The 72,089-nt window shown below is 44.0% G+C and overlaps 2 protein-coding genes across 2 annotated transcripts; one reads left to right on the forward strand and one right to left on the reverse strand.

Moving 5' to 3' along the window:
- Nucleotides 1–621: 621 nt before the first annotated feature.
- sptbn4a (spectrin, beta, non-erythrocytic 4a) lies at nucleotides 622–31,088 on the reverse strand. The gene is made up of 19 exons (XM_086131628.1): nucleotides 30,057–31,088; nucleotides 17,412–17,675; nucleotides 16,666–16,899; nucleotides 16,504–16,593; nucleotides 16,163–16,441; nucleotides 15,955–16,085; nucleotides 15,452–15,656; nucleotides 15,070–15,315; nucleotides 14,823–14,957; nucleotides 13,617–13,858; nucleotides 12,775–12,913; nucleotides 12,598–12,682; nucleotides 12,196–12,407; nucleotides 10,166–11,487; nucleotides 9,166–9,226; nucleotides 8,816–9,084; nucleotides 6,906–7,076; nucleotides 6,701–6,746; nucleotides 622–3,339 (listed from the first exon to the last, which is right to left on the reverse strand). The coding sequence occupies exons 1-19, from the start codon at nucleotides 30,177–30,179 to the stop codon at nucleotides 3,043–3,045; spliced, it is 4,551 nt and encodes a 1,516-aa protein (XP_085987754.1). The 5' UTR covers nucleotides 30,180–31,088; the 3' UTR covers nucleotides 622–3,042.
- Nucleotides 31,089–40,673: 9,585 nt separating this feature from the next.
- bhlha9 (basic helix-loop-helix family, member a9) lies at nucleotides 40,674–41,536 on the forward strand. The gene is given in 2 exon segments (XM_086131967.1): nucleotides 40,674–41,457; nucleotides 41,460–41,536. Coding segments are annotated over 2 exon segments (861 nt in total).
- Nucleotides 41,537–72,089: the final 30,553 nt, after the last annotated feature.

Below are 72,089 nucleotides of genomic sequence, written 5' to 3' on the forward strand. Positions count from 1 at the left end.
AGAGAAAAAAAATCCCTTGGAAGCAAGACAGGTGAGGTGGGAGATTACACCAGCACGGCAATATTCCAGGAGTGAGGTCGGAGGCATTGTGGGAAAGCGCGTTGCCATGGAGGGAAACCTGCCACAACTCTTAACTCTTCTCGCTCACCGATCGAATCAAATGCAGCAGGATCTTTTTGTAGACATGCTAGTTAATGGTTCGGCTCACACGAAATGGGGTGACTCGTCGCTTGTTTGTTAGCTTTTGAACACAGCATGAATAGCTTTGGTGACACCAGTTCCGAAATGGTTCTGGCACAACTGGAAGCAACTGTAGAAAAATAAAGCATTTAGTTTTTAATCGACTAAGATAACTAAGGTTATCTTTAATTTGTTGTTGGTGATAGTTCCTACGGAAAAATAAGAAACGGAGTCTGGGGAGAGCAGAAAACTCGACACCAGAAAATATTTTAGAAGGACAGTAGGAGGTGCTTGCATCATTTTTAAACTCTCTGACGGGATGCTCCCTGCGCCACTTTTTGAAAACAGCTGCTCTACGTTGTCGTTTTCAGGAGAAAACGTTTGAATGTGTCATGTGAGGAGAACAGCAGATCATAAGAGTACAGAACGTCTCCACATCAATTCAGTGTCACGTTAGCATCAGCAAGTTCAGAGGTTTATTCATGTCTTAGCAGCAGGTTTGAATGTAAAGTAACAAAGACATACACACTTGAAGACCATCAATGAAGGAAACAAAGTTTGCATTTTTTTCCTCGTCAGTCACAGTTTGTGCTGTCTCTTTAGCTGGGTTGCTCAAAACATGGTGGAAGAAAAACAACCCAAAAAAAAAAAAAGAAGAAGTCCCCGGCGTGCTACATAAAAGTGATGGAGAGCAAACATGTCAGACTGAATGGAGCGACTACGTCCACATGAAAGTTTTGTAGCTCCCACGCGATTGATAAAACCGCGTGTTGCAATTCAGTTCAATTCAAGAATCACCGGTCTTCTTTAGTGCTCTTTCATCAAACCTTATGACATGGCACTTATGTTAAACCGGTGACAGGAAAATAACATTCACATCGTAAAATACGGTTGCTCATCTATTCTTGTTTGAATAATTTGGAGGCTGCAGAAGGGCAGTACGTTGTCACTACATTCCTCATGTGGGTAACCCAATACTACTGAATTGGAAAGTATCTTTCGGTGTTCACAAAGAAAGGAAGACTATTTGAATATATACAGTATATACTGTATATATATATATATATATACATATATATATATATATGTGTGTGTGTGTGTGTGTGTGTGTGTGTGTGTGTGTGTGTGTGTGTGTGTGTGTGTTAGGTGCAACGATGAGAAAATGGGAAACTTCAACTTGACATTTACAGAATGCCTCCGCTGTAACTGCAGATGAATGCACACATATTTTCAGGAATTTATGCACGTCATAAATGGCCACGTCGTTCACATTTAGATTCTATTTTTCTCAAACACGTAAAAGAATGAAGAGTGGGTCTGGTAATCTCACAGAACTCTGTGCTCGCCACCAATAATTTCTCAAACATAAACATGTTGATAATACACACATTGAACACGCTGCTCACAAACACGCTGACAACTCAATCAGCTCGAGATGGTCTTATTTGGGCTGTGGGCCAATATAAGAAACATAGGAATATAAAAATACAAGCGTATTTGAAGTATTTCCTGCTGCTTCCCCCTGGTAAAAGTGGCTCATACAACTAGATATTAGTGTACTTAATATATGCTGTGTAATTCATTCGTGACTTCTAATTTGCATATTTTCCATTAAATGTAAATTTTTTATTTGACTTAAGTGGATTAATATAAATGTTTTACTTTTTACTCATTTCACTTTAGTGTACTGTTTTATTAGCGCACAGGGTTTATTGATATACACACAAAGATAGGTATATACAATTCATGACTTTGAACAGATTTGCATTTGAACGCACTGTTGGTAAATTGACAATCTGGATTTGAAAACAAAATACGCAACGGTACAGAGAGCTTCTCCCTCACTTCATTTTTTTTTCTCCAGACACAATGTTAAATTCTGTTGGGAAATAAATGATAAGGATATCGAACAAAAAAAAATGGTGGGGCGCAGAAGTCTGGGGGCACTTTCCCGTCATTCAAAAAGCTGATCAAGGAGTAGTCATAACTGTGGATGGAAGACAACCCTACTTTTGTGAACCATGATTGCAAAATGATTTCCTGACGCTAAATTATTGCAATTTCCCCAAACAATTTCAAGAACATAAAAAACAAAAGTCAAACAAGCGCACTAAGAGACTATTAGATTTCATGCAGTGTTCAGATTTTGTGTACAAAGGCATTATGTCAAATCGTGTCACCGGGAGCATTTCATAGACAGCTCCCTTTTTTGTTGTTGTTTTTTTTTCTTTTCCTCAGGACATGGATCAAAAAAATAATTTGAATTTCACGACCCCCCCCCCCACCCCCCAAAAAAGCTTGGTGGCTAACACCAGCATTCCATTATAATAACATGATCTGTGATATTACCATGAGGTGGGATTACATGTCTTCAAGATTTCGTATGTTTTAAGCATCTAAGGTGCAAGACCGGGGTAACTGTGTATGAATGAGAATTCAGACCGAATCGTCACATTTGCCACTACTTCATCTTTCATTTGCTTTTATCTGTCACTACAAGATAGAATAACTTAAAAAAAGTATATTGCTTAAAAAGTTTTTCATTATTGTGAACACTTCATTCACCTCTTTTTCAGGCGCGTCGAGACGGACGGACAGATAGAGAGATCGACATGATATCATCAGTCACTGAAATATATCGAAAGATGAAACCAAGAGATTAAACAATGACAACCCCCCACCAGCAGGTGGCTCAATACAATCACCGAAGCATTGCAGTCGGTGACGTGGAGAGGTTGGCTGAGAGATGAGTTACAATAGTCTTGTCCATGGCCGGCTCTGTGATTGGGGCTCTGCAAACATGCTTCCCATTCATACAACCACCAATTGTCAGTGACTAAAACCGCAACATAAGTAGGCTCTTCATTTGCTCTTTCCAGATGTGCTGGAGCCCCCAGCCCCACCCTCCAGCTTGTCAGCAATTTCTGATGTGTCTAACTTGTCTGAGCCATCCCCTTTCTCTGACCTCTCCTTCTCAGATCTCTCCTCGCCGACGAGCTCCGATCTCTCCGACCTGGCGTCTGCATCGCCCTCCGACCTCTCCTTCCTCTCCGAACGGTCATGGTCCATGCCAGATGTGCCGGGCTTGTCCCACATGGCCATGGCCTCATGCTCAGACATACAGGTGGTGATGTTAGAAGTCCAAGCCTTCAGATCCTCCTGTAGAGAAAGTGAGATGAGCGGTCAACCATCATCTATAACAGCGATCCCCAACCTTTTTTGCCCCACGAACCGGTTTAATGTCAGACAATATTTTCAGGGACCCGGCCTTTAACCCTCCTGTTGTCCTCATTTCCTGTACACACCCTGTGTCCTCCGGGTCCAAATGACCCATCTTCACTAAACCCCCCAAATAAGCAGCTAAATTGAATTTTATACACGAAATGTCATATTACTTGAAGAAACAACTTGTCCTTCACCACATTATGTGTGATATAGTTCTCCCTCTTCACTTGGATTTCTATAGCTTAAGAAAAGGAAAAAAATGTGCGAAAATGAGTTATGGATGCATTTGTATTCATTCCAATGACGAAAGTTTCTTTCTTTTTTTTCCTCCAGTAAACTATTTAGGACAATACAATACAAGACAAAAATATGAAAAATAAGATAACCCATTCAACTACTTAGCATATGTAGCGCAGTATGCAAGTGCACAGCCTTTGCAGATATATTTCTTTCACCTACAGCACACAGTATGTGTTTTACAGTCCTTCTTTTGAGGGCAGAACTGGCATTTCTTCTTCTTACTTGCCCTCGCTGGGGAAGTGGCAGTGGAAGGTGGATCATCAGGTTTCTCAGGAGCTCCTGTACGTTTTGTTCTGCATGCCTGCCTTGTTGGTTGGATGCTGCTGAGGACCATGTTATTTTGCCATTTTTTGAAAGGAAAGTCTCTCTTTCAGCTTCAATGATTTCTTCTTGTCTGAAGATGATTCATCATACTCTGGGTTATATTCATCCCCATCTTCTTCTGATACATCCTCTACTTCTTCTTCTGTATCAGTTGTCTTGCTGGACAGCAGAAAAAAATCAGCTCTAGAGCCTCTTCAATGTCATAACGCACACTCATGGCGTCAGCACAGAGAGAATTCGGAGTCCTGTCATCTGTAGCACCTTTATAACCCCTTGAAATCCACAAAAAAGAGTTCTGCCATCTACGAGAACGCCACCTATCTTGTCTTGTTTGTCTGCTACTGTCTTGTTCACATGTTCTACTAATTGATCTGAGACACAACTAATACATTGAAACATTCTATGGTGTGTAAATAACTTTGTGACCTTGATTTCAACCCTATTTGCCTCATTGGTCATTTTGACCCGAAGACCACCTTTGTACTTTTTTTTTGTACAGCTTCCACGGAAATGTGAATAAAAACATTTCAATTTTTCTGCAGTTGGGCCAATCTAGGAAAAGTCATAAAATTTCAAGTTAAAAAAAATATAATTTAGGGTTTTTTTTGGGGCGTTTTTAACACAGTGATGGGTCATTTTGACCCGAGGACAACAGGAGGGTTAAGTTGTGGCGGATAAATTAAACAAAATAATGTGATATGACCTGCATGAAAACGGTGGTGTTTTCTAAATACAGTATAATAATGAACACGAATAATGACACAAAGAACTTCCTCGCAACACTCTCTGGTCGCTATGGTAACATTTAAACGTGCCTTCAAAATAAGATACAGCGCAAATACAAAGTGCATGAAAAATACGGCTCACCATCGCCGCATATTATGCAGGCTTGGTGCGTGGGAATCTCCCGTTGAGATAAATCTGTATTTTAAGTAGGACTCCTTATACTGTCTATTAATGTAACCTTGGTTTTCTTGAAAGTCGTAGGTCCCTCTTCTGTCTCCTGGCTGGGCCTTTTCCCCTTCCCAAAGACGTTTGTTTTTTTACACATTTTGCTAGCCGCTGGCTTTCATTTTAGCGGTAACCCATCAAGTGGCTGAGAAGCGCGCCTTGACCTGTGTCAAGAGTGACATACTATAGACGGATGTAAGAGAGAATCCGCTAATTTTTTTCAAAATAAAACATATTTCAGAATCTGAAATGAATATAACGGAAGCAATGTACGTTATTTATTCTTCTCTGCGGCCCGGTACCAAATGACCCACGGACCGGTAGCGGTCTGTGGCCCGGGGTTTGGGGACCACTGATCTGCAACAGAGTGGGATCTCCAAAGTCCCTCGTGGCTTCTAAAGTTAGAACAAATGAACAGGTATGGCATATCCTGTGAGACTTTTGCTTAGTGAGCGCATTAACCCTTTCAGGGGACAGCGGTTACTACAGTGGACAGTTTATCATGTTTATCAGGTTACAGGTCATCATTATCGGTGTGTGAAAGGGTTAAGGATGTACTCAAAAGTGACCTCGCGGGGAGTGGGCAAAGGGGATGAAAATAATGAAGTTAGTCTGTGGTTATAGGAACAAAATATGGAGTGGTGTAATCTTAACCAGACGCTCGCCAGCCACTCCAACAAGTGTGTCTCTCAATATTCATTTGGTAAATGCATCTCTGTCCAGGTTGATTCGTGCAATATGACTAATGAGTTAACTCTGAAAATATGCACTCATCAAAAATGTTGACTTGAGCATTCCTTCGTTCGAGAAGATGTCTTCTGTACAGTCTTATCTTAAGTGCATTCGTATTCAGTACATTCATTTCGTTCGATACACAGGCAATTTGACATCCTTCCATTATAAAAAGAAAAATGAGAGAGTAAAAATATTGTGTGTGGCATTTAGGTAACTCTCAATGAGACTTTTGCACCTGTCATCTCGTGTGTTTATAGCTGTGTATTTTGACTCGTTACTCTGCTTGAGGACCTTTTACAAGATGGTCAGGCCAAGCTGATTGACACCGGCCACATATTTCACTCCAGAGTGCTGAAGATTTTCCTTGCGCATGGGCCAGATTAACCCTTTCATGCACCCTGTCACCTGATAACATGGTAAACCGTCCACTCTAGTGACCGCTGTCCCTTAAAGAGTTAAAGACACCCCGTGTTGGATGCATCATTGTTCCTTATTCATTTAGCAGAAACAGGGGATTCAAGTCACATGACTTGACTCGAGTCGCCAATTTTTGGGGCTTTTGATTTGCTTTGCGAAGCATATCAAAGACTATGCTAGGTGTTTTTCAATCAGAGCAGCTACTCTTGTAAGGATGCATCGCGAAATAAGGCTTTTTAAAATTGATGCTGAATAATTAAATGAAATTAACAAATATTGCTTCAGTCTACCACTGCCACGGAATTGATTTTGAGATTTGGAGAAACAATGTATTTAAAAGGAAATATGAATAAATGATATGATACATTACTGGCTTTGTTTTTGTTTTTGTTTTTACTGATACAGTAGTTGTTCCCAATTCATTTATGTTTCAACTCTGCCTCAAACATATATAATAGCATTAAAAAAATATTGAGTTGACCTCCAAAGTGGTGTGTTAAAATCTTTAAAAAAAGGATCATCCTTCCCATGCATCTCCATTTCAACACGACTTGCCAAATGCTCTTACCTCATCTTTTGCATGAAATACTAATAAATTATTTCCATCGTTGACTCTGAGAGAAAAGAAAAACAGTGACAATCAGTTTCTCATGCTTGACAAAGCTTTAGAGCTAACATCAGAAGAGTCATGTGTTTTGCCCATTTCCGATCAACAATCCACCAACAGAACGTTATGCATGAAGACAAAATCATAATTTTGAAATTGATCTTACTGAACAATGAAAACATTCTTCTTTTTCTTGTATCCCAACGAAGGATCAAAAGAGCAGTTGGAAAGGTCAACAGATGGTTCTCCATTGTATGTTGTGTTGTGGTTTCTGGCGTCCTTGTAGAAGGTCAGCTTGCCCTCTTTTAGCACGCAGTAGACATTAACCCAGGATTTGCTGCACAAAACAGTTGAGAGGCAAATTGATGTCTCAAAAACAGGGGCGGTTCTGGATCAATTTCACTGAGGGGGCCGGGCTGGGGCCAGGGGTAATGATGGGGGGGGGCACATTCAACCCAGGGCTAAAAAGACAGATTCCAAATCTTATTTGACTTTTTGTTTCTTCAGACTTTGAAATTGTAGTCATAACATTACAGTGATGAGAAAAAAACAGTATTAGGAGGGCTAAAATGTCTGCAAGCGTAACAATACGTCTGTTGAGAATATTCAAGCCAGGGGATGATATGGTACCAGCCTGCCGGGGACAAAAATTGCAAATACACTGAAGCTAGATGTTTTACATGCATATAATTATCCAAATTTTAAAAGGCAATGTCTTATATATTGATCCTGTTAAATAAAAATTAAAATAAAAAGGGAGACTAAAAAAGTTACACACACACACACACACACACGCGCGCGCACACACACAAACACGCGAAGAGCTACGAATTCACATAAGTCACTCACCACCGGCCAGCGTATGAATGATTATTGAATTGAACCCTGCACCGCTGTACTGTGAGGCAAATATGCGAACCAGTGCCCACACCACAATCGCTGATTATTTTTCGGCAGGTGATGGCCACCGTCGTCGTATATTCCCCTGCTGATTTTTTGTTCCCAGCACATCCCTGACTATCACATAGCTCTGCCACTATTGCTCATAGGTTTAGTTCACTGTCCATATTAGGGGTCGGCAACCTTTTACACTCAAAGAGTCATTTCGACCCGGTTCCACACGACAATGTTGGCCTTATATATATATATATATATATATATATATATATACTGTATGTATATGTATATATATATACAGTACATACATACATACATACATATATATATATCCATCCATCCATTTTCCGAACCGCTTGATCCTCATTAGGGTCGCGGGGGGTGCTGGAGCCTATCCCAGCCGTCTTCGGGCAGTAGGCGGGGGACACCCTGAATCAGTTGCCAGCCAATCGCAGGGCACACAGAGACGAACAACCATCCACGCCCACACTCATGCCTAGGGACAATTTAGAGCTTCCAATCAACCTGCCACGCATGTTTTTGGAATGTGGGAGGAAACCGGAGCACCCGGAGAAAACCCACGCAGGCCCGGGGAGAACATGCAAACTCCACACAGGGAGGCCGGAGCTGGGATCGAACCCGGTACCTCTGCACTGTGAAGCCGACGTGCTAACCACTGGACTACCGGGCCGCCCCCATATATATATATATATATATATATATATATATACACTCAAACCTCGGTTTTCGTCCATAATCCGTTCCAGAAGGCTGTTCGAAAACCGAAATTGTTCGAAAACCGAAACCACGCTCTTTTTAAAATAAAAATGTTTATTGAGCACGTCTGCTCACAATGGAAAGCAACACGAGGAAGCATCACTTCCTCGTCTACCCGAGGAAGCGTCACTTTCTCGTGTAAGGAAGGCGAGAGGAGTCTAATGGTGCATTCAAGTGCGCTCAGTTTGTTCGAGAACCGAAATGTGTTCGTCATCCGAGGCATAAAAAACTCGAAATTTTTGGTCGAAAACGGAATTGGCCGAGAACCGAGACATTCGAAAACCGAGGTTTGACTGTGTATATACAGGTATATATATATATATATATATATATATACACACACACACACACACACACACGTACACAGCACAAAAGTCTATATGGATCACGGCAGCTTTATACCTGGTGGGGCTTCTCTGCTGAGCTTCAAGATCAGAGCTGGTGGCCTTTTTACGATACAGGAATCCTTCATTGTGCGCTGTGTGTGAAGGTGGCTGGGGTGTCGTCGGGGCGCCGGTAGCTGGAGCTGATCGAGAGCGGCGACTTTCCTCTGGTTCTTTCGGACGAGGCCTCCTCCTTGGTTTGGGTCGATCTCGAGCACGAGGGCGACCGTCAAAACGTGTCACTGGAGCCGAGAGACTGCTTGGAGGTCGATAAGGCTCTCCTCTGGCCTGATAACGCAGATTTAAGAAAACGATAGAAAAGCATGATGTAACTTGCGTCATTCTGTATCACTATAAGTGATAACTTACATGCGCTGCTTCTCTCTCCTGTACTTGTTCTACAATCTCCGCCATAGTAGATCTCTTTTCCCTGCAGTGATAGAGGACAACATGAGTCACCCATGAAAAGTGAACACAGTGAAAGCAGACCAGTCAAATTTAAACTGAAAAATGATAAAAACTATGACATGGCCATTTTTTTTAGACAACAAAGGCAATTTCGAGCATGAAATGTATCCATCCATCCATTTTCCGATCCGCTTTATCCTCACAAAGGTCGTGGGGCGTGTTGGAGCCTAACCCAGCTGTCTTTGGTCAGTAGGCGGGGACCAGCCAATCGCAGGGCACACACAGACGAACAACCATTCACACTCACAATCGCACTTATGGACAATTTCGAGTGTTCAATTAACCTACCGTCCATGATTTTGAAATGCGAGAGGAAACCGGAGTACCCGGAGAAAACCCATGCAAGCACGTATCATTATAATTTAAACATGAAACTTTTCAAAAACGGCAATGAATAATCTCCTGTTTTTACTAGGCTGTCATTGTTGTGTGCACACGTGCTGAAGGCTCTATTTTTGGAACTGGTGTAAATCCGGAGTGACATTTGGTGTATTCTTGTGCGAAGGCGGGTTAGACCCAGTGTTGGTAATTTCACAGATGAGTGCAGACCGGCAGAACTGTTAGAGTGAGGGAGGGGCCACTGTGGGAGTGCTCACAGCCTGCATCACTCAAGACAAAGCGGCTCTATTCTTTCCCTTTAAATATGGCGTGCTAGTCGAACACTAGCGTCTCGACATGGCAGCAGGTACAACTTTAGACCGATTTTCTGCCACCACATTAACACGCCGCACGGTGCATCTCCAAGGAAACACTCACTGCACTGCAGACCAGGCTTCTGAACTGGCAAACACACACAGTGAGCCTTGCACTTGCACAAAAATCAGGACACACTGGCAAATGTGCTGCGCCCCAGATGAACTGTCTGCAAAAACAGTGTCACCAGTTTGACCAGTTCACTTACAGTGAGCGTTTGTCGGAGCCGTCTTTAACAGATCCCTCCAGGTCACTTGAGTCTCGCCGTTGCAGCCTCTGCTTGCCACTCCCTTCCTGTTCACTGGATGACTGCCTTTCCAAGCGTCTTCGATACCTCTCCTGACGCACAATCATCGGAAGCTCGTTCAGCCTGGCTTGGATCTCCTGCTCGCTGGAGGTTTGTCTACCCAGTTTGTACTCCCTCTCTCGCCTCAGGTGGTCCATCTGAGGGTCTGAGCGACTGCCGCGGGGATCCCTCTGGAGACGACCGTGGAGTAGGTCCAGTCCTGATTCTGGGCCCATCATGTCTGCCATCGGGATATCGCCATACTGTTCCCTTTGTACTCTCGTGGCCTCGAGGAGCGGGTTTACAGCCTTGTGGATGTGATTGATCCCGGGTTGCATGAAGTCCGCTTTCAAGTGTTGCCATGCATAAGCCATTTTTGGGTCCATGATGCCACCACTTGGCGCCAGGTAACCCGAACTGCCTAGACTTCCACTGCTGTAATGATTTTGTGCAAGATAGCTTGAGCTACCCATTCCTCCAGTGCTGTGGTAATTCTGAGCAAGATATCCTGAACTCCCCAAATTTGGTTGCGGGGCCAAATATCCTGAACTCCCTAAATTGGGCTGCTGTCCCAAATATCCTGAACTCCCCATATTTTGAGGTTGTGTAAAGTAACCGGAACTTCCCATATTTTGTTGTGTCAAATATCCAGAACTTCCCATATGCTGATGCTGGAAAAACCCAGGGCTTCCCATCGGGCCACTGCTTTGCTCCTGAGCTAGGTTACCCGAACTTCCTAACCTGCCACTGCCTGGATGGCTTTGCATGGCATAGCCGGAGCCACCCACGCAACCCGCAGGCAGTCCAAAGTAACCAGAACTCTCAGCACTATCAGTTGTTTGATTGTTTATTCCAGGGTAAGTAGAAGTGTCCTGTCCTCCACAGTGAGAAGTCAGCACTGAAAAAGCAGAGTCACTCCCACCTCCAATGGCCTGGTGGTTCATGCCAAGATACGAGGGGTTCACCAACTTTCCGCTACATTGAGGCTCCAGCCCGTGATAGCCCGATCCATTTAGGACCGGGTTGTAGCTGGCGAGCGATGAGGACAATCTCTGGTTTGCAGAAGGGGCAGCTGGTTCCACGCTTGTTTGTAAGGGGGTGGGCTCTATTTGGGCGTGTACCATCTGCCTCATGAAAGATGGAGTTGAACCGAATGAGGGACCGCTTGGAGTCAGACAAGATAGCGGGAACATCCTACGACTGGCGAGCGGTGTCTTTTTGTCTTCCTCTTTTTTCTTCTCTGCCTGAAAAAGGAGTTGACGTAATTGTCAGCACATATACTAGGGAGGAAAACAGAAGAAGCATCGCGGTTGTCGAAAATGACTCAGACTATTTGCTGATTCGTTTTTTTTGGCAGCCATACCATATGGAAATAATAACAAAAAATGTAGTGCAATGAGCAAGACCGTGGTTTATGAGAGAAGCTTTTAAGGCCATAATGATGCAAAGACAAGAACCATCTATCAAATACTCTTCAAGTACCGCCATCAGGACCAACATTTAAATATGGCAGTAGCACCGAAAGTCCAAGTGTTCACCAAAACCGAGACAGTTTTTTATTTGTATTTTTTTTACAAAAATGTATATTCCATATTCTTATAAGCCACTGTAGCAATATGTAATTTTAATATTAACCCATTCAGGGACAGTTGACATTTTATCATGTTATCAGATTACAGGGTGCATTTCAGGGTTAACATTTGGTTAAAATATAGGAAAAATGAAATTTCAATGAACTTGAAAGTTAAATATAACTAAACTGTACTAAGTGCAGTGATTATTTTGTGTTCCTTAACAGGGAGCCCACATACTACTTGTGGTACACATTTGGTATATGACATGTCACACGTTGGAACCTCTGGCATAAATCCATGCATGCCGAGCAACTACAATTTGCCACAATTTTTTTTTTCCCTGTGGATATCAAAATTTTTAGCTACAGTCAAGCTTACTGCGGAAAGTTGTCGGAGAGAGCTGAAGCGTTCTTTCCAGGTGACAGCAGCCTTGCGGAAGGCTTCATGGCGAAGGATGAGCTGCTCAACCTCATCGGTTTGGGCCTGGGTCTGGCCCCCTTCTGGCTGCTTGGAGGTGATCGGAGGCTCCTTGGCCTTCAGCCAGGCTTCAGCCCTCACCGTCTCCTGGGCGAACTGGAATCGCTCATGCTCTGAAGAAGACAGCCTCCCATTAACCCGTTAACCACCACCTCACACTATGATGAATGGGGTACAGTTAATTTGCATTTGTGTGTCATATCATAGTATGGCGCTATTTTAGGCCTGTGTTACATTGAGAATGATCAGTTTTGTCTTCTTATTTTTTAAAGAATGTCTTATATCAAGAAGTAAGCTACTCACTGCGCTGCAACCGTTCCTGGTGTTTGTCCCATTTCTCCCCAAGATCCTTCTGCTTGGCCAAAAGGGCATCCAACTTCTCTTTAATCTGCAGCCATGAACCAAAAAAACGTATGATTAAGATCAATTTAGTTTGAGAAAAACTTATGTTGTTTGTGTGGTTATCCTCATGTGCATGACCTCCTCTGATGCGGGGTTTCCGGCAGCTATAAGGATCTTGCCGAGATCTGCACACTGCTGAATAGTTTTGCTGCGGCCATCTATTTTGGCTTTCAGCTCATGGTGTTGTTTCATCATGACCTCCAATGCAGTCAAATCCCTGAAACAAGAAAGGTTTAGAATTACAGATTACAAAAAGAAGCCAAAAAACAAGACATACTATATAACTTGAGCTGCAGTACATGGTAGTGTTATAGCTCTCAAAATCAGTTTTGGTCTTGAGGGCGGTCATCTATTTTTAAAAAATGTATGTTTTTGATTGATATTTACTCCAATACATTTAGCAACTTTTGGATGAGCTGAAAACTTGAGTCACTCTCAAAAGCTTTGATTACATGACGCTGAACAATTGAAGGGCGTTATCATTGTAACTTCGGTCAAGGTGACACAGCAGCCTCACTTGACAGTCTATTACAGGAGTGCCCCATACATAGATATTTTTCTGTGTGCGCGTTATTAATATGCTGTATTTTTGTGTTCATGCACACGGCACCCGAAGCATCCTATGAGTTTCATTTTCACAAAAAAAGTATTTAAAAAATAAAATAAAATAAAAAAGCAGGTTTAACCTGCGGTGGCGCATGATCTTTATTTTTCAGTTTTGTTCATGCTCAGGGCCATCATGGCATGCGTGTGCGTGTGTGCGTGCGTATGCGCACTTGCGCACTCATGCATACGCGTGTGTGTTTGTATGCACGTGTGGTAACAGGTCGATTGCGGGAGGTTGGGTCTTTGATCAATAAAGTTTGGGCACCCCAGCTCCAATACAAACATGTTCACAAGAACAGTAGACGATATCTTACCTGGGCTCGTCCCATCCAATCTGGCCCATAATGCCTTCCATCCACATGAGATTTTCACGCACCACTGAGAAGAACTGCACCTTGTCTGTCACTGAGGTGACCTGCACACGACTGGCCTCGCACGAGCTTAAGAGTTCCTTCCAAGCTTCCATCACTTCGTGCTCTTTTACCATTATGGCCTCAGCCTTCTCGCCAGCGTAAATAGTACGCAGCTGCGCAGCGTTCTCCTGTAGCTGTCGTACCTGAACCAAGATAGGATGCGATGACTTCATCGTAGCTAAATCCCTGTCGATCGATACTGTCAAAGAATAGTCAAGAGAGGTGCAGGTCTCTCCAAAACAATCTGTATCAATGTATAATACGTAACGTATTTTCCGTACATAGGCGTACATAAAAGGATTACATTTTCTCTAAAGCCTAGAGTGCACCCTATAATCTGATGTGATTTATATATGGTTTTCCAGTCTCTTTATACTCCCCATTGAGCATAGTAACACTAACAGGGAAACACCTGTTAGTGTTACTATGCCATCTAGTGGTGATTATTAGCAGCAACCAATTGTAACGTAAAAAAATTCTGCCCGACACTAATTGACATGTGCATTGGCCAACACACACTCCAACAGACAACTACTCTGTGAGCTCTGCGCAGCCATTATGAAACGAAAATAATCCCAAAAGTAAAGTTAACTTCTGACTAAATGAAGGAAGAAGGAGACAAGCAAGATTTCTAAGGATATGTAGCCCCTTGTGGATGTGAGCCCACGAGGTTTGTGTGCCTTTTTGGTTGAATCAATTGTCTTCATAACTTTTGTCATTCATTTATTGTTTCGTAATGCCATTTGTATTTATATGTTGCATGTACAGTACTTGTTTGTGACCAGTTCTCATGGCTCTGTTGGTTGTGAAGGCTCTATAAATAAAGCTGTATTGTATTGTATTGTACTCTCTTTACCGTAGCTCCATCTAGCTGGTGCATAGCGCAACCACAGCCACTATTGGAGTTTCTATTCCATGCGCCCTATATATAAAAACAGTTTTAAAATAGGCCATTCAATGAAGGTGCGCCTTATAATCCAAAGCGCTTTATAGTGCAGAAAATATGGTAATTGATTAACTATACACACTATATAAACTGAAAGTACAACGAAACAACATTAATAAATGAAGTTACATGCGGTTCATAGAAGAGATTATAACACTTGCCTGTGTAACTAACAGTTGAAGGGCATGCTCAAAAGAGTGCATGAGTCTCTGCAGGGTGGCTGGATTGGTGATGTTGGCTTGGCATGCCCTCACCTCTGGCAGCTGCTTCGTCTTCCCTGCGATCTGAGCCAAAACCTACAATGCCAGACCGAGCCGTCATCACGAGCGCTTTTTAAAACATAAGCCAGACGAATAAACCGCGTAAAGAGACACTTGTAACACAGGACGTTATTAACTTGGAACACACCTCTTTACAGTCAGTGAAAAACTTGTGGAGCTGGTTGGATGCCGCCAGCATCTGTCTGCGGGTCTCCATCAACTCCAGGAGGTCGGCCCAGGACTCGTTCAATCCATCCTTCCACTCAGCGATGGTGGCTGCATCCGAATGGCCACAGTCGATCATTTCATTCACCATTTTGTTCACCTGCTCCATCCGCTGCTGGCCAATGTTGTTTGTTTCGGAGGCAAATTTGGTGAACTTTTCTTGGAGCATCTGAGAAAATATATCAAAATAATGTCATGCGGTGCTGTATCATGTCATTCGTGTGATCCACGATCAATGATGGGCGACTGATCACACCGATTGGCTGTTAGCTGAAAAGAAATTCTTGCGACATCGCCATTCTTACCGTCACATGCTCCAGATCTTGGCCAAGATCGGTTGAACTTGCCACAGTCTCACGCTCCGTGATCCATTTCTCTAATTCTTCGACATCCTTATTGAGTTGATAAAGCCAGTACTGCTGTTCCAGCTTGATCTTTCTGTGCTCCACCATGTCTTTCAAAGAAACGTACAGTCTGTCTATGTGGGACTGCTGCTTGGTGATTTGCTCACTGAGGAAACACAATAATAACAGATCAGACATACAGGTACTACACCTACTGCATAAAAACATAAAATATGCCATATGTGGCACAGTAACTGTTAATGTCTCAAGTACTATTGTAAATTTGAACATGATGCACGTGAAACTGAACTGTGTCCCTAGCACGGAAAATCTCAAATCTTAATCCGATGTAAATATTGCACCGCTATACTGTTCAAGGTAAAAAAAAAAAAAAAAAAAGTTTCTGAAACTACAGATTGTGTTTGAAAGGAGCACAGAAAGTGAAATGATGAGTCGTGTCACACCTCTCTGGGTGTCCAAGCTCGAGCAGCTGCTGGCATTGCTGGGACAGCATGCCAACAGTCTCTGCATATGTTTCCACTGTTTGCTCCAGAGCCAGGTGAGTCTTCAACAGTTGCAGGGTGCTCGCCTCATCCTGCAAATGGTCAGAAGTGCGTCTGTGTACCGGAGTGGCGGTTTGACAAATGAACTGATTGCCAGCGTTGCCCGTACCGTGCCTTTTTCGTCATTGGCCTGCTGGAGTTTTTGACCTGATAACCAGGATTCCACTTTGGCTGCCTCACTGTAGTATTGTTGAGCCTGCAGTGCTGCATCCAGCATCACGGATCTCCTTTCCAACTCCAGCTGCAACACCTCCCACAGTTGTCGCACATGGCCGGCCCCTTCACGCACAAATTCCACTTCGGGAGTGCGTAGTGATGCGATAATTCCCGCCCTGTCCAGAACCTCCTCAACACGCGCCCGCCGGCCAGCCAGCTCCCTCTGGAGAGTCTGAAAGACAAATCTCAAATAAGTCTCAGGAAGGGTTTGTTTCAAAGTTTTGTGATCCTCACCTGGTTCTTTTTTACATGCTGCTGCACACTCTGGAGATTATTCCCATATTCCTTACATGATGCCAGGGGAAGCCTCTCTTGAATCCAAAGCTGTTAAATCATCAAAATGAGGTCATGGAACGGTCGGACATGTTTCAAAAAAGAAGAAAATGAGGAGCTAACCATTTCGTCTTCCAGGTCTTGAGCGACTTGGTGCATCTCTTTGGAAGCCAGCAGGATGCGGCGTCGCTCCTTCAGGGGCTCAATGAGGCGAACGATGCGGGTCTCCACCATGCCCGATTGCTCACCACCCTCCTTGTCACCTGCCATCAGACCTCGCTGGGGAAGGCAAACCCCCTGCAAGTTACCCAGTTCCTCCACACCCTTGTAGATATCCCCGAACTTAGACTCCATCGCCTATGCCAAAAAGATGCAGTAGAGTTTTAATCATAGCAAGGTTGAACTAAATGGTGTCAAAAGTTATGCAATGTCCATCCATCCATTTTCTAATCCGCCTTATCCTCACGAGGGTCGCGGGGCGTGCTGGAGCCTATCCCAGCTATCTTCGGGTAGTAGGCGGTGTACACCCTGAACTGGCTGCCAGCCAATCGCTGTGTTATGTTACAATTTGGATAAATTACATAATACCCCCCCAACCCCACCCATGGCGTGGTATCTAGACTGGACAACAATCTGCCAATTTCAAGCAAAGGTTATCTGAAATGCAAGGTCAAAACCAAACCACTGACTTTTGTTCAATAAACATGTTGGCAAACAGAGTTAGCTTCTAAAAAAGGCCAATGGAGGAGGGATGGTATTTGTTTTAGCCATTTGTCAGTTGCATACGCCACAATCCTGATATTGATTCTAGGTAATAATATTTTACGTTTATTGACTGTGGGCCATATATTCATTTTTACTGTACTTGCCTGGAATTTCTGGAGCTGCTCATTGAATGTGGGCAGATGATGTGCCTGCTCTAGTTGGGGGGGCTGTTGCTCCAAGTGCGACAGCTGGTTGTCAAGGTCTGAGTAGCTTTTCACTACCGGCTCCGGCTTGTTGTTTTCAAAGAGCTGACGAGCCTTGGCTTTGGTTGTGGTCTCCAAGTCACACCAGCACTCCCTGATCTCTTCGAGCTTCTGCTGCACAACCGTGCGTAGCTCTGGCTTCTCCTGGATCAGCCCCTGGCCCTCCTATGATAAGAAAACAGGAACAATTGTTAAACTGATAGGGGTAAGACTGCATGATGGCACAGATTGATACAAATCCTCATATCAGTGCTAACAGTGCTATCCATATTCAGTATAAAATATGCATTATGTGGGAGACTGTCATTTCTTGGCTGAGTGACTCTGCTTCTCCCTTGTATTCTCCATTAATGTCAGCCATAGCTTCAAGGGATGGTTGTTATGAGATGAGCTGCTGCCTCAGTACGAGATATGGAGAAGATGAAGAACACTACAGCTGGAAAAAGGCCGTTAAGCATTTTTGATTTATAGACGGCGTCTTGTCATTCGAAATACAGCGCATCTGAATCTGTCCAATTTCCGCTACACCGGCAATCAAAATTCGGTAGGTGGGTTATTCCAGAATTGGAGGACATTTTAGTCGTGGTTGACCAAATTGAATCTCAAATAAAACAGTTAAAATGAAATTAAAATTTCATTTTTGTGTATAATTTGTTTCATTGCTGTCTCTTATCACCCCGGGAATATTTGTGTTTATAAACATCATATTTTAAATCATAATTTTTATTGATGGAACGTACATCCCCGTTTTTAGCATAGTAGAAGAACCGCACAGAAGTGAATCCCATGATATGCTGGACTTGACATCAACAAACAGTATTCCAAAATAATGGATTGAGAAAAGGTATGTCCTCCTTTCTCTATTTTTCACATTTTAATAAAATAGTGAGCCTTGAGGCTGCCCAGTGTTCCAGTGGTTAGCGCGTTGACCTCACAGTGCAGAGGTACCGGGTTAAATTCCAGCTCCGGCCACCCTGTTTGGAGTTTGCATGTTCTCCCCGAGCCTGCATGGGGTTTCTCCGGGCATTCCGGTTTCCTCCCACATTGCAAAAACATGCTTGGCAGGCTGATTGAACACTGTAAATCAGGGGTGTCAAACTCATTTCACATTGTGGGCCACATACGGACTCGGCAGATGTCAAGTGGGCCGGACCATTAACATTATACCATACTCTGCTAGAAATAACCAAAATATCATTTCTTTCCTTTGTTTTGGTATAAAGAAGCATTGGCGCATTGATACCGTCTGCTGTGTTGGGTCTGTCTCAGGGACGGATTGAGACTGCTGTTTTCATCTCTGATCAAAATGGTCTGCCCCTAGCGGATAATCCATGAATTGAATTTTATTAAAAATATTCATTCTGTGTCTTTAATGCATTTTTTTCACTTTTGAATTATCCTGCGGGCCAGATTGTACCTCCATGGGGGCCGGTTCTGGCCCACGGGCCGTATGTTTGACACCTCTGCTCTAAATTGTCCCTAGGTGAGAGTGTGAGCGCGAATGGTTGTTCGTCTGTGTGTGCCCTGCAATTGGCTGGCAACCGGTTCAGGGTGTCCCCCGCCTACTGCCCGAAGACGGCTGAGATGGGCTCCAGCACACCCCTGGCCCCCTTGTGAGGATAAAGCGGATCGGAAAATGAATGAATGAATGAGTCAGCCTTGATTGAATGTCTCACTCTACCTCATGCAACCCTGTTATTTAATTGATCAGAATAAGACTATCCTAGTTTAAATTATTTTTACTTGACTTATCTACACAGTTAAGTTTGAAAGCTAGCTTAAAAAGCCAGCTTTGACTCCTGAGAGAAAACTAACATTTGTCCGGAGTTGATGTGAACTGGGCTAATCCAGCCTTTCATAATTCATTACCTATTATTGATGACTATTCATTCATTCATTCATTCATTTTCCGAGCCGCTTATCCTCACAAGGGTCGCGGATGGTGCTGCAGCCTATCCCAGCAGTCTTCGGGCAGTAGGCGGGGGGACACACTGAACTGGTTGCCAGCCAATTGCAGGGTACACAGAGACGAACAACCATTCGTGCTCGCACTCACACCTAGGGACAATTTCGAGCGTTCAAGTGGGAGAACATGAGAACTCCAAACAGGGAGGCCGGAGCTGGAATTGAACCTGGTACCTCTGCACTGTGAGGTTGACGCGCTAACCACTGGACCACCGGGCCGCCTATTGATGACGATGTGGCAGAAAATCAGAAAAGTGAAGGTTTTGTTTTCCAGAGATTTTAAGACAAAATTTCCTCCAATTCTGGTCATCATTAGCATGGGAGCTAAAGAACCTCAGCATCCAACCTCGATCTGTACATTGTGCCTCATTGCTGGGACTGGGAATAAAAAAATAAAAGAAAACAGGCAGCAGATACATTCAGGTCTGTCGCCAAAAATAACATGGAATGACATAGCTCCATGCCAAGGCAGCAACCCCCTGCTTGCAAAGAGGCAGGGAATAGAGCAAAGTTTGGCCTCGGGCTGACCTACAAATAGTGCACGGTAAGTCGAATACACCTCTTTCTGTCCTGTACCTGAGCTTTTTCTTGCTGTGGGTGCTTTGTGAGGGATTCTGACCGAAGAGATGCATTATAGTCAATATATCTGCTGTTTTCTTTTTGCACCAGTCAGGCTGGTCTTTTCTTTCTAACACAAGATTATGGAGTTACTAATAGGAAATACTGATTAGATCCACTCTAGTTACCAGCGATGCTTGAACGGCTGACATTTGTGTTTCTTATAATGCTTTTCATAACTAGTGTTGGAATTCGAAACTTTCCGATGCTCCTCCAATTTAGATTTAAAAAATGTGTGAGCATTTTACAGGTTAAAAATCAATGTCGTATGTGGATTCTGATACAGCCATGGCCTCCATGCTGGAGCATGCAGGAATTTCGACATTCTCTATGACATGATGGAGGAATCCACAGTGCATCCTGTATGCAGGAGGGTGTGGCTTGAAGAGTCCTGCAGTAAATTGTGTGCTGCAGACACAGAACTTGAAATTCATTTAAGACAAGATTATTATTAAGATGAGTTTTTTTTAAATGTCATTTAGCAACTGTTCACTTTAGTCCTGCATTTCCTTAAAATGTAAACTCCAAAGGAAAGGTTCCAACTTCTCCTCATGTATTAATAAATGCAGTCATAACCTTCATATTCTACACCTCAAAACAAAAATGAAAGAAAAATTCTGTTTTTCTCCAGTTATTTTTGCTCTGGACTATCTCCTCACTGGTTTTCATAATGCAATTCTGCATTCCTTCTCTTGGCACAGCCTCGCTGTTCAACTGCTGCTTGTGCTCAGTCTCTCTCGCGTCCCTCAGCCTCATTTCTCCCTCTCATAATGCAGAGCCAGCAGAAAGCAGTCTCCCTCCTCTCATGGCTTTACTGACACACAGAGGCAAGAGGAGAAAAAAAAATCAGAGAGGGAGGTGGTGGCCGGGGAAGAGCAGATGAGAAAAGAGGAAAGGAGGAAAGGAAGCAGGCAAATCACAGGAGTGGGAATAAGGCTGCGGGTGCACTGTGCTGTCGTACAACCTTTGCGCAGTTGGTTCCAGTGAACATCTGCGAGGTGATCGTTTTTTTCAACGCAGTCGTGGCTAACACGGTACAATGTTGAAATTGCATCCGCATGGCATTGCGATACGGTTCTAAATTCCGCAGGCTTTCCCGTAATGCTGATGCAGCAGTAAAATTGGAGTAAGGCGAGAGCTTGTTTTCTGTTGACAAAATTACACCGATGAAAGACAGAAAAGAGAAACCACGTCACATACTCTATATCTTTCTCTCTCTTTTATTTATACAAAATGCACTGATAATTGTCCAGATGTGTCAGGCATTTTAGAGCTTTAAGAACAACAAGGACATTTGTATGTATACACGCTTCTTATCATGAAAATCAACTAAATTTAAAACATTTGCATCTGAGCTAAATTACTGCTAAACAAGGAGCTGAGGAATGAAGCCAAAAAAAAAAAGCGTGGTCTGGCCGCATGGTTTGACAGCACATTGAGTGAGAATTTAACCCATGCCAGCTCCACAAAAGTCCTGTTTGTGAATGCTCCACAGCAAGTGGCTGTGCTGTTGAAAAAACAAGGCAAAATATCAGTCGGCTTTAAAAATCCCATGCTACAAAATTCCATTTTTTCCAACTGTTTCATGCATAATATAGGTCAAAATGAGTCTGTGAGCTAGTTTGTATGCAATAGCTGATAAAAGAAAGAATGAGAACATCGGATTTCAGTGTTGTATTGATGTCGATTTTTTTTAGGGTGAAGCTAACTCCTCTTTTTTATCCATCCATTACCCGAACCGCTTTGGAATGTGGGAGAAAATCAGAGTACCCACAGAAAACCCACACAGGCACAGGGAGAACATGCAAATTCCTCACAGGGAGGCTGGAGCCGGAATCGAACCCTGCACCTCTGCACAGTGAGACCGGTGTGCTAACCAGCCGACCACCGTGCCGCCCTCCTCTTTTTTACCTTTCAGTCACTTCATTTTACGACCAACTGACTGACCGACCTACCTTCTGTATCTATCTGTATATCTGCAGCATGGTGCCCATATCTCATCTAGTTGGGTGCCCATATCCCATATATATATATAGTATATATACAGTATATATATATATATATATATATATATATATATATATATATATATATATATATATATATATATGGGTGGTGGTTAGCGCTTCAACCTCACAGTGCAGAGGTACGGGGTTTGATTCCAGCTCCGGCCTTCCTGTGTGGAGTTGGCATGCTCTCCCCAAGCATTTTCTCCGGGTCGCAGGTGTGCTGGAGACTATTCCAGCGGACTTCAGGGACTAGGTGGGGTACACCCCTAACCTGGACTGTTCACTATATTTTTACCAAAACACTAAATTCTGTTTTGGTAAAAATATAGATTCACTCATCTGTAAAATCTCTTGTGAACATAAAACTGGACAGAAGAACAAGATCATTTTCTCACTCTCATGTCATTGACCTACTTGAGCATAATTGAGCTCACAAGGGTTCGTCGTAGCACCCAAATGTGCTCCTACGATATCGATTCATTATGCCAGCCACACAAAACACGAGCGCATGGTACACACATGTATATAGATGATAGAGAAATCTATGAACAAAATTGTATCATGTTTAAAGTTTTGGTTAATTTGGGCATGTCTGGACATACTCAGCGCAGAGGCGTCGGCCGTTTGGGCGGAGGGCCTTTTCTTGAGTAATCACGGGGGGCGAACAGATGGAAGAAGACTAGATTCAATCACAGAGTGGGAATGAACAAATTGGGAACAAAGAGTTGTTGAATACCAATAGACCGTTTGGGAACAGCTGTCACGCCCAGGTGATCATTTGTCATGAGCAAAGTCTGTGACTTGTGTATTCGGGTAGATCAGATCATTACCGAGAGGCCGGGCCGGGGGGCGCGGTATGCAAATCTCGGGGGCAGTGTTTCTCTTGTATTTTGCAATAAAAGTTCGAACCGGCGGAGAGGGAGCCGAGTGTGATCGCGGAGCAACTAACCGTCGTTCGCTCTCAGAGATCCGCTTCCGCCGATATTGAAGACAATTTTCCTGTGTGCCGAGTCATTTCTTTAACTTTGTCCGAGAAAATCTCTGACAATAGACCAAGGGTCACTAACGTGGTTGCCGACGGGCACCAGGTAGCCCTCTGGAACCACATGAGAAGCCTGCTGGCCTGTTCCAAAAAAATAGCTCACCAGTGATAGGCCACTCTTTTTTCTCAGAATGTTGTCAAAGTGATTATTTGAAAATGTAAACAGGCAGACGCTCACAGAAATGTTCATGCATTATGATATTTATTTATTCATTCATTCATCTTCCGAACCGCTTCATCCTCATTAGGGTCGCGGGGGGTGCTGGAGCCTATCCCAGCTGTCTTCGGGCAGTAGGCAGGGGACACCCCAAATTGGTTGCCAGCCAATCGCAGGGCACACAGAGACAAACAACCACACACGCCCGCACTCACACCTAGGGACAATTTAGAGTGTTCAATCAGCCTGCCATGCATGTTTTTGGAATGTGGGAGGAAACCGGAGCACCCGGAGAAAACCCACGCAGGCCCGGGGAGAACATGCAAACTCCACACAGGGAGGCCGGAGCTGGAATCGAACCCGGTACGTCTGCACTATGAAGTCGACGTGCTAACCACCGGACTACCGGGCCGCCCCGATATTTATTTATTTATTTTTGAATGATTGTGAGAAATCATTCACAGGAGCGGTGTCTTCACATAAACCAATATTCTGAATTATTAATCAAAACATATAATTTGAGCCCATTTGTTATGTATCCAACTGGGAGCCCTTTGCGCTAATCAGTAGCCAAGAAGTAGCTCTCAGTTTCAAAAAGGTTGGTGAGCCCTGATAGCGACATGACAAATATCAAGTGCTGATGCTGATGTACTTTGTTAATGTTAATGTTTCCATCAGTTTCTTTTGGTTATTTTTTATATACAGTGGACCCTTGAATGTCAAATACGTCTGAGTTAGTAAAATTGAAAAATAACGACAAACATTTCCAGGAAGTTTCCAATGTTTTTGGTCCAACGTCATGGATCATGCCATCCAAATTGTACCCGGCAAAACCTCTGTTCAGCGGGGGTGGGGGGGGGGGGGACTTCTCTCTGTGTTTAGCTCTTTCATCTGCCTTTTGTGTATTTTTTTAACACATATTGTGAGAAATGATTACGCCTGGACTAAAGGTGTTAAGAGAAGAATGTGAGAAGAGAACATTAGTTAACACTTTTGTTACTATCACAAAGGTTTAAAAGTGAGAGATGGCTCACCTTTGCAAAGTTAAGATTGGGAGTATGATTGTTTTTAATTGTATTATTATGTGACGATTTAGAGTGGTTAACATGTCTGGCTGTGAAGATTGAAATGTTACTTAAAGCACTGCCTACAATCGATAAATGTTTGACCCAGAACTATTTCGGAATTTTTTTTGGGGGGGGGGGAGGGGGTTTAACCAGCATGCCAGAAGGTTCCACTGTAAACTGTCTTGCGTGAACTTAACTTTATATGAGCATTCTAAAATGTACTTAACTGATCCTTTAAAAAAATTTAAATTCCCATCCATCCATAAAGCTGTTTTGTATTTGTACAATTCAGGATCACGGATGAGCTGAAACCTATCCAAGATTATTTTAGGATGGACACTTTGGACTGGTTGCAGTCAATCTGTAGGTTTCCATTTCTTCGAGTTACGTTTCTGTCTGTCGCATCCAGATATGGTATTGAGTCGACTTATAATGCGTTCAGTCGAGACATGCACAAAACCTTACAGGACAGCTATGCATGCTGCTTATCCTCATGAGGATCACAGGTAACTGGTAGACAACTGTTCCCACTCTCAGTCACTTCCATTCACGCTTTCATGCACCAATAATGATAACCGGTAACCGGATCACGTGATAAGCTGTCCACTGCAGTACCCACTGTACAAAGGGTTTGTACCAAGAGCAAATCCATGAACATTTTAATGGAACACTCTAAACCCAACACAGAGATGTCCCAATGGAGAATCAGGTCTAGATCTGCGAGGCAGACCTTGTAATTACTCTTCCAACGTGTTTGGCCCTTTCAGCACAATCTTATTATGCTGTTTAACAAGCATTGTGTGGTTTAAAACAGCCTCGTGCAACCTTCCCCAGAATGACCAGTAATCAGTTCATATTGACAATGGTATCAAATTTCCAGGAGCGGGAATTGTGATTCGATGATGCTTTAAATATCCATCCATATTTTAAAACAAGGGGTTAGGTTAGGCTCACCGTCATTTAAACAATTGAGAGTTAATCAGCAGTGGGTGAAGGAAACAGCCAAGATGACCAACTCAACAAACATACCGGTATGAAAAAAGAAACATAAATATGATGCGTCACAAATGTTTTTGCATTTTTGTGGGGATCCTGGCATTGAAGTGTGTGTCCTACTGAGTGACATTCAAATTTCAATTATAAAATTGATGAAACAAAAGTTATTTTCAGGTGTCCCATGCAGAGGACTGTATTTGTCCCAAAATATAATTGTTCCAACTCTATGCATCAAGAAGGAATAACATTGTTTCCATATCCAAACATCCATCCATCCACCATTTTCTAATTCGCTTATCCTCACAAAGGTCGCGGGCATGCTGAAGCCCATCCCAGCCGTCTTCGGGCAGTAGGCGGGGTATACCCTGAACTAGTCGCCAGCCAATCGCAGGGCACACATAGACAAACAATCGTGCTCACACTGACACCTAGGGAAAATTTAGAGTGTTCCATTAACCTGCCACGCATGTTTTTGGAATGCGGGAGGAAACCGGAGTACCCGGAGAAAACCCACGCTGGCACGAGGAGAACATGCAAACTCCACACAGGAAGGCCAGAGCTGGAATTGAACCCCGCATCTCTGCACTGTGAGGTGGACGTGCTAACCAGTCGCCCACCGTGCCGCCCATGTAAGTACCGGTACTTATCTGCGAAAATACGGAGCAAAGCCAGAGAAAGACGACACAAAGCACAGGACTCATCTACTCACAGGACTCATCCCTTTAAAAGCTGATTAATTGATCCCTGATTTTATCAAATGTTCATCCCTAATCAGGACCTGTTACACCGCCTTACAAAAATTATTTCTCTTCGTATGTGCAGCTAAACAACGGTGAAAGGTGTCAATAAGAACAAGCGGTTATACTCTGCTCTCCTGTAACCCGATAACATGATAAGCTGTCCACTGTAGTAACCGCTGTCCCTCAAAGGGTTCGTCTGCCAATACATTATTTCCTAATGACATTTAAAACAATTTACCAAACATATTAGGCGCATGGAGTAGCGCTTAGCATGTTTGGATCCCAGTTGAGATGTTCTGAGTTTTTTCTCTGGCCTTTCTGTGTAGTTTGCATCGACCTGCGAATTTTCTGTGACTGCCACATTTTAAAAAAACATGCTCGATAGGTTAATTGAGGAACCGAAATTGCCCATTGTTGTAAAATTGTATTTAACTTCTCGTCTGTATGCGCCCTGGTATAGACCAGGGCGCATACATTCAACCATTCAACCATTCAACCATTCAACCATACATTCAACCATTCAACCAGTTGAAGGTTTACAACGCCTCGCACCCCCAGAGTCAGCTGGGATCCAGCCCACATCGATCCTAACATGGACTGTGGGTGTAGAAAAGAGATGGATGGATTGATGGATCTCCTCAACCATTAATCTTTGCAAGAACAGTTTTGAGAAGGCCCCTTTTCGCTTCGAGCACGAGACGGCCCACAACATAAACCATCCATCCAGTTTGGCGTAAAAAGAACTCGAGGGCTCACTCAGAGCCACCTTTTGAATGAACATCATCAAACATGACCTCACAAATGTTCTTCTGGATGAATTGGAATAGAAAACACACACACACACACACAACATATTCGTATTTTTTCCACTTGCATTTTGTGTCAACAACTTCAGTCTGACAAGTAACAGCTTTCAGAAATGTTTATCAAGGAATCGTATTTAATAATATTCAATGACAGTTTGCCAAACTGTGTCCTCAGGCTGGGAATTGCAGCACATAGGGCGATGTGATGTGATTGCGATATTTTGCCAAGGACAACAAACGTCGCAATACAGAGATGATGTCAATACATTGTCAGAAAAAAAGATCGCATGGCTAATATATAACTGGAGAAATATAAAAACAGACTACCGTATTTTCTGGGCAGTAAGTCGCAGTTTGGCCAGGGATGCGACTTATACACTGAAGCGACTTACTGTATGTGTGAAATTACTAACACATCAGTACATTATTTCACGTTATTTTCACACTCAACCGCAAGACGGCGCTCTATGCCTGTGTTGATAAATCAACATTGACAGTGACATAGACGAGGAAGCGCCACATTTTCTACCTCGAGTTGGCTGAGTTGTTTTAAAGTGACACACAGGATGAAGATTTCATTGGATTTAGTGATTTGGAGTGACACTGATGATTTGGTAAACTTGTTCTTTTTGCTCTCATTATCTGAATAACTCTTAATATGTTCATGAGCATAGCAGGCACATTCTCAGTTCATTGTTTATGCGTCAGGTAATGTTAGCATATCGTACACTTATTCAGCCTGTTCTCGATTTTATTTTAATTTTAAATTACCTTTCAAGATGACATGTCTGTTCTTGGTGTTGGATTTGATCAAACAAATTTCCCCCCAAAATGTGATTTATGTTCCAGTGCGAATTATGTTTTTTTCTTCTTTATTATGCTTTTAATGGATGGTGCAACCTATACTACAGAGCGATTTATAATCCGTAAAATACGGTAATATCTACCCATTATTCCTTAATGTTTTAGTAGCTCAAATTTGTAATTAAGTGCTTCAGAATTGTGTTGATCTGACCTGATGCTGGCTGCCTATTAAGCCCGTGACAAATACCAATGCAGTGTACAACAGTGCGACATCGACATTGCAATGTTCTGTCCCACTCCAAGTGCACACTGCTGACATTGTAATGATAATGTTGCCTAATTTCAACTAGTATTTAAAGTTGTGTGCTGTTGAATACAAACTTTGCAGGACACTACAACCGATTCCCGTCAGAGGAAGTCATGGATTGACTGAAGTACACTTTTAGCTCCTTACAGTGTTTAACCTCATGTGGCTCTGTCAACCAACGCCGTAAGGTAGTAGCCAACGGATCCTGATTTTTGGACAACTGCAAGGCTCGATGCGCGCTTGCCAAATTGACAGACTGGTCTCAGCTGAGCTTGGATGGCAAGCCCAGCAGAAGGAGTGTCTTGGAGAAGCATCTGGTGTAGTGACAATTCAGTGGCAGAAATTTGATCTGAACCTTATATCTGCTCAGAGCACATCTCACAGTGGTCCATAAGTAAACAGCTGGTCGAACAGAATGTATTTCAATCCTCAATATGTGCACAGCGGGCATCAAACCCTCTGAATCATTGTATGATATTTCTTAAATCATCCCACTTGGCGGCACAGCTCACAAGAACAATCGGAGGTGGAGGTTTGGTTTCCAGGTGCCCACTTTCCAGCACAGATGTGCTTCCACCATGTGCGTGACTAGCGTGCAGCATTTATGAAAGGATGAAAGGAGCTGCTTCGATTGCCCATGTTTTAATTTAGCTGTGACCACTCCCACAGCGGCGCAACACTCCCTCCAGCGCCTGGCTGCCAAATTACCAATATTGGGCTGAACCCACCTCGGTGCAGTTGTACTATGCATCATGCAGGATTTACGTCGATCATGAAAAGAGAGCCATGGTGTCTGCTAACGCTTTTTGAGGGTCTAGACCAGGGTTATTATCAAATTCATTTTCACCACATCAGAGTTATGCTAAACCTCAGTCAAGAGTATTTACTAATAAGTCTAGTAAAGCCTTATTATAAGGCAACCATACACATTTTAAATTCTGGTGGCCTACATAAAATTATGTGGCAGTACCAATTCAGTCTGCGGGCCTCGTCTTCAAAATATGTGTTCAGCGCAATTAGCTTAAACTTAAATTGTATTTTACATATACAGTCGACAGCCAAAATGGTGAATTTGATACATTACAGGACTCGTCTTCAAGGACCATTGATATAATTAGTTACACTGCTATATCATGTATATTAAATCATGAAGACAACAGTAAATTAACTCATTCAGTACCAGCCAATTCTGGACCAAGTCTGAAAAGACGTTTAAAAACGTCTTTGGGAGTGAATGAGTTAATGTCTAATGATCATTACATTTTTTTTTACAAAACAAAATTGATTTGTATTTCAGTTTCTATTGACTCAGCTCAAACATCCCAAGAATACATCATATCCTATCTGATTTTTGTCAGAAATAATGTTCTCATTTTAATTGTAATACAGAAAGATGCCGAAGAGTTTACATTACAAAACACACTATCAAATTATCATCATCAGCACCTGTACTCTCAAATGGGAACTTATTTAACTGGGAATGCTATTCCTGAATGAAATTGCAACATATTTGCAACATGGAATACGTGGAGTGCTAACATGGGTTAATTTACATGTCATTAGCCCCCCTTAACTTCACTGAGGCAGAGGATATGTAGATAGCATAGCATAGTAGCAAAGTTGGATTTTTGTCTGAAATAAAACCTGCCTTTCGTTATGACTATAGAAAAACAGAGTACATTGAAAGATTATCTTCACTGATTCTGGCTGCTGAGAACGTCTGAGTGAATCAAAAATCAACCGTAAGCTAAATTTTGGACTGACGCAATTGTGCTCTTTTACATTGTTGCTAAGAGAGGCCAACGCGATCATGTCACCTGTGAATGTGAAAAGCCCAGTCAACATTCATAACCTTGAGAATGTTATTCAAGATGCCCTCAATGAGTTATGACACCTTCCCCGATTTCTAACAGCTTCAAACAGCAACTTAGAAATGCCATCTTGTGAACGTGGCACCCCACTCCCACCTCCGTCTGACTCACCTGCTCCGTGTGACCTCTCCATCCTGCATCATGCCCTGACCACATCAACTCACCTGTTCGATCTTGGCCAGCCATTCCTTGTTACGGGCCAGTTCTGCCATAAAGGCCTGGTGCTTCAGCCACTTCCTGTGAAGCTTTTGAGCCTCATCTCGCGCCGTGTCTCGGGCCATAAGCATCTTCTCTTCCACCTGCTGTCCCAGTCACTCAGCTAGGGGAGACAAAAATAGCCACCATCAGGAGGCCAATGCTTGAGCCGCCCCTTTCCCACAGGACGTCCTGCTTGCTTCTTCGACGCACGAGCCACCCTGCTCTATTCGCCTCTGCAGGGGCCCGGATACCTGTGCTCTCACCACCCACCCCCACCAGACACTCTTTTTCTGGCGGAAAAAAAAAAAATCAAGATAAGCACCTCAGCAGTGGTAGCAATGGAAGCACTCAAGCCCTTAGTTCGGATTGCCCTGGGTCCACATGCCCGACTACTTCATTGGTCTTGCGGTCCTGATGCTGCAGTGCCTGCTAGCCAGGAAAGGCAAAAACAACCAGCAAAAACAAGGAAATGAGCCAATGGCAACTGCTGGCTAGGAGTGACACACACACATCCAAGATATCCTGCAGGTCGCGAGTTATCTTCTTGCCTCACGTGTCAATTAAAATCCAGGAATCGGTGAAGATGTAAGTGTAGCATCGCCACAGAGAAATCTTTCAGCCGGCGCAAACCTGATCATCCAGCACTCGCTTGTCCCGGTCAATCTATAGTCCTGTCTAGTGAAGCAGTAGACGGGAGGAGGATGAGGAGGAGGAAGAGAGGAGGAAGAGAGTGGGAGGAGCAGGCCGAACAGGATGCAGAGGAGGCCGGATAACATAAGCTATCTGCTCTTGAAATGCATCACTGCCACCGCTGCAATGATGCATGCTGACGTGAGACAGCGCACAACATTCTCGCCTCGGTTCGCCTTTCTCATGCTCGCGAGCAGCTCAGCCGCGGTTGGCGCATGCTGGTGCAGTCCTTGCCTCTCAGCAACGCTCTGTGTGGGTGCATGTGTGTGTGCGTGTGTGTGTGTGTGTGTGTCTGTGTGTATGTGTGTGTGCAATCACAATCAGCACTGCAGTGCCAGAGCAGTGAGTGAGAGAGAGAGAGAGAGAGAGAGAGAGGCAGGGAGATAGACAGAAGCAGCAATATGAGTGTAGGAGAGGCAGGCAGGAATCTAAAAGGGGGGAAAAAGGAGGCAAGAGGAGGAAGAGGTAAAGGATGGTGTTGGGAGGTGGCGGTGGGCTGGTGAGACACCGAATGGAGGAAAGCGCCTGCGTCATCCTTCAGTGTCACCAGGGACATTTCTCTGCACTAGAAATGACTGCGCTCGGGAGCAGGAGCGGGATTTGGGATGGAGGAGGGGGTCATTGGAAAGCAATGAATGAGAGGGAAAGGAGGTTGCATGCACACATGAGCAACAGCGCAGCCGACTGATTTGGATCAGTGCTCACGCTGCTGCTTTAAGACAATCTGCAATGGGAGCCCCCTGTTACAAATCCCCCCCCCTAAAAAAAATCCATGTGTACAGTAATTCCAAGTCAGGGGATGAACACATTTGACCGTTTCCTCACTTTTGCTGACAGCCTCATTAAAGCAACTGTTTGTACATAAAATGATTTGCTCTAATTTTGAAAATGTGCTGGTTATCAATTTCATTATTTTACTGAACATCAAGGAAGAATTTATTCTGTAAATTAAATAAATAAATAAATAAAAACAGGGTATGTACAGTGGTCGACTGGCTAGCACGTCTGTCTCACAGTGCAGACGTGCAGGGTTCGATTCTGGGCTCCTGTGTGGATTTTGTATGTTGTCCCCGTGCCTGTGTGGATTTTCTCCGGGTACTTCGGTTTCCTCTCACATTCCAAAAATATGCATGGTAGGTTGATTGAATGCGCTCAATTTATTGTGCGCACAAAATATGCTGTATATGTGAATATATGCATGTATAAATACGCTGTGTATGTTATAAGTTAAATATTAGCTGGGCATTTGCATTTGTACTGTTTAAGTTTCAATTTAAACTGTCCGATGTAAATGTGCATCTGCTCAGACCACATTCCAGTACGGGCACAGCTGGTTTGGGCACAGCCAGATGGGTTCTGAGGTCAGAGGAAGTGTAGTGGATATCAAATGTTTTTCAATCTTAAATATCTCATCAGGAGGCCTCAAACCCTTTGAATCATTGTATCATATTTTTAAGATAAACCCACTGTGAGGCACAGTGATGGGGTGGGTCACACGAACAATTGAGAGTTGGGGGACAGTCTACAAGTAACTACCTACAGACCAAAGCGTCTGCATGCTCCAAGCATACCAGAAAAAAAAAAAACAGATCCATGCTTTTATCTCCAGTAGACTTGATTATTGTAACGATCTTCTTACCGGACTCCCTCAAAAGAGCATCAAACAGCTGCAGCTCATTCAGAACACTACACCTGGAGTTCGGACGAAGAACGACAAGATCAGAACATATTACTCCAGCTCTAAAGAATTAGGCGGCCCGGTAGTCCAGTGGTTAGCACGTCGACTTCACAGTGCAGAGGTACCCGGTTCAATTCCAGCTCCGGCCTCCCTGTGTGGAGTTTGTATGTTCTCCCCGGGCCTGCGTGGGTTTTCTCCGGGTACTCCGGTTTCCTCCCACATTCCAAAAAAACATGCATGGCAGGCTGATTGGACGCTCTAAATTGTCCCTAGGTGTGAATGTGAGCGTGGATGGTTGTTCGTCTCTGTGTGCCCTGCAATTGGCTGGCAACCGATTCAGGGTGTCCCCCGCCTACTGCCTGGAGACAGCTGGGATAGGCTCCAGCACCCCCCGCGACCCTAGTGAGGATCAAGCGGTTCGGAAAATGGATGGATGGATGGATCTAAAGATTTACACTTGCTCCAAATTAGCTGTAGAATCGATTTGAAAATTCTACTACTGTTATAAATTACTGAATGATTTGGGTCCTGAATACATGAAAGAAATGTGATTAAATATCACCCCAGACTTGGGTTTGCAGATGAAAAACTTTTTTTTACCTATACGTTTTATACAGGTCTTCTTTCATTCATTCATTCATTTTCTGATCTGCTTTATCCTCACTAGGGTCGCGGGGGGTGCTGGAGCCTATCCCAGCTGTCTTCGGGCAGTAGGTGGGGGACACCCTGAACTGGTTGCCGGCCAATCGCAGGGCACACAGAAACGAACAACCATTTGCGCTCACACTCTCACCTAGGGACAATTTGGAGTGTTCAATCAGCCTGTCATGCATGTTTTTGGAATGTGGGAGGAAACCGGAGTACCCGGAGAAAACCCACGCAAGCACGAGGAGAACATGCAAACTCCACACAGGAAGGCCGGAGCTGGAATTGGATCCGATACCTCTGCACTGTGAAGTCAACGTGCTAACTACTCGACTACCTGTCATGGCTTGCTTTGTCTTTGTTTTGTTCCCTGAGTGTTTCCGCACCAGCTGGAGTGTGGGGTGTCACCTTCCAGCGGTGCACCTGTGCTGGATCACGGCAATCTGTGCTGCGTACTTAAAGACACCGACCACCTGTCTCCTCGCACTATTGCTCTTGTTCACTGCTTTGCCCACGTGCTTTGTTATGTCTCGTTCATGCTTCTAGTCGCCCTCCTCGTCATAGTCGTTCGGGTTTGTGAGTATTTGTTTAGTCTTGGTATCTCACCTGGTTTCGTTGATTGTACTAACCTCTATTGTTTTATGTTCTCGAAAATCATTCTCTCCTTGTATTTGGCAAGCGCTTTGTGTTCTCGTTCTATTTCTCTGGCTCCCTGTTTTGCCAGCACCTTTTGTTGAATACTTTGTCGGTCCCTCGCTTTTCTGTAATAAACCTTTTTTGTCATCGCCATTTATCTGACTCTGCATTTGTGGGATCCACACTCCATTCGGTCTGCTATCAGACCACAACCTGACACTACCGGGCCGCCCCTACATGTCTTCTTCCCATTTTAAAATATATTTTTTAGCTATTTTAGAAACCTACTTGTATTTTTTGACTTCAGTTTTAAATGTTTTTAAAGTTTTCTCTTAATGTTGACATTTTGTCAATGTCTGTCTTCTGTGTTCTGCTAATGTATTGAACCATGTTCCTACTTATTTTGGCTATTTCTTGCCAAAGCTGGCTACTGAAATAAAAATTCCCCGAAATAAAAAGCACTCTAAACACAACAATAATAGGGCAGTCACGTTTCAAGTATTTCAGTTTTTCCATTTTCCCGTCAATCGCCACTGAACTTTTTGTACGCAGTCAATATTGCCCCATTGTTGTTCTCCTTGAATCTCGTGTCACCTCGTTCACACGAAATGGGCATCATCTCCTTTCCACAATCGTGTTATAGCCTCAGCTTTCTTACTTGCTACCAGCAATATATTCACCAAATATTTATCACGGGAATGTATCAGTCATTCACTAAAGTCATTCATTTAGAGTGATTGGCAGCTGAAGGGGACATTATACATACTTTTATACTTGTACTTTGCATTCTTCTGTCCTTTGACTCAAGTCCTTTAAAGGACAGTGAAAAATACACGCGTCTTTCCTGCAATTCACGTGTTGCCAAGAAAGCTTCTGGTCTCTCGTTTTTTAGTTTACTTACCCCATCTAGAGGGGAACACGTGTATTTTACACCAACTGGCATTTTCCAGCATGAGAAACTTCTATGCAATTTGCAGCTGTTTGTAATTGATATTTCTGTATTTGATAATATTTTAAGGACTGTTGTCAGTCTTTTGAAGAACATGAATTTTATCTGACATCACAAACTTTTTCATGTGATCTTTGTGCAACTTTGACTGTGTTTTGAAAGAGTGTGTTATTTGAAAATTATATATATAATTGTAATATTTGAGAGTGAGCAGTGTTTAAAAACACAGGCAATGTTGCCTGTAAAATTAAGAAAATTTGGTGACAGTTGGACCCTGATACAGACTATTTTAGTTTGTCTGTTAGTTCATATTCAATAACAATTGCTTGCACATTCTGAACTGTTTACATGTTTTTAAATACAATTTAAAAAATAAATACGGGCGGCCCGGTAGTCCAGTGGTTAGCACGTCGACTTCCCAGTGCAGAGGTACCGGGTTCAATTCCAGCTCCGGCCCCCCTGTGTAGAGTTTGCATGTTCTCCCCGGGCCTGCGTGGGTTTTCTCCGGGTGCTCCGGTTTCCTCCCACGTCCCAAAAACATGCGCGGCAGGCTGATTGAACACTCCAAATTGTCCCTAGGTGTGTGTGTGTGCGCGCGCATGGTTGTTCATTGGCTGGCAACCGGTTCAGGGTGTCCCCCGCCTACTGCCCGATGACGGCTGGGATAGGCTCCAGCTCCCCCCGCGACCCTCGTGAGGATTAAGCGGTTCGGAAAATGGATGGATGGAAATAAATACATGGGCTTTTTTTTCTTTTGGGAAGGATTTTTTTAAGAGTCCGTTTATTATTTTAAAGCATAAATATAGTCAACAGTCCCACACCATTTGCCAGTATTAATGCAGATAGTTTTGACAAATTAATTTCCAGAGTATGGAGGAATTTTGGGAAACAATCACTTAGGTAACTGACAATAAACAACGTCAAGAAATTCTTCTCTGCACACATTGATGGAACGAGGGCATCGACTGAGAATGTTCTATCAACTCCACAGACCGTAACATATATTTATTGTCTTTTAGCCTCTGGTAGAATTAAAAAGTCTTGAGGCATGAGAAGATTATGCCCTCCACAGGACCGACCTAAAAGAGGAAAGTTGCACAATGAACACGTTTACATCAATACACAATCTGCAGACACACACACACACACACACACACACGTATTCATTTTGGACAGCACATTTTCGAGTCAGTTACACCGAGTATGTCTGCGGTGCTCTGTCAGCGAGCACCAAATTCAAATATCCTTTCTTGTGTGGGAACCAGCCAAAGACATATAACCTTGACCACATGTTCCAACACTGCGAAAGGACCCCTTAATGATAACCCAGCGTAATGAGTGACTTCTCTGTGGAAAGAATGCCGGAGATGAACATACATCTCTTCCTTTAAGAACTTGTTTGTTTTTTGTCGGCTCAAATGCAACGTATCCGAATTGTATAAACAAATAGAAGCAGGCGATTGTCTGTGCCATTACCGCGTGGAATAATATCTGTCCTTGCATTTACTGATCCACCAGTAAATCCAGCCGTCTTAAAGTGAATGATTCATAACATGATTCAGGGCAGGGGAGGAAGCGTGCCAACATTCCTTTGCAACGGAAACTGTTCGACGTGTCATGACATCAGTACGAGAAGATCTGCGTGACATAAATCAACAAGAGAGGTTTACATTAACATCCGACTTACGGCGAAATTAGAGACTGTCACTGACCTAAACTTTAGTGATTTTTTTTTTAACATGGCAACCATCTTACATTAATGACCATCATCTCGTAACTCAGGAGTTACTATGTTTCTTTAAACGGTGACCGAAATCAAATATGGAGACAAAAGACTAAACATTTATGGTAAAGACAATGTATTTCCACTGCAGGTCAAACATCGATATGTTTAGATTTAGTGAAAAAGAACTTGCCTTAAAACAACTAAATAACAGAGTCACCTTAAAAGTTGAAACCCCGATCAGCAGAGACTGCGTGTCCACTCCACTTTGTACAGATTTTTCAAAAAGAACAGAGATCTCTAAAAAATGTAATAAAATTACATAAAATCCTATTTGTTCTCCACAACCATACAGCGAACCACTGCCAAATATGCCTAAAAATAACGCTTTAGTTTTAATAGCGATGTGCTTGTAAATTCAACATAAAACACCACTAGATGACAGTATCGCTTTGCAAACAGTTTTCTCTTCCATGCCTGTCAGCTATCTTCAATTTGGAATAATCTTTTGTATTCTTCTCTTCTTTTCTATTATACACTTTATAACCTCGCTCTATATCTGTATAATAGTAAGGAATGTTAAAGCCAGCACGATAAATGTATGGTTTTATGATTAGAGTGCAGCAACTTGTAAGTCAAGAAGCTTTAGTGGGACAGCTTGTGTTATTGTTACATAATTATTATTATTTTTTTACAATTGATACTTTTTTAATGAAGGTATTTGTGTGAAGAGTTTTGAAAAAAATAGCCAATAGTTACAAAGATCGTGTTTAAGCCATCAGAAAAAAAATCTAACATGCTGGATGCACTATGGGCCACATCCACACATTGTCATCATAATTTAAAGAACAAAACAACAACAACCCTAACAAATGAGACGCTGATTGACTGACTGTGCCTCTTGTCCAAAAAAACCAACACTCTCATTATCACTCTCTGACCCAACCAGTAATTTCCTCTTCCGGTTTGCATTTCAGGGCTGCCCTAAAAAAAAATATTACGACCAGAAGTGGTCGGTACAAATGGGGAGATCATCCAAAGCAGCAACAGACCTGAGAAAGGCTTGAGTGTTGAAAGTGTGAAAGTGTAAGCAAATGCGAACAGTAAATTTTTGGATACCAGCAAATAGTCGTGTATTATACACAAATAAAACATCAAATTATTTAGAGAGACCTCTAAATAATGATTGATATGAATCACATCTTTCTCGACATGTTTTTATTTCTTCTGGCATATAGGCGAGGTCAGAGCAGGCACTTTTTAAAACTTAAAAAGTAACGACTGCCTCTTAACTGGAATCGACATTTGACACTACAAATTCAAGGGATTAAGGTTGTGACAATTGGTTCAGGGACTGAGGCAACTACAAACACCTTTTTTATTGAGGTGAGAAAATTCCTTGCAATGGCCAAAAACATGCATTAACATACCACTGCAAAGCCAAGGTTAAGCGAAGCCAGACCTTACTCGCTTATTAGCCCTAACCACCCCTCTGGTAATACACATCTACGTTTGGCACACAGACCTCTAATAACAAACAGCTAACAACCAGTCATTATTGGGGCTTGAGCATGAGATTTACAAATCTTTGTCGCGGCGGCATTGGACAGGTAGCGCTTCCTTGAAAATGGTTATCCCAGCACCCAGTGAGGTGAGCTGCCTGATAAAATCTTGTGATTTATTTCTGGCTGGCTGATAATTACGGGTGTGTTGTCACCTGTCAAAAACGGACGGGCGGAGAGAGTCTGAATCTACAGTCTGCGTGGTGTTTACAACACCGCAGTAAATGTGAAATGTTTGTCAAGCTGTACATCCAGAGCTTCTGATAAAGGCTGCGCTAGCCTTTGCGGCATGGGGTGAACATTTCGAAGTTTGAGTGATTAAAGGTACGCAAAATGATCTGCGGGGTTCCCTGAAAGATGTGTTAGTTAAAAGAAGTGTATATAACCGTTTTACAATTCAGTGGAAGAGCTCATTGCTGAACACAAAACAAGGATTAAAATAGCACTAATTATAAATGAGGGCACACACTACACAGCGGGACATTGATGACTAACAGGATACTGATTTTGGTAAGCAGTGAATTTGGAGATTTCCCAAAATGTTTTCTGTTGCGTGAAAAGGGAGCCTTCACTTTTCAGACAAGTTTGATGAAACATGCCATCATAGAGGCACAGTATCAGCAAAACGTTTGGAGACAACTTCAAATTCAAATGGTCTCAGACTCATAAAGAGGTCAAGAAATTCAAGCTATTAAATTTTGATAATGCAGAGCTGTGAACTGAATGTCATTCCACATCATAAAGCTGACTGAGAAAATACCAAAGCTGTTATCCAGACAAAAAATGATGCCGACTTTGAAGAATATAAAATTATAAACCATATTCTGTTTTGATTTCAAAAAATTATTTATCCAAAAAATTCCATCAATATTTCTTCATAATGATGACTCTTTTAATCGACAAATTAGGAACACTTCAAATCATGAAAAAAAGGCATGGCAGCTTTCTTTATTCAGTATGGCACATTTCATCCACAAGACAACTCAATTGGCTTCACACAAAGACACAACAAGTCAAGTCAATTCAAATTTATTTAGAAAGCTCTTAATCACAAGAAGTCTCAGAGCGCCATGTACATATATATTTTAAAAAAAAAAGAAATTTTGGGGTCGGGGGGGGGGGGGGGTGTCACCTTGTGAACATTTCTGCTTCACAGTCCAGAGGTGCAGGGTTCGATTCCGGCTCCTCCTCCCTGTGTGGTGTTTGCATGTTCTCCCCGTGCTGTGTGGGTTTTCTCTGGGTACTCCTGTTTCCTTCCACATTCCAAAAATATGCATGACAGGCTAATGGAATGCTCCAAATTGTCCCTAGTTGTGGTTGTGAACGTGAATGGTTGTTTGTTTGGTAATTTTCTGTTAAAATCAGCTACCGCTCAGAACACAGAGACACACAGGAAAATGAGACACCTCAACTCAACAGTTGCTTTAAGCAGTAAGCCTGTAATTGTTTTAAGATGAGTGTCTCAAAGTCACAACACACAATAAAAGTAAGAGGAAGGAAGCAATGCTTCTCTCTAAACGCTCACTCAGGGTCAAATGCTTGAAAGTCAGCACCATCACCTTTTTGCTGTCCAAAACACTTGTACCATTCGCATGGGTGAGATCATTTCACTGACAACTCCGCTGGTCGGAACGGTCTGAATTTGGAAAGGTTATTTACATGGTGGATGCCATTGTACAAGGACATTATTAAAAAAGACTTGTGCTTTCACGATTTGTAAGTCATTTGAAAATATTGGAACTGCATTATATTTATGGGTAACGGCTTCTGGAAGACTGGTCGCCTCAGCCGTCAGCAATTGCAGGTTCTAATTGTAAAGTGCCCATGTCCCCCCCCCCCCCCCCACTCTTTGAAGTTGTGGCTTTGCAATGCTCTTGTCCTGAGGTGCTGCCCAAGCCTGATTTATGAGGACAGTTTCGAGGGAAGTTACTCTAAATTACATGGCCCCTTAAACTTGTGCACAGAGAGAGAGAGAGACTGAGAGAAGGTCAAATCATCGCTCTTGGGATGTCTAATTGCAAGACCAATCTAACCCGTGGTAGAGAAGAAGGTTCCAAGAGAGAAAAGGAAAACTATGTTTTGAAGATAGGGACCCTTGGATAACTGCACAATTTGTCTCCTTGTGATATGTCACTCATGTTACGTATTGAAAATGATGGCTTTGTTCCTATTTATAGAAAAGAATGAGCTGCATGCAGCGAAGTCCAGAAAAGGTTGCAAAAAGAAAGACATTAGGATGAATGAAGACCAAGTCATTGGGGTAGCCACCCCTTTACAACAAAGCAAATTCAAATCTGGATTTATTTTCCATATTTGTCGTGTGATTTGTTTTGTATGCTGAGGTACAAGTGTTGAAACTTGTTAGGGATGTGAGGGAGAGTCAGAGGAGGAGGAGGTGACAGTGCCATTTTGGCTGGAGGGTACTCGTAAACCGCGAGAGGGAGAGAGTGCATCATTCCTCACAGGTGACTGTACCATGTGACTACGGGAGCTTTAAAAAGCAAGCCAACCTGTCTTGTTGAAGTACAAGTAACCGCAAGTCATCAGAGGAGCCAGGGGAAGAGAGCACCAGGGCTGTCGGCACAGCAGCAAACACCGACAGCCCCGCATGCAGCAATCTGCTAATGTAGTCCAGCGTTGAGATTTTCACTGCAAGTCGTATTTTTCATCCCTCCAAGTACTGTCCACTTGGATGACACAATGAGCTGCAGCAGCGTTGCAGAGTCTGAGTTTTCAGAGGAAGAGTTGGACCTCAGCGCACTTGGCCAAGCCAAGAACCAAACAAGTCCAAAGACGTCATTTCAAGACAGCGAGAGCTCAACTAGCAGCCCAAGCGACCCGGAGGAGGGCCAGAGCAAAAAACGGAATAGGCCAGTCCGCTCCAAAGCTCGACGAGTGGCAGCCAATGTCCGTGAGAGAAAACGCATCATGGATTACAACCAGGCCTTCAATGCTCTCCGTGTTGCTTTGAATCATGACCTCGGTGGCAAACGGCTCTCAAAGATCGCCACGCTGCAAAGGGCCATCAATCGCATTTCGTCTCTCTCTGTATTCCTGAGCACGCACCCTCCCAGCAAGCCTTGCACCCATCGGGAGTGCAACAGGTCACTGGCGGGGCCAGCAGCGATGGCAGCATCTCGACTTGAGCCAACTGGGGGTACCATCCCCCATCTGGAGCATCAGAGTTTTGCTCCCTGGCATGCGTCCATCTCTCACCAGATGCAGCCACAAGAGGGGCCACACATGCACAGGCTGGCTGTGGAGCCACACGTCTACATGGATAACGGGGTGTCTTCGTGTCCCCCTTCACCACACTACCCTTGTTATCCTACGGAGGGACAATTGTATGCCTCACACAGCCACTGTGGCAGCCCTCATGACCATCCGCCTAGCCCTCTGCGGTACTCTCAGGTGGGTGACGGGTTGGGGTATCAGCCCGGAATGTGGGGCTCCTGCTCTCAGGGGTATATAGACACTCTTGTGGAGCATTGGGACATCCCTGGCAGATGAACTACTTGCAAGAACTTGAGCACAACCTCTCTGCGGGCTCAGACAGACTGTAACAGAACTTGTGATTGCTATGGACACCAGTGGACAGTTCAATGATCTCAGGGAAGAGTTTGATGATTTTTTTTTTTCGCGATGGCAGGGGGGTTGTTTCTGATGATTAAATCAACTCAGTATTACAATTTGCTCTCGTCCAATATACCGTATTTCCCACACTATAAGGTGCACCTAAAAGCGTTCAATTTTCTGAAAAGCTGACAGTGCGTCTTATAATCCAATACGCCTTACATGTGGATCAATATTCAGATTTCTTGGACATAGTATTTTAAATGTTCTGTCAAGCGCTTTATTACAGCTGCAGCGGTTGTAAAAGCTCTATATAAATAAAACTGTAATTTTATTGTATTGTATTTCCTTTAGCATAGCTCCATCTAGTGGATGCATCATGCAACCACAGCCACTATTCTGGCTTCTATTCTATGCGCCTTATAATGCGGTGCACCTTAGATATGAAAACAGTTTTAAAAAAGGCCATACATTAAAGATGCGCCTAATACTCCGAAGCACCTTATAGTGCGGAAAATACAGTCATTAAAAGATATACATAAATGCATAATGATCATCTGGAGAATGAATCATCTAAGAGAATGTTTGACTCTAGAGCACACAGAATGATGTCATCGCCAAGCACGTCACTACAAATTTTGAAGTGGTCAACCACTACATCTTACATTTCTCATTACGTAATGGAGATGCACAAGTACCTCTGTATTACATTGCTATGTAAGCGGGGTATTTTTTCTAATGCAAGAGCATCCAAACATTTTACTCCACAGTTTAAATAAGTATTTATTTACTCTTTTGGCATAGAATCCGTGACTGTATGTATATTGTTTGTATATTTGTTACATTCTAAATTAAATGTTCAAATTACTGTCTATGATTCCTGTCATCATTTCTATGATTTGGTTCTCTTTACAATATGCACTGTTCAAATTTCACACACACAAAAAAAAACTTTAAAATGCATTTCCATGTGTGCAAGCAATGGGTGTGAGTTTGTGCTTGTGTGCATATTAAATTATAGCCTCAGGTCAGCAGCCTCTACTATTCCGTGTCTGCGATGACAGAGGTCCTTCACCCATTTGAAAAATGTCCTTGCAAGTCCGTTCTTGTCACTTTTTCTTGGCAAAAGTCAAAGAACATCGGCACAGAAGTGAATAAAAACATGGGTCAACGTGCAATACAGCCTGTGGTTTTATGGGGCGTTTTAAAGAGTATGCCAATTTTAGTTAAAGCAACTGTTTCAAAAACAACAAGGGAGTCACGTTATTACAAGTGACGTGATCCACTGCTAATTAAGCAAAGCAAAAAAACAAAAAAGAACTCATGATCTTATCTTATCTTATTAAAACAGCATTTTCTTCTCCATGGTTTTACTTGCTTCCCAACAATTTCCCCCCTCCCTGCCAAGTAGAATGCCATGAAAAATAGCTTTAATATCATACTACCGGAGCAAGTTCACCGACAGATTTATGTGGGTTCAGGAAGGAAGACTGTGCCCCGTCATCAGTGCGGTGAAATCCCCCGTCGGAGCCGCATTGGCCCGAAGGTACAAATGAACGTTTTTTTGCAAAGGTCTCAAGTACCCAGAGACAGTGAGCTTGGTTGTACAACAATTATCAGACCGGAAAGAAAGGGAATTTTGGACAAAGAGATAAACAGCGAGGAGGAGTCAAATAGGAGGAGGGGGGGGGGGGGGAAGGAATATGAAAAAGGAGGAGGGTGACTTCAATTTTCGCCTGTCGTTGAGCAGACGTGAATCAACGGAAAACCTTGACTCACCAGTGTGAGACGATGGGGGGTGTAGGCCCCCAATGACAGCATGTCTTGTTCGACTCCTTTTTTGGGTCTTCACTCTCAACACTGTGTGTTTAGAATCTTGCCTGGGTCTGCAGGTAATCTGTCATAGACGTTACAATCACAGGATCGTGCGGTCGAGATGAAAACAGCAATTGTGTAATAATGTCGTGTACTGTATTCCATGGAAGATAAGTTAAAAATGATTTGACCATTGTATTCTGTTTTTATTTACCTTTGACGCAACACCCCGCAATTCAAGGTTCCATTTGTGTTCATTTTTTTCACCTCACTCTAAATTTGTAGTTGGCACCAGATCAACACCAAGTAGTTGATTGTTACTGAAGTTTAACATTTCACAGTCCCAAAGGTACCAGGCGCTAATGTAGGCTCAAGCATAAAGGCTCAAAATATGTATTTTTTTCATGGTTGCGGAGCAGTTTTGCAAATCAATGACTTCATTTAAGTTTCTAATTTTGAGGAACAATTTTTTTTTGCAGGTAAATCTCAGAGATCTGAAACAAAAGTTGTCAGTATATATTACATGTAATACAGTAATATTCAGTTGTAAATATGAAGTAAGGATTTTCTCAGCAACAGTTGGAACTATTTTCAGAAACACAATAACTATGAATTACAACACGTGGTAAAATCCATATTGCGCAAGCAGGTCAAACTTAAAAAACAAAACAACAACAAAAAATCTCAAAAACCCGATGCGGTAGATGAAAAAGGAGAAGCATTTTTAAAAATCAGCAACAAAAATACATTTTGAGACACATCTCTGATTCAAATTTGCTCTTGAGCAGATAAGAAAACATTTATTTGTCCCACACTGGGGAATTGACCAATCAATCAATCATCATCTGTGTCTGACCTAAAATGTCATAATTTCAAGCTCCAAGAACTCCACTTGAGAACCAAATTCTGCCTCGGGCTGCATTTGCAAGTCTAAGAAGCACTGGCACACACAGAAATTTTTCCATTCTTAAACAGCCACCAAAAATGAAGATAGAAAATCAGGTATTCAACTGTTTCGGTCGTATTATGTGTGTGCTCAGAATTCTTTCAACACAAAGCAACATACACATTTGATGCTGAATCTGTCCCGCCGTCGACCTCCCGTCAACGTTCTTCAAGGCAGGAAACTTGTGTGCTCAAATGTGATCTCACAAAATATGAATAGAATAAGAACAGAAATACCTGAGTATGCGGCAATTTTGCGCGAGTGTTCCAGAAGCAGGAGCGACAAAAAAAAAAACGTCTTGGCTACCAGAGAACCCCGTATTGTTTTGTGTTTTTTGTTATTGTAAAGTGTCCTTGGGTGTCTTGAAAGGCGCTTATAAATAAAATATATTATTATTATTATATTAAAAGAAATGACATCAGGTAGGACATATTTTCTTTTATTTTTTTTTATATGCTTCCTTGTCCGTCAGTCTTCTTTGATTGGCTACATTCACATCACAGTCCACAGTCAAATGACAAATGAGAGTTTATTGATCTGTCTGACTTCAGTCATCTTTCCCCATACACATTGATTGATTTTTGGTTGTAGATATTGAATGCTTTATTTTTTTAATTAAAAAAAAATTGGGTCATTTTGGATGTTATTCTTGGTACAAATCCACTCTTAAAATACCTTAGACAGATGGATAATCTTATTGGACAATCTTAGATGACATATAGTTGGGCGATTGAAGACCTTGGGAGAAAATATGGGACCAAAACAGCCCGATTGTTTTTGTGTGTACGGGGCGGTTGGAGCCTCATGCTCTGTGGAGTTTGGCTGACCCAGTCAGACCCATTTGAGTTCTCAGTTCCGAGCTGTTAAAAAGGCTAAGCACTTAAAAAAAAAAAAAAAAAACAAGGAGGAAAAATTATCCACATTATATGCCCAGCACTGAGCATTAAGATGTATGATGGGATACCACAAATTGTTTTTAAGGAATGAAACACATTTCAGCATTGTTGAATTCCACCTGTTGAAGTTCCATATCATTAAATGATGTAGAATTTTATAATTAATCATCTCTGCCTTGTGGGTCCAATGTGCTTCATGTGTGGACAAAAATGGGAATTTGTAAACATTTATTGTGGCTTACCGGTAATTTTGCCCTTGTTTGTCTATTCTATCTTTCCTCCCCATGAAACACTGACTTCCCTTACTCAGGAATTTATTTGAAGCATTACTTTTTATTTTTACGTAAGTCACATTATTCTCAAGTCACAGTCATTTTTATTGAGTACAATTTTTGGCTTCACTAAGGACCTCTGTATTTTTCTATGATCGGGTTTGCTGAAAATATTCTCGCATGTTCATCAAATTTATGTGAACTTCATGTGAGTCACCTGAGAAGTGACCTCACCTCTCCAACAAATGACTGGAGTGTGTCAGTGATGCAACTTGTTCTCAGACAGATCCGCCTCCTCAACACCTCTGGCTGCCAAACTGATGGAAAAGAAAACAAGAACACATGAGAGTAAGGATACAAAGTGTGTGCTTGCGTGACAATGGGAATGAGTCAGCCTCCGGAATAATGACGCCTGCTGATATTGTACATACTCCATGTGCTCCATATGTGCTCACAAACACACGTACAAACGCGTGCGCACACACACACACACACACACACACAACATGACATCATCAGTTAAGGTAAATACGCTAGAGTATATACCTGTTATACAGATGAAAAGAAAATAGATTGTTTTTTTGTCCCTAATGTGAAATTCTTCTTTTTTAATGTCTCTTCCGTCTCTTCTTTTCATTTTCATTTTATTATTTTCCGTGCTTGCATACTTATTACGGGAAACTCTTACCCCAGCAAATGTTATGTCTGTCATTTTCCAACTAATGAAACAAGTTGTAGCTTGTTTTATTGATCTGTCTGACTTCACAGAGCATCAGGCGGTATCATGACTCAACACTAGATGGAGACACTGGACCACAACAAGAATTAGGTTAAATTACCCATGACAAAGATGAGTCATGTTTTCTGTAAAATTCCTTAAAAGGTCGAGTCAATTTTATTTATAAAACACCAATTCACAACATCAGATATTTCAAGGCAATTTTCACAAGAGCAGATCAACAACCGCACACCTCACACATGCAAGAAAATGAATCGACCCCAGATGAGCAAGCACTTAGACAACTAGAAAATGCAATTTCTGGTGAAATTGCATATGAAGGCTCAGAGGCAGAGTGAAGAATTGTGCAATGATATGAAATGACATTTGTCATACACAATGACCTGCAGAACATGTTGAATGTGGAATGGTTCGAATCGGTCAAAATACATAGAAAGTCAGGGATAAAACAAAATCATATTAATTTCTGGGGAGAGGGTTAACTTCTGCGAATTTTTCTATTGTGAGACAAATAAAGGTTTTCTTATTCTTATTATTTAGGTAGGAATAAGGTGAGCAGTTTAAAGGTGGCAGGAGGGAAGGAAGGAAACAAGGTAGCAAGGAAACAAGGAAGGACGGAAGAAGGAAGGAAACTAGAATGCAAGCAAGGAAGGAAGCAAAGAAAAAAGGAAACTATATGGGCGGCCTCATTGGGAATGCCCCCCGCCCCCACACACACACGCGCGCACGGTGTTCAACTGGTTAGCACGTTTGGCTCACAGTGCAGAAGTCATGGGTTCGATTCTGGGCCTTCCTGTGTGGAGTTTAAATATTCCCCCCGTGCCTGCATGGGTTTTTCTCCGGTTTTTCTCTTTAACATGGTTTCTCTCAGGGGGTTTTATTGATTTATTTCTTAAGAAAAATTGGTTACAGCAACACAGTTGATTCTCTCTATTTTGGACAAGCTCTGACTTGCACCACATTGGCCTCTTCACCGATTATACCGACACATCCAGTTCGGGTGGCTGTGTGCATGTGTTCGCGCATGAGAAATCGTACCATGCTGAGACACAGCTCTTCTGACCATGCTGGGGACTGGTCAAGTGTGCCACGCCTGCATGCTTGAGTGCTCACACTTGTCAAACAGTTCAGACCAAACACCGTGTGTGTGTGTGTGTATGTGTGTGTGTGTATGTGTGTGTGTATGCGTGCGTGCCTGCGTGTGAGCGTGTGCATGCGTGTGAGAGAGTTCCCCAAATGACAAAACAAACAAGAGAACGAGCAAATTCCATTATCTTCTCCTTTAACATGTTTATATTAATCCTGCCAATTTCTTTTGAACTAACAGGTCAATAAACACATCAATATGGCCAGCTCACGACACAATTCCAATGAATGCTCATTTTAAAAACTGCAATCAATCATTTGTTGTCTTTTTTTAATGCTCAATTTTGCTATACAGTACCATATTATCCGGACTAAAGTCGCACCAGCAGATGTAGATCATCACATGACATTGCTTATCCAATCAGTGCTGTGGGAAATTTAGTTCGCTTCTGTCATGATGCATGATGGTGGAGGACCCCAAAAAGCAGGCAGGAGGAAGGAGCAGGGTAAACTTGGAAAACTTGCCAGGGAACAGGAAAGGAAGGCGACAACAACCCTTGCCTCGTCAGGGAACAGGAACGAAAAGCGACGGCAACCCTTGCCACGCCGGGAACAGGAACAGAGGGCGGCGGCAACCCTTTGGCTGCACTCAGCCGGATGTGAATGGGGCTCGGCCTGACGTGGACGTGGCACGGCTCGTCGTGGACGTGAATGTGAATGTGACTCAATTCGAACAGACACTTGACGAGGCTCGGCTCAACGTGGACGCGGACAGGGCTCGGCCTACCGTAGACGTGGCTTGACGTAACGAACATGGGACAGCCGCATTACCTGCGCTGCCTGAAGGGGAAAAGGATGTCGGCCGCAGACATGCTCTGCCACGCACAGGGTAGAACTGGGACCAGTCCATGGTACCTGCAGGGTCCAGTTGATGGTCGGGTCATTCTGTCACGAAATGGTGGTGGTGGACCCCCAAAAAGCAGACAAGAGGGAAGAGCAGGTTGTACTTGACAAATTTTATTAAAACACAAAACCAAATCCTAGTGATGGGTCCAGCAACACTGATGTGTCAACGCATGAGTCGAGCTCACAGAGCAATCTCTGCGTCGGCGCGTGTACTGCTTCTAGACCAGGGGTGCCCAAACCTGCCTGAAGCCCAAAGCCTGACACGGAAGCAAGCGATGCACTTTTGCAGCCTGTTGACTATCGTAGCTCACACGTACCGTTTTAAAGTGCTTCCCTCAGCCCTCTAGATTCCTATTCTTTGCCCGTGCCTCGGTGAATTGTACACAGAGCAAACTCTGAATGAGAATAATGACGATAAAAGATAGAGCGCAACAGCTCTGATCAAGCTGCAATTGCAGACTGCTGAGCGCTAACAACGTCCGGTGATGTAGATCACGCGCCACCATAGGTTAGAAATGTACTTGCTTTATTTTATTTTACTTTTTAAATATTTTTGTGAAAGTGAGACTGATAGCCCCCTCCGTGAGTCGTCACCTTACCGTGGTGGAGGGGTTTGTGTGTCCCAATGATCCTAGGAGCTAAGTTGTCTGGGGCTTTATGCCCCTGGCAGGGTCACCCATGGCAAACAGGTTCTAGGTGAGGGGCCAGACAAAGCACGGCTCAAAGACCCCTTATGAAGAGAAATATATATGGACCAAGGTTTCCCTTGCCCGGACGCGGGTCACCGGGGCCCCCCTCTGGAGCCAGGCCTGGAGGTGGGGCTCGTTGGCAAGCGCCTGGTGGCCGGGCCTACACCCATGGGGCCCGGCCGGGCACAGCCCGAAGAGGCAACGTGGGTCCCCCTTCCCATGGGCTCACCACCCATGAGAGGGGCCAAAGGGGTCGGGTGCAATGTGAGCTGGGCGGCAGCCAAAGGCGGGGACCCTGGCGGTCCGATCCTCGGCTGCAGAAGCTAGCTCTTGGGACATGGAATGTCACCTCTCTGGCAGGGAAGGAGCCCGAGCTGGTGTGTGAGGCAGAGAATTTCCGACTGGATATAGTCGGACTTGCCTCCACACACAGCCTGGGTTCTGGTACCAGTTCTCTCGAGAGGGGTTGGACTCTCTTCCACTCTGGAGTTGCTCAAGGTGAGAGGCGCAGAGCAGGTGTGGGCATACTCATTGCCCCCCGGCTCAGTGCCTGTACATTGGGGTTCACACCGGTAGACGAGAGGGTTGCCTCCCTCCGCCTTCGGGTGGGTGGACGGGTCCTGACTGTTGTTTGTGCATATGCACCAAACAGCAGCTCAGCATACCCACCCTTTTTGGAGTCCTTGGAGGGTGTGCTGGAGAGTACTCCTCCTGGGGACTCCCTTGTTCTGCTGGGGGACTTCAATGCTCACGTGGGCAATGACAGTGAGACCTGGAGGGGCGTGATTGGGAGGAACGGCCCCCCCGATCAGAACTCGAGTGGTGTTTTGTTATTGGACTTCTGTGCTCGCCACGGATTGTCCATAACGAACACCTTGTTCAAACATAAGGGTGTCCATATGTGCACTTGGCACCAGGACACCCTAGGCCGCAGTTCGATGATCGACTTTGTAGTTGTATCATCGGATTTGCGGCCGCATGTTCTGGACACTCGGGTGAAGAGAGGGGCGGAGCTGTCAACTGATCACCACCTGGTGGTGAGTAGGCTCCGCTGGTGGGGGAAGATGCCGGTCCGTCCTGGCAGACCCAAACGTATTGTGAGGGTTTGTTGGGAGCGTCTGGCGGAATCCCCTGTCAGAAGGAGTTTCAACTCCCACCTCCGACAGAGCTTTTCCCATGTTCCGGGGGAGGCGGGGGACATTGAGCCCGAGTGGACCATGTTCCGTGCCTCTATTGTTGAGGCGGCCAATCTGAGTTGTGGCCGTAAGGTGGTTGGTGCCTGTCGTGGCGGCAACCCCCGTACTCGCTGGTGGACACCAGCAGTAAGGGATGCCGTCAAGCTGAAGAAGGAGTCCTATCGAGCCTTTATGGCCTGTGGGACCCCAGAGGCAGCTGACGGGTATCGACTGGCCAAGCGGAACGCAGCTTCGGTGGTCGCCGAGGCAAAAACCAGAGCGTGGGAAGAGTTCGGTGAGGCCATGGAAGCCGACTTCCGGACGGCTTCGAGGAAATTCTGGTCCACCATCCGACGTCTCAGGAGGGGGAAGCAGTGCACCACTAACACTGTGTACAGTGGGGATGGGGCGCTGCTGACTTCGACTCGGGACGTTGTGAATCGGTGGGCAGAGTACTTCGAAGACCTCCTCAACTCCACCAACACGCCTTCCTTGGAGGAAGCAGAGCCTGGGGACTCTGAGGTGGGCTCTCCTATCTCTGTGGTTGAAGTCACCGATGTGGTTAAAAAGCTCCTCGGTGGCAAGGCCCCGGGGGTGGATGAGATCCGCCCGGAGTTCCTCAAGGCTCTGGATGCTGTGGGGCTGTCCTGGTTGACACGCCTCTGCAACATCGCGTGGTCAACAGGGAGAGTGCCTCTGGATTGGCAGACCGGGGTGGTAGTCCCTCTTTTTAAAAAGGGGGACCGGAGGGTGTGTTCCAACTACAGAGGGATCACACTCCTCAGCCTCCCTGGTAAGGTCTATTCAGGGGTGCTGGAGAGGAGGGTCCGTCAGGAAGTCGAGCCTCAGATTGAGGAGGAGCAGTGTGGTTTTCGTCCCGGCCGTGGAACAGTGGACCAGCTCTACACCCTTAGCAGGGTCCTCGAGGGTATGTGGGAATTCGCCCAACCAGTCTACATGTGTTTTGTGGACTTGGAGAAGGCGTTTGACCGTGTCCCTCGGGGAGTTCTGTGGGGGGTGCTTCGTGGGTATGGGGTACCGAACCCCCTGATACGGGCTGTTCGGTCACTATACCACCGATGTCAGAGTTTGGTTCGCATTGCCGGCAGTAAGTCGGAATCGTTTCCAGTGGGGGTAGGACTCCGCCAAGGCTGCCCTTTGTCGCCGATTCTGTTCATAACCTTTATGGACAGAATTTCTAGGCGCAGCCGAAGCGTTGAGGGGATCCGTTTTGGGGGCCTCAGTATTGCATCCCTGCTTTTTGCAGATGATGTGGTGCTGTTGGCTCCTTCAAACAGGGCTCTCCAACTCTCACTGGAGCATTTCGCAGCCGAGTGTGAAGCGGTTGGGATGAAGATCAGCACCTCCAAATCTGAAACCATGGTCCTCAGTCGGAAAAGGGTGGAGTGTCCCCTCCGGGTCGGGGAGGAGATCTTGCCCCAAGTGGAGGAGTTCAAGTATCTTGGGGTCTTGTTCACGAGTGGGGGCAGGAGGGAGCGGGAGATCGACAGGCGGATCGGTGCAGCGTCTGCTGTGATGCGGACGTTGTATCGGTCTGTCGTGGTGAAGAAGGAGCTGAGCCAAAGGGCGAAGCTCTCAATTTACCGGTCGATCTACGTTCCAACCCTCATTTATGGTCACGAGCTATGGGTCGTGACCGAAAGAACGAGATCCCGGCTACAAGCGGCCGAAATGAGTTTTCTCCGCAGGGTGTCCGGGCTCTCCCTTAGAGATAAGGTGAGAAGCTCGGTCATCCGGGAGGGGCTCAGAGTCGAGCCGCTTCTCCTCCACATCGAGAGGAGCCAGATGAGGTGGCTTGGGCATCTGATTCGGATACCCCCTGAGCGCCTCCCTGGTGAGGTGTTCCGGGCATGTCCCACCGGGAGGAGACCCCGAGGAAGACCCAGGACACGCTGGAGAGACTATGTCACCCAGCTGGCCTGGGAACGTCTCGGGATCCCCCGGGGAGAGCTGGAAGAAGTAGCTAGGGAGAGGGAAGTCTGGGCTTCCCTGCTAAAGCTGTTGCCCCCGCGACCCGGCCCCGGATAAGCGGTAGATGATGGATGGATGGATGGATGAGACTGATAGGATGATTAGGGTGCAGTGTACATTAACACAAAAAATATATTACTAACACGTACAAAGACACATCAATGTTTTTTTTTTTCTTTTCTCCTCACCACCTTTCGGATCTACTTGGGACCAGTCCTAGATCTACCGGTCGATCAGGATCGACATAATGGGCACCCCTGTTCTAGACGATCACGTGACCAATACAGGAACTGCGTCGACTCAGTCCAGGGGTTGCCGACGCCGCAAAAGCCCGGCAAACTGTGTTTATGAGGAAGTGCATCGAGTGACGCGATGCCGCCTGCCGAAACAAGCCAGACCTCACCCTCACTCGCTTGTCGAAGTACGTGCATATTATGGAGCAGCTCCCGAGGAAGCGCAAACTGTCCGCCGTTTGGAACCATTTTGATCTCCTTTTGGTGAATAAGGTATTTATTCAAATCTTCTTGTCTCACCAAGTGCCTCTCAGATTTATGTCTTGCTCCATTCTAATTCAAATCCATTTCAAGGTAACTCTTAGTTTACATTCACTTATTTTATTGCAGCTGAAATGTCGAATTTGCCAACAAAAGCACCTCTGCAAACTGCATCTGGCATGTTACTCATCATTAATAGTTTGTTTTTGGAAACTTTTCAAAATGCCAATTTTGTTGGGTTTTGTTTTTTTAGATGACCTGTGGCAGCATCTGGATGATGAGGTGGGGAGACTGGGAAGAGGTGCAACAACAGATGCTATATCTGAGGTCCAGCGATACCTGGCAGAGGGGAATATTGCACGCAAACACACTTCTTTTCCAAACCTCTGCCACCTCGCAAAGGAGTTCCTCTCTACTCCGGCCTCATCTGTGCCATGTGAGCGTGTGTTCTCCACAGCAGGGGAAATAGCGTGTAAAAAACGCAACAGACTGAAATTCAAAACACTGGAGCATCTTATTTTTCTAAATAAAAATTTGTGTGAAGACAAAGCCCACAAGCATCCTCATTCACATAATTTTCACATTATTGAAACATATTGAATGCTACAATATAAATGCATGGATGTGAATGATATTGTATACGCTTCATCATCAAATCAGTCAGTTCAGTCTGTCAAGTGGGTTGCCTGCAGGGATTTTTGAAGTCCAGCAGGTGTCAGTGGTCAGAGACACAGTATCAACACAGTGTGCCATTGTGTCAACACGCTTCATGAGGCCTTATGGACCCATCACAACTAAATCCTAAACAAACAGTCCTGAAAACAAAAAGAATCCAAAGGATCAAACAAAAACCATGGCTGAAGCAAAAAACTAACAGAAACAGGAACATGACAGAAACAAACATGACAGAACAAACAATGACCCGACTCTGAGTGGTCGTGCCGGAAGTCATTTTATACTACTAACAACGTAATGACCAACAGGTGTGCAGCTGCAGGCGGGGCCCTACAGTGCCACCTGTTGGTCAAATACAGAATCATGACAGCTTCGTAGTCAACGTGTGACTGTTGTGATATTACAGGGGTGGCCAACCCGCGGCTTGGCTTGCAAGCCGCATGCGGCTCTTTGGCTGGTTCAATGCGGCTCCCGGGCTTTCACACGACAAGTGTCGAAAACGCCTAGGCAGTGGCGATGCCATTCGAACGAAGGCGCTAACTACTCGGAACGTAATATGTCAACGTGTCATCAATCACTTGATTGACATTACTTGATTGACATAGAGGGCAACCAATCAGATGACTGCATCACCGCTCATGCGCAAACAACGGCGCTAAGCTAGTCAGCGAATTAGCTCTGATTTTAAGGCAGGGGTGCCCAATGCGTCGATCAGAATTGACCGGGAGCCTGTGAACTGGTCCCAAGTCAACCACAAGGGGTGGGAGGAGGAAATGGGTGACGAAAAAAAGATTGTTTGTATCTTTGGCTTTCGTTCATTTTCGGACCGTTCCGACTGTTGCTCATCGTGGTGTGCGTGCATATGTGCGCACGCGAGTGTACTGGTGGGCCTCTTCGTGCGTGCGAGCGCATGTGTGTGTGTGTGTGTGTATGCTTGCATGTGCGCGATCGGGTAGTGTGTGTGTGTGTGTGTGTGTGTGCGTGTGTGTGTGCGTGTGCGAGGAAGGGTATGATGCGGCTCTTTGCAGTAACACAGTAAAAAAATTGGCTCTTCGTCTCTGACTGGTTGGCCACCCCTGTGATAGTATGTCGTTCAATGAAAAAAAAAAGTATACTTATCCCTTGAAATTGTATTTACTTTTTTCTGTTTTTAATAAATGTGTTTTTTAATATCTTGAATTTGTAAAAAAAAATGCAGTATATATATTTATTTTTCACTAATGAAGGGTTCGGTGAATGTGCATATTAACTAGTTGGGTTCGGTACCTCTAAGAAGGTTAAGAACCACTGGTGTAAAGTATCAACACAGGCCTAGAACACCCTCATGCGGTTTAATGTGAAAATAATGTTATGTTTCAGGAGAGGTAGAAGTAGCAGTGGATCCAAGAGCGAATGGGGAGCAGGATAATCGTAGGATCACTCGGTCCGGGGGTGAAGGAGCAGCGGCAGGCTGGGCAGGGAGGCACTAGGAAGAGACGAGCAAGAATAAGCAGTTGTACACCAAACATCCAACAAGGGCAAGCATGTACGCTAAAAAAGGCCTAGATGCCACTCGTAATTCACGAATCATAGAGTACCCGCTTGCAGATCAGCAGAGGTCTGATACACAGGTGGTGATTGCTGATCAGCTACAGGTGCGGAACCAAACAAAGTCACCGGAAGTGGACCATCAAAATAAATGAGGATGTAATAATACAAAAACCTAAGGAGTATTGTGTGACAGCACATCACAAATAACATACAATCAACATAAATCGCTCCAGAGCAAACCTGGGCAAATTACGGCCCGCGGGCCGGATCCGGCCCGCCGATGGTTGGCACAGTACGCAATTAAGGTTCGATGTAAAAGATTGTATTCATTTCATTTGGACTTGTATTGACAGGCATTTCAACGCCAGGTGGGGCAGTTACTTGAAGTTGCAGAGCACAGGGAGGGAGGGGGAGACGATACGGAAGCCTGCAGTAGTAGCGCTAAATTAAGTAACTCTGCTCGATACGACGGAATAAGTGTGTCCGCGCCGCTATTTTCAATCATTGATTCCAAAACGACGACATGCAAGTGACTCTTTATTGCAGTGAGTTTTACTGGAATTGCGAAGATTTTTACGTCCTGTAGATCATGGCATCCAAACGAAGAGGAACAGTAAGTGAAGTACATCTGATTAAACGAAGCGGGTTACAAAGTACGAAACATTCAAGAGACGCTTGGAGTCTGAAAGACTCAAAAACAAGGAAGCGATTCTTGCTCAGTCCGATTCTGGGTTTTTCCATGCTCAGGGTGAATTTTATGCGGCTCGACGGACAGTCGAGTAAATAAACGTTTCCTGAAATGGTTTGACTGTTATCGTGCTAAAAACTATCCGCAAACTGGACCGCTAATAAGAGAGCAATCGATTTCCATAGCGGTATGGCCGTCCGTGGCTGGCTTCAAAAGTTCAATACACGACATCAGCTGAGCAACGCCGTCTTGTGTGGTGATCGAGGGGAGGTCAAGTTCGAGACAGTGAGTGGAAAGAAAGCCACCAGGTCTTTTACGTGTCTCATTTGGGAGAGAATAGTCCTAATTTTGTTATATTTTGTCATATACCTGTACTGTATGCTGAAGTTTATGGGCAATATATTGTTGCACTTTGTTGCTTGTGTTGTCACACATGTACTGTATGTTTTTAACATACTTGGACGTTCATCACAGTTGTTTCACTGTTCTCATTAAAAAAAAAAAGGTATGGTAATACTTTAATACTTTTGTTCTGTTGATGTTTGGTATGGACTGTCAACATATACATTTTTTTATATGTACCGTATCTTGTGCTGACCCGGTCCACCTGTCAAATTTAGAAATCAATGTGGCACCTGAGCCAAAAGGTTTGCCCACCCCTGGGCTAGATTGATCTCTCCTGAACAAGAAAAAAAATCAAAACACTGAAACATGCTTGCTTATATTTTTTCTACATTGTTTGGCAGTTAGGACAAAAAAATGTGAGTTTTGTTACATTATTACTGGCATACAAAGACATTGTGCTATCTTCATGGGAAATTTAAAATCAGAAAGCATTGTAGTGTTCATCTTACTGAAAAAGAGTTACAAGTGTTGCACAATTAGAATTGTTTTGCATAATTTCACTGAAGAAATCATTTTTCTGTAAAATAACTGCACATTATCTAGAAATAATACTCTTATCAGCTTCTGTAAACAATGTCATTAACTTATTTCAACGTAGAAATAAAATCGAAATCAGGAGTAGATTTCTAACTTTTGGCCCGGCCCTCCACAATATTTTCTGCTTCTCATTTGGCCCCCCCGGGAAAATAATTGCCCACCCCTGCTCCAGAGTATACATTGCATCCCCGGCCAAACTATGAAAAAAATGTGATTTATAATCCGGAAAATACGGTATATTTGGGATTTTAGAAGGCGTAAATGCTGGGATTGCCCCTTGGTTTTTACACCTTGAGCATGATATAGAGATTCGATCACTTAACGCAAGTAATTTCGTTAACAGAGGGGCGAGGCTACATAAGCAAGTAACAAATTGGTTTATTCAGAGCCTATCTGTTCCGTTATACAAGACCCCATCGCAGGAATATAAAACGACACCTTGTTAAGTAATTGGACAGCTACTCTCACTGCTCTGCCCTTAATTATTCAGGGGTTTTTTTTCTGTACTTCTAATCAGCCACTAACAAATAGATTTTTCCTGCTACATTGGTTTTGACTGCCTCTGCAGAAACAGGTGACAAATAATCTTGGAATTGAATTTATTCAACTTGACAGAATTGATGCAAGGAAAGACAACAAAAAAGTGTGCTTTAAAACCAATCAATCTGTTGCGCTGTAAGCTACCATTTGTTTGTCACTTTTTTAAAAGTCTTTGTTGACCCAAACATATATTTACATAAGTTCCTGAAATACCACATATCCTTGGAATATTAGACCGATGCTGTTGTTATCCATCACAACCTAGATTTTTATACCCTTTTATCTTATTCAAATCATCATCCTCGGGTTTAACGGATCAGATGCAAGGAGAATTCCATCACCGTTGAGTCATTAGTCATACTGTAGATAAAGATACATTCTGTGTCAGGCTTACTTGGCCTGAAGAGTTTCACTGTACAGTACGATAGTTCCCTTTCACTGATATTTTCTTTTCTCTTCCAATGCCACTGAGATTTGTGATTTAATCAATTCTCCTCTCGAAGCTTGAGAACTAGACAGATAGGGCAATTACTGAAGTAGAAAATATGATAAATAGGAGGAATTTAACCCCAGTTGTCAAAAGAAGACGGATTGGCTATGTTCAGTGCAGTAAAATGACCGCCGTGTCATTGTTTTGGGTGTGGTTACGGACAATGAAACATCACATTGTCAAGCTCTGCTTCAAATTGATCTGTGCAGTGTAACTGCTAAAGTCACTAACAATCAAAGTTTCGGGCTCATTTGCTGACCTCATTTACTCCCAAGTTTCATTTTCATACTGTTTACTGATGCTAAATTCCACCTAAGCTTGTTGATTGAATGAAAGGGGAGCAAACCTGTTTTCAGTTGGATGTCCATGTTTTGTTTTCAAATCCAGTGTGTAGCTGAGGCTCACTGGTCAGTGCTCTGCGCTCCCAACCCAGAGAGGTACTGGCTGCCCGGGTTCGATCCCCAAATTGGGTGGGCGTCACTAGAGTATAATGTCGCCGGTTATCCCCCCCCCACTGCAAGGCGAAGCTCTCGATTTACTTGTCGATCTACATTCCTACCCTCACCTCTTTAAGCAGCCAAAAAGAGTTTCCTCTGTATATCTCCCTTAGTGATAGGGTGAGAAGACACCTCCATGGTGAAGTGTTCTGGACATGTTCCACCTGGAGGAAGCCCCATGGATGACCCAGGACACCTTGGGGAGACTATGTCTCCCAGCTGGCCTGGGAATGTTATGGTATGCATCCAGAAGGGCAGGAGGAGGGAAGTTAGACGAAGTGGCTGGGGGAGAGAAGTCTAGGTTTCCTTGCGAGAGCTGCTGCGCCCACAACACACATGGAGAAGAAAATAGATGAATGGAAAGAGACCTTGTTGGAAAGCCTAAGTTCAAACAACAGTTCCCAAAAGTCTCACTAGTTCATCATGACTCTGCTGGCTGGTCTTAAAGTCACACTAAAAAAGATTCGTAATGGTACTGTCCAAAATGGAAGTGACACACTGTTTGCCATAAAAGTGAAACATACTGCATTTGCGGTCATTTTGGTTGGCTCTTGAGCAAATAAGCCTGAGCAGTTGGGGAATCCAGTCCTCGATTTTGTCAGCTTCCACAAACTATAATGCATCTGTGGAGGCCCATGACCAGAACACTCACACGTCTCGGATGAGCTGCAAGGGTCAGTGCTCCTTAAAAGATAAAGAGAATATCCTGAAGGTTGTCATAAAGACAGGGTTCTCCAAGCTCTATTATTTCTACTTAACATGCAGTCAGAAAAAGCTGTAGTTCACACAAGGGTAATGAGGCACATTGAAATGGCCAGGAAGAGCATAGAAGTCTTTCAGTTAATGGGGCACTCAAGGGGAGGATCAAAAGCCACGATGGTCCTTATTGTAGAATAAATTGCCCCTTTTTTGAGCTGCCCCTTTTAAAAAGTCTGCCTGAAATTTAAAGCCGAGGGCCACTGGGCTCCATTGTCCTATTCAGAATAGCAATATTATTCAGCGCTCACGAAAAAACACCCAATGTGCATATACATTCTTGAACTAAAGTAGCTAAAGTAGGCACTGATCTGTGAGTATTTTGAAATAACCCAACACACTTGATTATACGATAATTGATTTGTCCCACAATGAAGAAGTCTGCAATTATCACAACAACGACATTACTAGCCAGGACATTTGCAAGCCAGAGGCTGAGCCACACTGTACTTGGTTACAGAAAAGATGTAAATTTGTTCTATGTGATGACGCTGAGGGTAGCCCGGTGGTCCAGTGGTTAGTGCATCAACCTCACAGTGCAGAGGTCGTGGATTTGATCCTGGCTCCGCCCTCCCTGTGTGGAGTTCGCATGTTCTCCCAGTGCCTGCGTGGGTTTTCTCCGGGTACTCCAATTTCCTCCCACATTCCAAAAACATGCATGGCAGGCTGACTGAACACTCCAAATTGTCCCTTGGTGTGAGTGTGAGCGCGGATGGCTGTTCTTCTCTGTGTGCCCTGCGATTGGCTGGCAAACGGTTCAGGGTGTTCCCCGCCTACTGCTTGAAGACGGGCTCCAGCATGCCCCGCACCCCTTGTGAGATTAAAGCGGACCAGAAAATGGATACATGGATGGATGGATGTGATAAAGCTATATGCTTCTTTACCAAATTGAATGTTCCGATCCCCAAAAATCTGTGACATGCCCAGTTTTACCCCATTATAAATACTCTCTTCCAGAAGCATTTGAACATTTCGGTTGGCACGAAAAATGAATCGCCATTTTGGTTTTTGATTAGCCGATTAGTCTGCTCTTTCTTTCTTTGTGTGTGTGTGTGTGTGTGTGTATTTCTAAGTGAAAGTCCAAGCGTCTTTGTCTTTCGTGTTGTCAGGGGCTTTGTCACACATCTCTCTGTGCCTCTATCAATATACAATTTTAGTGCACAATATAATTTATTTGGATGTTTGTCACCGCGGCATTCATACAATTAGGACAGCTGACTGTTTTTGCAGTAAAAAAATAGCTTTTGGGAGAACATCACGCAGAGATGCTCTAGATTGTTGAGGGTAAATATCCATACCAAGGTTATTTCTTTCGGATTCACTCTTAATTTATGGCTTTATCCATGAAGAGAATCACAACCAGAGGGAATTCAGGCACTTTCAAAGGCCCCCTCTTTTCTTGAGCGCAGTTCTGCTAGAAAGAAGCCGCGGGAGGTTATTTTCCACATTCCATTGCTGACAGACTCTTTCTCGGGAAAAATAAAACCTTTCGTATCCTTTTGTGTCTTGTGATGTGTCCTATATTGAAAAGATTGGTGCCCAGGGGTTCACCATCCACAAGGTTTTTAATCAAGCAGATTATTGATTTAAAAAACAAAAAAACCAAACACTATTTTCTCCATGTCCTTGTTGATTGGATTTCATAGATTACTGATTATAAATTATATAATTGATAGGGTTAGATGGAATGATGATATCATTGATCAAATAATGGCATATGAGATTCAAGGCTCTACATTTTCCGTCTTCCAGGAGAGTGGAATAATAAACCACCTTGAAAAAAAATATACATGCCAAAGTCAGTTTAGAAAATCACTTAATGGGGTGGATCAGTTAAATAAAACCAAACCGTATAGAATAAAATGAAAAGGAGTCTGAGGGGAAAATATTTCCTGTTTTTCGAATAAACATGACAAAGATCCATCGATTTTCTGATCCGCTTTATCCTGACGAAGGTCGCCTTCTGCACTGGACTTCTCTGCACTGAGAAGTCGACGTGCTAACCACTGGACTACCGGGCCGCCACTTTACACACACTGGTAATAAAATAATTGTGTAAATTCATATCAGATGTATTTTTTCCTCTACACCAGGGATCGCAAACTTTTTTGAAACAGAGAGCTGCTTTTTGGGTATTGATTAATGGGAGGGGCTACCAGTTTAATACACCCTTAAAAATAAATAAATAAATAAATAACGAGGAGGCAGGAAGTAATCAACATAAAACACTTTATTTCTATAAATTTCAGCAAAATTTACTTTCTTGAAATATCACTTCTACATTCTTTCGACAATATCCCACCTTTGTTTCCTGGTCAGGATTTGTTTCCAACTATTTTTTTTTAAATAGTCAAAGAAAATAGCTGTAGGAGCACTTCTGTGTGCCTTGAAATAATGTTTTGTATCTTGCTGGTTCATTCGTACTCGCTCCTCTGCCATTACAAATTGAGGTTTGAAAGTCAGACCCCAAGAGAAGTCTCAAGATATGATTTCCTCTCTTTGTTTTTGGGATGTAAGTGAAGGTCATTCTTTCTCTTGTCCGACATAATTATATACAGTGGTACCTCTACTTACAAAATTAATTGGTCCGAGAAGAAATTTCTTAGCTAGAAAAGTTTGTAAGTAGAGGCGCGTTTTCCGTGTTTTCCAAGCCCCCCCCCCAAAAAAATTCAGACATAAATGTTTGTGAAAGCCTAAAAATGCATCAAAATACAGAACAAATACATGTTACAATTATATTATTGCACTATAAATAAGAGGTGTGCATGATGTAACAAACAAAGAATATAGAATAAAAATTATGGTCATTTAACTTTTAAGTGCGGACTCATTGTTTTTTGCCCTCTTTGGTGCATGTTCTGTCTCAGAAGTGGGTTTTGCCTGCCATTTCGTAAAGAAACGGATCCAACGACGTTTGCTTTTGTCGGCTTTTCAAATTTTCGAAATAGTTTCGAAATTAATTTTCGAACAATCCTTCGAAAATGACCAAGGCAAACATCAGCATAGTGAGCGATTACCCGACTGGTGAACAATTTTTCTGGGTGATTCACATTTATGTAAAACTATTGGAACAACTCATGGCCCGAGGGGCGAATGGCGAGGACACTGCATCCACACATCTACAGTATCTATCTACACACATAGACACATACAGTAGAAGTACCTCTTAGCCAATGTGGTGCCAGGATGATTGTCGGTGAGAGCCAATGGCAGAGCAGATATATCTATGTTGCATTCAGGAAACTCGGAGCTGTGAGTAGCAGCCCATACTGTATTTTTACTTTTCGTATCTTGAAATTTATTTCGTAACAAGAGGCAATATTTTCCTGATGAGACATTTCGTAACTTAAACATTTCGTATAAAGAGATGTTTGTGAGTAGAGGTACCATTGTATTGCTCCAAGACCGACCAATTGTTTGTAGTCACTTAGCACACATTTATCACTTCAGATGTGAGTTTGGCTTCACGTCATTCCATTAAATTTCTGAAACATAATCACTCTGAATGTTGTACCTGAGGAAAGCAGCAAGCTGAGTGATTGATGCCGGAATAAAACAAGACACTTAACAAGGAGCAACTGAAAAAAAGAACTGGATTGCCAAAAGGTGTTATGTGTGAAGCAGCAAAGTGGGAGCTCGTTTTTTAAAATGGGATGAAAGTGCTGTTTTATATTTCTTGTTGTGCGAAAGAACAAAGACAATACAGTACAGTCAATATTTTTGGCTGTCTTCTCGGACATCCCAGACGGTAGGATGAGACAAGGAGCCAGTGTTTGATTTGGAAGTGAAACGACTCAACAGATATGCACACAAACTGTGCAGCTCTTCTCAGAACTGACCACTCCGCCTTGCTTGGCAGTGAGCATGCAGCGGCTGGCTGCTTGCTTCTACGAGGAGATGCAGAGCCCAGAATGTGAATAAAAAGTGACAAAAGGAAGCACTTTTACTGTGAGAGGCAACAGTTCATACGCTCTATGGCCACATTGCTTCTCAAACCTCGACCTCATCAAAAATTTCACCGAGCAAGTGTTGCTTATGAAATCCCCACCACACACACGTACACACTTTAAATAAGCACCAATACAGATCGAATGGCATTATGACTTACCGTATTGGCCCGAATATAAGACGGTGTTTTTTGCATTGAAATAAGACTGAAAAAGTGGGGGTCGTCTTATATTCGGGGTCTAGACATTATACCCATTCACGACGCTAGATGGCGCCATATATCATTGAAGCGAATGCTGAACTTGACTCCCCAGGCCAAAGCGAATCCCTAGCACAAAGAATAAAAATAAAAATATCGGTAATACGAAGAAGAAAAATAAAAAATAGTGGTAAGAAAGAAAAGAGAAGAAAATAATAGAAGAGATAACAGAAAATGGAGAAACATAGCGACAATCTGGAGAAAAGTGGGTTGAAGATCGGCCGGGTTAACCGGCAGCTGAGAAGTTATGATGTAATTTACATTTCAAAAACCAGAAGCCATTCATTTACGAATGTGATTTCACTTTAGTTTACATATTTAAATGTTCAGATATTAAGATTTTGAATGAGGCAAAATAACATGTTTTTTCTCTCAAATATTGTTAGAATCATTTGTTTCAGATGTACTGTAATTATTTTCTGTATAAAAATTAATTTGGTGTTCACAAAGTCTTTTTTCAAACTTGAGTCTTGAAAAAGAGGGCGTCATCTTATAATCAGGGCCGTCTTATATTCGGGCCATTACGGTATTTTATCACAAGCTGATTTATAATTGTTCGTCTCGTCGCAAACTGCCAAATCAAGCTGGCCATCTTTGGAAATGGATTTAAAACATTTTTGCCACTGCCTTTTATCACTGAGCTTGAAAAACAAACAAACAAACAAACAAAACGTGTTCTGTAATTTGGCCTTTGTCCTGTTTTATGACAAAATACAAATGGCCTGTTTAGTTTGGTAAATATTGCATTGAATGAGGATCTGAATCTGTTTGTTTTGTTTTCAGCCCCAGCTGGAGTGAAGTGCGATTCCCACCAGCAGCAGCACCTGTTCTGTGTTTACCAATCAAGCCTGCCATTTATTTAAGAAGTGACAAGTTGCCTCGTCTCATGTCTGATTATTGACCTTGTTCGCCGTTGTGCTTCAACTGTCTCGATGTCTTTCATCGTCACTCTCGTTTTGTCATCGGACTTTGTAAGTATTTTCATAATTCCTTGTTATCGATCTTGAATTTTGGTTTCATGTCATTGGACTTGTGATACTCGGTAATTTGCACTTTGTCTGAGCCTGCATTTCCAGAATCCAAAACATTATACGGTTGGGTTCAGAACCTGACATGACGTATGGTTTGCCCTTCGTGCGTAGTCACGAATGCAAATGAAGTAAAATGTTGTAATACAGTGAAATCTCTCTGTAAAGCACATGAGATCAGATTTCCTCCGGTCTTTTTCTTCTGTCAAGTGAGTGTGAAGATGACCTTTGAGAGAGGCAAGGGATGGTGCATCATTATAACCTTGAATGACAAGTAATGTTCTGAATGGCATGCGCGCACTCTGCCCAAGGATGTACAAAACATTTGGAGAATAGATCAGAGGGGCTTCTCTGAATTACAGGAGGGATTTTCTGGTAATAGTGCCTGCAGCAAAATTAATCTCCTTTGAAATTTGAATTCCTCAACAGCTCATATTGGCTCTTAAGAGTCACGGTTAAGCTTTGATGTAATCATTGCAAATGTGTTATGGAGCTTGCGTAGGCCCCAGTTTGCTCCCCTTGCTTAGAAAATACGGAGTAAAATATACTTTTTTTTCCCCCTCCTCTCCTTTTAACTGCTCTTCACTGATGCCTGGCTGATTAAGTGAAATGTCTATTGAAGAAAAAGCTGCTGTAGCCCAAGAACATGGCTGATTTAGCAACAGTCATAAAATTCAATCCCGCTCATAAAAATAGACTGGAGGAGGGTGGGAGGGGCTTTTGTGCGCTGCTGTTTTTCTCCCTCCTAAGTAATTATTGTCTCTGTCTTTCCTTCGTGTCTGTTTTTTACCCTTTAAAGTGAAAAATTCTATCACATAAACATCTGAGATGGCCAGAGGAGAAATTAATTTCCATTTCCACCAGATTGTCAACTCTCTAAATTAAGCGCAGTGTGTTTTTGTTCAGTGCGGAGGCAAAAATATTCCTCCAGTCCTGCAGCCCCTCTCTAAGGTGAGGTCAACAAAAAGAGCGCAAGAGAGATTCTCTAATCACATCTTGTCATCTGCTTGCTGAGCAAAAGATTTAAATCCGTTTGTACTGCATTCCTGCAGGTTACCTCCCTGCAGATTTTTTTTTTTTATGCGTGACCTAGAGCATTCCAGCAGTGACTCATCAACATCACCATCCCCGACCTGACATATACAACCACATATACATTTTTGAAGACTTCAGTGACCCTCACCCATATTGTGTTTTGGCACACCGTGCTTGGCAATTGTTCAATAGCCAGATAATCATCCATCCATTCATTTTCTGTCACGCCTATCCTCATGAGGTACGCAGGTGTGCCGGGGTGTATCCCAGATGACTTTGATTAAGAGGCGAGGTACAACCTGTTCTGGTTGTCCAGCCAATCGCAGACCAGATAAGCATTTGCAAGTCGAGTCGCAGAAGAAAAAGCTCACAGCAGGAAATTATACATCCTATTGCCATAAAAAGGAACGATTATCAATCGATCACCTCCATGCAATTCTACACGTACAAGTCTTGTCTAATAGACTTACTTGCTACCAGAGGTGTATGGTCCCAAGCTACAATTACATTTACCGTCGTAATGTTTCAGATGAATTGTACTTGTCAGACTAGTATTAATGCAATGCGCTTTTTTTACTTGCATATTTTTTGTCAAGAGGAATCATGACATTATACTGAGGTACATCCTGCCTGCCACTCCCCCCCCCCCGGCCCCCCATCAACATGAATTCATTATTGCTTGCACGTTCTGTTTTGTCATTAAGACTTATGTGACATGACACCATTTCACTAATCCGATATCAATTCTAATGACATTTGACTCTATTTGAAGAATGAAATGGTCTCCACTGGCTGACACAGAAGCAGTTTTCAAAATGAATTTATCTGAAATATGGTAGCCATCTTCATTAATCATTTTAAAGTAGCAGTATGCTTACTTGAGCAACGTTTTTGTCTCCTATTATTAAAAATAGGTGTAGCGAGAGTCAGTGGCGGATGCTGGTCTCTCAAGGAGGGGAAGCTCAATTTTGGCCTTCATCATAAAATGTGTCCGTTTATTTATACGTGAATTCTACTCTCCGTTCCTTTTCAAAAAAATGAAAAGGATGCCTTCACCATAAGATCGGTGATTGGCTCATTTCGCTGTCAATCAAAAAGAGATTCAGCCTCAGACAGATCATCCAATCATCATGCAGAAAAGCTGAGCCAGCTGATAAACACCCACTGTCCATAGACTCCCAGAGACGCTGAGCGTCCGATGGGTGGGACAAAACCAGCATTTATCCAATGACTCGTCTCGTTTCAATGCATTGGGACAACCTACGCTGAACTCTCAAGACGCCCAGCGTCTGCGCGGTCGACGCTCAGCGTCCACACAGTTTAAAGCACAGTGAAGCTGTGGGAAGGAATGAGAAGAGAGTCGCATTGTAACCAGTAATAAGAAGTTGATTCGGAACAAAACTTGAGCGCGTTGTAACGTATATTTAGTCAATGACATGGCCACACAATTGTACGTACACACATATATTTGATCACTTACTTTTGACATTTTAGAGGAAGCTGAGCTTCCCTTGCAGTCTTAGAACAATCGCCTCTGGCAAGAGTTGAGTAATTAAATGTCAGGAAATAATTTCAAATGAGTGACACGGTATCTCAAATCGTCACAGTGACGAATAAAGTGCCATTTGGGCTCCGCACAAGAACACAGTTCACACGATATTGACGTACTTGTTTGGAGTATGGCATACGGTATCTGCCCACAGCTGGGAGAACCTGTTTAAACTCTTTGTTGGAATATCTCTGTGTGGTATTTGTGTGGTGTTCTTGTGCGCGTGGGTTTTCTCCCGGCACTCCATTTTCCTCCGACATCCGAAAAATGAAGCTTGATAAATCCCACGTGTGATTTGTTGTTGGATATTTTTTTTTCGATATGCGTCCTGCCATCAAGTCGATCCAGTTTTTTGCAACCCCAATGAGGTCGAGAGAGCCTATTCCAACCATCCGCGCTCACACGCACACCTAAGGACAATTTTGAGTGTTCAATTAATCTGCCACGCATGTTTTTGGAATCTGTGAGGAAACCGGAGTACCCGGAGAAAACCCACCCAGGCACAGGGAGAACATGCAAACTCCACACAGGAAGGCCGGCGCCGAAATCGAACCCCGCACCTCTGCACTGTGAGGCCAACGCAGTAACCAGTTGACGCCTGATACAGACATTAGATGACCATAAATCTAATTGTGAGCTAATGCTTCAATTGCTGAAACAACAACTTTGTAATGCAGGTTGAGACCGTACTATTCAGCATTTCATGTCACCTTTTGTCCGAAGAGTTTGTGTGTTTTCCTTTGCAGCACAACTTGTCTCATCCCATATAATTTTACCTGCTGACCTTGTGTCTGTAGTGACACTTTGATTTCCTGTCTCTCCCTGATGTGTTGCACCACATTTAGTATCAATCCGCTGTGTTTTCCTCCATTTCGTCTTGTTTCCCCAAGTGATCCTGAGACGGATTGCTTTGGTCAGCTTTATTGTGTATTGCTACAGGGCTCGTGAAAATAGAGAATTATAAACCCCGGATATAGCGGTGGTTGGTGGGGGTTCATGTATATGAAGAACAGTCAAGTCAATGTTAGGACAAAGACAAGCATCAGATATAAACTATCTATCAATTTTCTATCTTAACCTCATTAGGGTTGCTGGCGAGCAGGCAAAGACAAGTCCCAAGTCCTGAATCTTTAACTCCATTCATCCATCCATCCATTTTCCACCGCTTATCCGGGGTCGGGTCGCGGGGGCAGCACTTTTAGGAGGGAAGCTCAGACTTCCCTCTCCCCAGCCACTTCTTTGAGCTCTTCCTGGCGGATCCCGAGGCATTCCCAGGCTAGCTGGGTGACATAGTCTCTCCAGCGTGTCCTGGGTCGTCCGCGGGGTCTCCTGCCAGCGAGACATGCCCGAAACACCTCACCAGGGAGGCGTCCAGGAGGCATCCGAATCAGATGCCCGAGCCACCTCATCTGGCTCCTCTCGATGTGGAGGAGCTTCTCACCTTATCTCTAAGGGAGAGCCCGGACACCCTGCGGAGAAAACTCATTTCGGCCGCTTGTATCCGGGATTTCGTTCTTTCGGTCACGACCCATAGCTCGTGACCATAGATGAGGGCTGGGACGTAGATCGACCGGTAAATTGAGAGCTTCGCCCTTTCGCTCAGCTCCTTCTTTACCACAACAGACCGATACAACGTCTGCATCACAGCAGACGCTGCACCAATCCGCCTGTCGAGCTCTCGCTCCCTTCTGCCCTCACTCGTGAACAAGACCCCAAGATACTTAAACTCCTCCACTTGAGGCAAGATCTCCTCCCCGACCCGGAGAGGGCACTCCACCCTTTTCCGACTGAGGACCATGGTTTCAGATTTGGAGGTGCTGCTCTTCATCCCAACTGCTTCACACCCGGCTGCGAAACGCTCCAGTGAGAGTTGGAGAGCCCTGCTTGAAGGAGTCAACAGTACCACATCATCTGCAAAAAGCAGAGATGCAATACCACGGACCCCCTCAACGCTTCGGCTGCGCCTAGAAATTCTGTCCATAAAGGTGATGAACAGAATCGGCGACAAAGGGCAGCCTTGGCGGAGTCCAACCCTCATTGGAAACGATTCCGACTGACTGCCGGCAATGCGAACCAAACTCTGACATCGGCAGTATAGGGACCGAATAGCCCGTTTCAGGGGGCTCAGTACACCATACTCCCGAAGCACCCCCCACAGAACTCCCTGAGGGACACGGTCAAACGCCTTCCCCAAGTCCACAAAACACATGTAGACCAGAGCCTTGAGGAACTCCGGGCGGATCTCATCCACCCCTGGGGCCTTGCCACCGAGGAGCTTTTTAACCACCTCGGTGACTTCAACCACAGAGATAGGAGAGCCCACCTCAGGGTCCTCAGACTCTGCTTCCTCCGAGGAAGGTGTGTTGGTGGAGTTGAGGAGGTCTTCGAAGTACTCTGCCCACCGGTTCACAACGTCCCGAGTCAAAGTCAGCAGCGCCCCATCCCCGCTGCACACAGTGTTAGTGGTGCACTGCTTCCCCCTCCTGATACGTCGGATGGTGGACCAGAATTTCCTCGAAGCCATCCGGAAGTCAGCTTCCATGGCCTCACCGAACTCTTCCCATGCCCGAGTTTTTGCCTTGGCGACCACCGAAGCTGCGTTCCGCTTAGCTAGTCGATACCTGTCAGCTGCCTCTGGTGTCGCACAGGCCATAAAGGCCCAATAGGACTCCTTCTTCAGCTTGATGGCATCCCTTACTGCTGGTGTCCACCAGCAAGTATGGGGGTTGCCACCACGACAGGCACCAACCACCTTACGGCCACAACTCAGATTGGCCGCCTCAACAATAGAGGCAGTCTATTGGCAGTCTTTCTGACAGGTGATTCCGCCAGACGCTCCCAACAAACCCTCACAATACGTTTGGGTCTGCCAGGACGGACCGGTATCCTCCCCCACCATCGGAGCCTACTCACCACCAGGTGGTGATCAGTTGACAGCTCCGCCCCTCTCTTCACCCGAGTGTCCAAAACATGCGGCCGCAAATCCGATGATACAACCACAAAGTCAATCATCGAACTGCGGCCTAGGGTGTCCTGGTGCCAAGTGCATATATGGACACCCTTATGCTTGAACAAGGTGTTCGTTATGGACAATCCGTGACGAGCACAGAAGTCCAATAACAAAACACCACTCGAGTTCTGATTGGGGGGGCCGTTCCTCCCAATCACACCCTTCCAGGTCTCACTGTCATTGCCCACGTGAGCATTGAAGTCCCCCAGCAGAACAAGGGAGTACCCAGCCGGAATACTCTCCAGCACACCCTCCAAGGACTCCAAAAAGGGTGGGTATGCTGAGCTGCTGTTTGGTGCATATGCACAAACAACGCTCAGGACCCGTCCCCCCACCCGAAGGCGGAGGGAGGCAACCCTTTCGTCTACCGGTGTGAACCCCAATGTACAGGAACTGAGCCGGGGGGCAATGAGTATGCCCACACCTGCTCTACACCTCTCATCGTGAGCAACTCCAGAGTGGAAGAGAATCCAACCCCTCTCGAGAGAACTGGTACCAGAACCCAGGCTATGTGTGGAGGCAAGTCCGACTATATCCTTCTCTACCTCGCACACCAGCTCGGGCTCCTTCCCTGCAAGAGAGGTGACATTCCACGTTCCTAGAGCTAGCTTTTGCAGCCGAGGATCGGACCGCCAGGGTCCCCGCCTTTGGCTGCCGCCCAGCTCACACTGCACCCGACCCCTATGGCCCCTCCCATGGGTGGTGAGCCCATGAGAAGGGGGACCCACGTTGCCTCTTCGGGCTGAGCCCGGCCGGGCCCCATGGGTGCAGGCCCGGCCACCAGGCGCTCGCCATCGAGCCCCACCTCCAGTCCTGGCTCCAGAGGGAGGCCCCGGTGACCCGCGTCCGGGCAAGGGAAACTGAAGTCCATTTGTTTTGTTCACCATAACAGGTCTTTTGAGCCGTGCTTTGTCTGGGTGACCCTACCAGGGGCAAAAAGCCCCAGACAACTTAGCTCCTCATTGGGACACACAAACCCCTCCACCACGGTAAGGTGACGGCTCACAGAGGGGGAGTCTTTAACTCACATATTCAAATTAGAGTCTCAAGTCTTTTAGTGTGTGTCAAGTCAGGAAGTCATCAAAACAGTGACTCAAGTCCAAGTTGCATTGATTCAAGTCTCGAGCTTTGGAAGCTGCAGCCAATCCCAGCTAAAATTTGAGCGAGAGGTGGTCTACACCCTGAACTGGTTGCCGGCCAGTCACAAGGGCACCAGGATAAGCAAAGTTTCGATTATTTTGATAAATGCCACAAAATATGAAGAAGCCAATTAGCTTTCCAGAATCTATATACATTTACTATGTGTATTATGTTTAAGCTTTTTTTTTTTTTTTTTAATATGTGCGACCATGCGGCCCGGTAGTCCAGTGGTTAGCACGTCGGCTTCACAGTGCAGAGGTACCGGGTTCGATTCCAGCTCCGGCCTCCCTGTGTGGAGTTTGCATGTTCTCCCCGGGCCTGCGTGGGTTTTCTCCGGGTGCTCCGGTTTCCTCCCACATTCCAAAAACATGCATGGCAGGCTGATTGGATGCTCTGAATTCTCCCAAGGTGTGAGTGTGGGCGTGGATGGTTGTTCGTCTCTGTGTGCCCTGCGATTGGCTGGCAACTGATTCAGGGTGTCCCCCGCCTACTGCCCGGAGATGGCTGGGATAGGCTCCAGCACCCCCCGCGACCCTAGTGAGGATCAAGCGGTTCGGAAAATGGATGGATGGATGTGCGACCATGGTGGCTTGGACTCCAAGATTAGATGCAATTTTGGGGGCATATTCTTTCGAAAATTCTGGTCGAATTTTAAAATTGCATAGTTTCATGGGCGTTTGAGATTCCGTTGTATTTTCCAAGTGTCATTTTGTCTGCACGTTTTTCAGTTTGTGACTGAATATTCTTGATGAATAACGATAGCGTAATTTGATTACGTCAACTCATTTTGAGTGTGATGCCAACACAAAAAGCTGAGACACAGGCCCTGTTGTCTCTCCTTCTGTTCCCTCTATCATTCGCTAAACCAACCAAATGGTCGAAAGCAGATGGTCACCCACACACAGTCTGAATCCTCATTGCAAAAGTCTACTCGCCACTCTTCCCAATATATTGGATTTTTTTTTTTTTACAAACTCATATATGTAAGAGTGAACCATTGAGCTGATTATTTCATTATATTTTTGTTATTTTATTGAGTTCCAAACCTTGGGTTGAGCCATCTCATTTTAGAGAGGGTCCGACATACAAAATCAAACACCCCTTTTTGTATGTTGTCCATTTTGGCGTCAAAGTGGAGAAGTGCTTCAGATTTGAGTTGCCGAATGGAGCTTTTGTTGAAATGTTTGACACATGGAGCAATCCGATTCACAGCGAATACGCTCATCAACGAGAAATGTAAATTGTAAGTGATATGATGACAATGTGAACCTGCAGGGCACGAGGGTTAATGACGATAACTTCATGATGCTGATTGGAACGCAGGCTGAGCCTCCAGCAAAAAACACATCACCATAATGGCAATGATTACTTTGTGAATCTTGCTCGAAATACACTGCTATAAATCCAGTTACTTGTCTCTGTCTAAAACGAATTGATTTGACTTCG

Source organism: Hippocampus guttulatus, chromosome 15 (assembly GCF_054856545.1).
Source record: "Hippocampus guttulatus isolate MCC_2025c chromosome 15, RoL_Hgut_1.0, whole genome shotgun sequence".
Taxonomy (NCBI): domain Eukaryota; kingdom Metazoa; phylum Chordata; class Actinopteri; order Syngnathiformes; family Syngnathidae; genus Hippocampus; species Hippocampus guttulatus.

What these genes read in the sequence shown, in the direction of transcription:
- sptbn4a (XM_086131628.1), bottom strand. Translation starts at nt 30,179, where the DNA reads ATGCTTATGGCCCGAGACACGGCGCGAGATGAGGCTCAAAAGCTTCAC. An exon ending in GAGCTTGGACACCCAGAGAG is followed by an intron (nt 15,657 to 15,954) that starts GTGTGACACGAC and finishes GTGTTTCCTCAG; the next exon opens with TGAGCAAATCACCAAGCAGC. An exon ending in ATTGGATGGGACGAGCCCAG is followed by an intron (nt 12,914 to 13,616) that starts GTAAGATATCGT and finishes TTCTTGTTTCAG; the next exon opens with GGATTTGACTGCATTGGAGG.